The sequence below is a fragment of the Emydura macquarii genome, unplaced genomic scaffold, assembly GCF_026122565.2.
Source record: "Emydura macquarii macquarii isolate MOO-44397 ecotype Brisbane River unplaced genomic scaffold, CSIRO-AGI_Emac_v2 contig_1790, whole genome shotgun sequence".
Classification (NCBI taxonomy): Eukaryota; Metazoa; Chordata; order Testudines; family Chelidae; genus Emydura; species Emydura macquarii.
In genome coordinates, this window is record NW_027131927.1 from 15,784,407 (window position 1) to 15,856,495 (window position 72,089).

A 72,089-nucleotide genomic window follows, 5' to 3' on the forward strand; every position below is an offset into this window, starting at 1 on the left:
TCTAGGCATTGACGTCTGCTGCTCACGAAGCAATCCTTTTAAAATCTGCAGATTCTCTCGTCCCAATCCCCGCTGGGGAAGAGAGGTGTCCCGTCCTGTTACGTTAGTCCTACCTGCTCCTGAGAGCACTGAACAAAGCCTGAAAACCCTCAAAGTGAGTCAGGCTCTGCTCTGTTGGCATTTTGTACTGCTGCGATTTTTGTTGCATGGGCATTATAAATCTGGAGATCATTTTAGAAGCAAATTGGCTTAAACATTCCATCTTTTATGGGGAATAAAGTTTGGTTCCAACACAGATCTGTCTGTCAGGAAATGCAACACAAACTCATTCTGCTCATTAGGAAACATAAACATACCCAAGTTTTTATTTGCGGAAGAGTTACCATATCAAAATAATAAACACTTAGCAGGCATCTGGATTCTGTGTGTTTGTTTGTAATACTGTAAACTACAATGTAGTTAACCTGAAATTTACATAGATTGATTTTTTTTTTGTGGGGAGAAAAAGATCAGGTCCTCAGTTGTTAGTAAGCATACTGTCAGCATGAAAGTGATTTGTACCATTATCCACGAGTGAGCATCAACTTTAGAAATATCTCACTTTCCTCGCTGCTACTCCTGCTCTGTTGGAAATGCTTTTGAGATCAGAGAAGTTGAAGGAGCTTCAGTGTGTTGAAGAGGGAAGCTGGGTTTGCAGAAGCTAAATACTGACAGCAGAGCCAGTCCTCCAGCTCAACGTGCCGCTCAGCGTCCACAGCCCTCTCCGCAAATTTCATCATCAGAAGTGCCCGTTTCATGTCAATCCAGTTCTGAAGAGTGCCATAGAGGGCCTCTTCATGGTTAAGAGGCTGGTCTGTTAAATCTTTCCTGGGACCCCAGAGCAGACACTGCAGCATCTGTTTTGCCTCCGTGATACGGATGCGTTTGATCGGGTCTGCTTCCAACAAGTAGTGAGCAAGCTGCTGGAGTCCACGGGAGTAAATGGAAAGGTTGGGCAGAGGGGGGAGGTCATCTTGGCTGTACTCCTGTTCCCTGAGGTGGCCCTTCACCTCAAAAGGGTTGGGTTGGTGGAGAAGTTCATAGATCAGGATGCCCGTCTGAAATTCATCAAACTTTTTGTACTGAGAGGCAGACACAATCTCTGGGGCCAGCCGGGCCTGGCTCTTTTTCAGTCTGGAGTCTACTGCACCCGGTTTCTGCTTGGCTTTCAAAAAGTTGCTCACAATGAGCCTGGGCAAGTGCTTTTCATCTTTGGTTTTACTGCAGATGGTCAGAGGCCTGCAGTGAACTAGCAGCAAGTTTTCCAGACAAAGATCTCTGTGTATGATGCCATGCTCTTTTAGATGTTCCAGGCCATGGCAGAGCTGTAGGAGTAGGAAGCACACCCGCCGCTCATACAGCTCTGGCTTAGTTTGATGGTAAGTTGCAGCACCCCTCACGAAGTCAGCTGTGGTCTGGTGTGGCACTTCGCGGGTGATGACCACCACACAATCACGTTCGCTGGCAGAGTGGGAGAGGCTGGGGCCATCCGGAGGAGAAGTGCTGTTTGCTACATCTGAGAAGAGCAACATGCTGGAGGGCACAGATGCTACAAAATGCCCACAGTCCTGCTGGATGTTGAAATGAACTGGCACACAGGGGCGGTGGTATGATGCAGACATTTTGGATTCTTGAGTTTTACAAATCTGTTAAGAGAAAACAAGAGATAACAGGGTGGGTTAGGACGATCACTCACCCATTTGCCGACTGCTTGGCAAAATGTGCACAAAGAGAGGTGCCTCCATCTTAGCAGGAAATTGTTCCTTTGGGACATAACATATGAACATAAGAATGGCCATGCTGGGGCAGACCAATGGTCCATCCAACCTAGCATCCCGTCTTCCAACAATGGCTAATGGCAGATGCCCCAGATGGGATGAAGAAAACAGGGCAATTATCACATGCTCCATCCCGTTATCAAGTCCCAGCATCTGGCAGTCAGAGGTTTATGGACACCCAGAGCATGGGGTTGTAATCCCTGTCTTCTTGGCTAATAGCCATTGATGGATCATGATGGACCCATCCTCCATGAACTTATCTAATTCTTTTTCAAACCCAGTTATACTTTTAGCCTTCACAACATCCCCTGGCAATGAGTTCCACAGATTGATTGTCCGTTGTTTGAAGAAGTTCTTCCTTTTGTTTGTTTTAAACCTGCTGCCTATTACTTTCATCAGAAGACCCCTGGTTCTTGTGTTCTGTAAAAGGGTAAACAACATTTCCTTATTCATTTTCTCCACACCAGTCATGATTTTATAGACCTCTATCCTATTCCCCCTTAGTTGTCTATTTTCCAAGCTGATCAGTTCGAGTCTTTTTAATCTCTCCTCACATGGAAGCTGTTCCATATCCCAATCACTTTTGTCGCCCTTCTCTCTACTTTTTCCATGTCTAATGTATCTTTTTGAGATGGGGTGACCTGGGCTGCATTCAGGACTCAAGGTGTGGGCATACCATGGATTTATAGAGTGGTATTATGATATTTGCTGTCTTATCTCTCTCTTTCCTAATAGTTCCTAACATCCTGTTAGCTTTTTTGACTGCTGCTGCTGCTGCACGTTGAGCAGATGTTTTCAGAGAACTATCCACACTGACGCCAAGATCTCTTTTCTGAGTGGTACCATCTATCTCAGTGCAGAGGAGTCCAGGACTGTATGTACAACACGAAGATGAGCAACAGCTTGTTGTCCCTGATCAGAACATTTTTTCAGCTCAGAGGATTTACCCATCTTTCCCTGATCTTCCCCATCTTGTGCTCACCATCCTACTGACCAGCAGCTGCATCCACCTCCAGTTGGCTCCTGATGGCCAGAGGAACTGAAACAGGAGATGGGAACAGCACACTGAGTGTCCATAGCTAATAGAACATGATGGCTTCCCTGGGTAATTGTAAAGAAAGTCACATATGTAGAAAAGACGCGGCCTAAAATGTGGGTCTATGAGTAGTTTTTTCTATTGTCCACTAAAATAATCCTAATACCTACTGCTTTACAGACATCAGCTAATCCTCCTAACGCTCCAGAGGATATGGAAATAAGTATCATCATCCCCATTTTAGAGATGGGGAAACAAAGGCTAAAAAGATGATGTCATGGGACCTCAGTACAACCACACTTCTCCTTGGACATAGTTAAGACACTGTTCTGTCTCGCAACACAGACAGGGCTTTGACTATATTGAAACTGAGTCCCCAGACATGACTGATTTTGTGGTGAACACAGGATCAGTGTGACCTTTCTAAAGACCATAGAGGGAATTGAGGCCTTTGAAAAACTGGCCGTTGGTGTGCAAACTGGGATTATACCTCAGGAGTTCCTGACTTCCAGGGACTTCCTGACATTCAGACCACACCCCTCTCTCAAGACCTAAAACTATTTTCACTGTTCCTTCTCCTGTCACGTCTCTTCATGTCTGCCTTGCACATACTAGTGAAGCCCTGAAATGGTGGCCAGAAAAGCAGGCAAAAGGCTCCAGTACTGGCATGACAGAGAATCTAAGCAGCTAGCAGTACAAAGGCAGTTCAAGCCAATGGCCCAGCCTCACAACAATACTCATGACAAAAAGAAAAATGAGGACTGTAAAGAGAAAGCAAACATTAATGGAGGGCTAGAAATGATTGGTATAGAGATGAACAAAAACACCACCATAAAATGAAAAGGGAGAGCAATACGTAGGGTTCTGTTCCACCACCCAAGTCAAAACTCACATAAACCTACACTCAACTTTTGTTTTTATTTTAAACTTTCCCATTGTGACAGCATGAATAACTACAGAAAAATAGGTTTACTGTGGCATCATCCATTAGCTCCACAACAGTTACAGGCCTCTCAGCATTTCCATTGTAAGCCCTTTTATTTAGGGATTTATTTATACTTCAGTCAGATGAATTTGCTCGGGGTTGGAACTTAGCATAGAAGGTTTCAAACCCTGGAGCAAATTTCTCTCTCTTCTAAAATGTGTGCAAAACTGGACAAGACATCAGGTTTGTCATCTAAGTTAAAATGAGTGCAGAAATAAACAGGACTTAGTGGGCTGAGATTCTTTTGTGCGCCTCTGGAAATATTTTAAAACTAAAATTCTGCAGGTCATTAACTCTAGTGACCGAGTACTGTGGGGAAGAGCTATTTGCAATCTATTGTTTTATTTCTCTTTTCTTTTCTAAGTAAAAAGGGTTGATGCTCCTGCACATTTGTGCTGCTAAAGAATAGTTTCAAGATTAACACAATAGACACAATAGAGCCTTAGCATCAAAGATCTATGAATGAAGGACAGAACTTTCGGTTTTATATTCAATTGGTTTGCTACTGTAGGTGAAGTATGCCTTTTCCTATTCCTTTGTTATGTATTTTTTGTAGTTTAATAATTCTGTTGTAAGCAGCATACAGAACAAATGATATGGTATTTCCTTTTTATTGCAAGTGCCTGCATATATGCTCAGTAATTATGCTATAACTTTTCCTACATGGCACTGCAATCCCATTGACATTTTACACAAAAACCCAAGATTAGGATCCGATCCGGTAACCTTTACTCCCACTAGAAGGGGTGACAGAACTGCTCACTTGAGTACGAACTCCTGGAGTGAACAGAGGCAGCGAAATCAAGCCTAAATTTGGAGCACGTGTCAGGGTTTCTCCTGTGTAAATCATGCCAGTTGTGCATAGACAGATCTCCGAACTGTGTGTACACCTGGTACCTTTTAAATACACGGTGAGCAGGATACTGAAAGCTCGAGGTAAGATACTGTGTCTGGCTTAGTGCTGTGTGCTTGAATGAAGGCATAAGCCACGGCAGTGAGCATATTTTGGCTTGATTTCCCAGCAGTCAGTGTGATCCCAGCTGACTGTGTGCATGGCTGTGCTCTAATCAGTGCCAATTCCTCTAACTGTTTTGGCTCTAACTGCCCCGGCAGACCCTTGGCTCAACTCAACCTTTCAAGCTGACTGGCTTGTCCAAGTCTAATTTTAACCACGGGTCTGTAGCTCCTTCCCTGTTTGAAAACCTGTGTGATAATACAACATGCATGGAAAGGAACCAGCCAGCTTCCAAGCCTCCCAATTACTGTCGATCAGTCATATTCTAGTAATGAAAATGGAAGGACTCTGGAAAATTGCTGGTGCACATTTTTCACTTAGGACTAGTACACAGCAAGGCTACCTCTGACTGTTCTGGCTCAATCCCAGTACCATACTATCTGCCAGGGCCACAGAATAAATGCACGTTCTATCTGGGGACACAAGTGCCATCCTGTTATGTAAAATAAAGAGTTGTTTCCATCTTTCCAAGCATTCCCCCTCTCCCCTTGGTAAGCACACTCTGGGACTTAGAATCAAGTCAGACAGAACAAACGACAGGAAAGCCTACATTTTTCTTAGTAAATCAGCACAGTGTGAAACCCATTCTGTGCTATGCAATAAAAAGGTTTTTTCCAATTCACTGTACAGACTTTCCTTTAGGGGGAAAGGTACAATGAACTTGGACTTATGTACAGTACAGTAAAATCTGCACGTTTTCACTGGAAGCATTGATCTAGAGGTATTGTGGCTAGAATTCAGACTGACTATATTCTGCCCACTTAAAATTCTCCTGTTAAATTAGAGGAGTACTGTCTGGTTTGCTCGGAATGTTCATTGCAAATGTATCTTTGCCCCTTTTAAACTACAACATTCCTGGAGGTGTTTTCAGTCTTACCTTTAGTTTAACAATTTTTTTTTTGGTCTGAGCATTGTTTTAGCTTTTAAAAATAATGAAAAGATTGGCAGCAGAACAGTATGTCACTGGACTTAAGTAAAGGGCTCTGTGGTGAAGCTTTAACCTGGTCAGGTCAAATTTAAGGCTGCTTGAGTGATCTTACATGCATCGTGGATTGTGGGTTACTTTATATACTTTCTGTAGCTCTGATCTACAACTCACTGGAGCCACAGGAAAGACGCCCATTATCTGCTATGGGCTTTGGATCAGGCCATTATACCTTATGTTACCCTAACTTGCTTTGAACTCTGCAGGGCTCTGGGTAGTAGGGCTAGGAGTATCAAATAAGCCTAAGGGAGTTAAACACCCCATTCCCAAAGGAAGTCCTTATGCTCCTTTGAAAATCCCAGCTTTGCAGAGTAGTAGAAGGGCTCTATTACATAGGCCTTAGCAAGCTTGCAGACCTGCAACAGGCAGAGGCGCTCAGAATCTAGGGTCCCCTTCTGTAGGCCTACGGGAGTGTGCAGCAGGGGCCCAGTATCAAGATTATACAAGGAGAAAATCCAGCTCCCCCCAATGTTTGAGTGTTTTGGGATGTGTGCATAAGAGGGGCCAGATAAATATCAGTCTGCATCTGTGTAGGATTAAGAAAGCCAAACTTTTTAGTCTAAAATTTGTGTCTCAAACAGGCACGCTAGAGATATGTGAAAAGAGATTGGCCTGTTTTTATGTTAAGTGTGTAAACTATTTATTTTATTTATATAGTAAGTAAAGATCACTCTATCAATTATTCTGGTTCAGTAAGGTCTTAATGCAAAGAGTGCTGAGATAACATATGCACTCAAAGGAGTCTTGGTCAGACGCTTTCTGCCAGAAAGGCGGGCAGAAGGGAACAGCCTGTCTTTTATGCTACTTTTAATCAGCTTGTGTATGTCTGAGGCAGACAGCTCTAGTACACAGTGAAGAGTAACCCTCATTATTATGCAATAAAAAGAAAATACACTCCTAATCAAAGACCAAACTACTGCCACTATTTCATTTTAACTGCCTACCAACAAACGTGTGACTGCCCTTTCTTACAATCATATGAAGAATGATTTCTCAGATTAAAATTTAGCAAGGGAGATGATGATAGTGTTGATACTTAAACACTACACTCATTTGTGTAGTATTCCCCTGGTTAACTTTGATACAGACAAAACCAAGAATTCATAAAACATGACCCCTTATTCTGATGGCACTTTAAAAGGTTTTACCATATATTCTAATTTCCAATCTTAGCTTACATCCAGAAATAGACTTAGAATTCTAAACAGACCAGCCTGTTCCACAGCAGCCAAACATGGAGATGAGAATTCAGGAACTCCTGCTTTCCAATCTAGCTCTGCTACTGACTTCCTCTGTGGCGACGGACACCATGACCTGTGTGCTTCAGTTTCCTTATGTATAAAATAGGGACGATATCACCTAGCCCACAGGGGTGCTATGGTTGTAAAGAACATGTAAGTGCTAAGTATTAGGGAACGTCAGTGGAACTCTCTGCGGAGCACTCAGTAATGCCATAGCTGTCTAGCAATGAATAGAGCAATGATCCCTCATGGAATTGCATATTTGAAGGATTACTATCTGGAAGCTAAAGCTATAGCACTGTGCTTCACATGCTATCAGGGCCTGGAATAACTTCCCAGAAAGGGACTTCAGTGGAGCTGTGCCAATTTACACCAGCACACAATTACGTCCACGGTGTCCGGAGGGTATACTCTTATTTTACTACAATGTAAGAGATCAGAGAGACAGCAAAAAGGCCAAATAAAGTAAATGTACCTTCACTGCATAGTTGCTGGAAGGGTCCTTGGAGCAGGTGGCACAGTAATATATGGCATCCCCAGAATCACAGCAGGGCTTGTTGCATGTCAGCTTAAAGAGTGACCAGTTGTTCTCGTTGAAATGCAGTTCATTTTTCTGATCACGCATAAAACAGTCTTCACATTTTGCAGCGAGGCGGCGCAAAGATTCTGCATAAAGCCTCCCTAATTTGGTATACACTTCCTCCTTGCTGTCAATGTTGCTGAGCAGATTGTGAAGCTGAAGGCTGGAGACTGAGGAAACCTGGCTGGCCACACTGAGCTGAGAGGCTGAAAAGGGCTGCACAGTTTTGTTCTGGATGCAGGCGGTACTGCCGGTGTTTGAATTGGGAGCCCAAGGGCTATTTCCTTTGCAGGTGTTTTCCAGAGATTCAGAGGAGGAGAATGTGTGGTGGTTGCTTCCCACATGAGATGCGCAGCTGAACGGGGATTCTTTTCGGACACAGACATTGCTGTCGGAGTGACTGATGTTCAGTCGGGGGTTTATGGGATTTGCTGTTCTACCTGGAGAGGCGGGGCCCCAGAAAAAGCCATCGGGTGATGAAATTGTTCTGCTTACTGTTTTCTTTTGTGGCAGAGGGGGTGGCTGTGAAGGTGGGCATTGAGACCTGTCCTGAATGGAGCCTGCAGGGAAAGGTACAGAAGAAAAGATTTGTTTTCCAGTGCAAAAGGGCGAGTGGCTCTGTTCATATGATTGTCCTAGAAGACACGTCAACAATAACTGGCTTTATGAACCAGTGCTCCCAACTGTCCCTTATTAGCATGGATACTCCTGGTGTAAAACACAGGATGAGCTTTTCAAAGGCACAAGTCACCCAATTTCCATTACAAATCAATTAATGGGAGTTAGCGGGTCTAACTGCCATTTGTGCATTTGACTGTCCTGCGGACTTAACACAGAGCTGTCAGACGTAAAGTCACTTATTAAATAATTTACCACACAAATGCAGAGTAAAGAAACCAAAACGACAGACATTATGATACACATACCATGTACTAAATAAATCCACACCATTATAAGGTTCCTCCAGTTCCTATGAGTTGTCCTGTGTCTCTCATTTGGAACACAGTAGGTTGAAAGCTCCTCTGTGTTTGCTGCAGGAGATAAGTAACTCTCTGCCCTGAGCGAGAGGCGCTCTGTGCTGTGATGGGAGAATAAGATCACTATGCCAAAGAAAGACTCTGATCATTTAGTCAACATCCACCCCAAAGTTACCTTGGAAGAAACAGGCAAAACAAGTTGCAGTGAAAAACATAAAAACCTATGAAGCGATTTCAGGTATGGAGGTCCAAGTGGTTTTAGTGGGCGCTCTTTCTTTCAAAAGCAAAGGCTAGCTAGGATGAATCTACATGTGACGGCCATAGTCCATTAGAGCATCTGTCATGCAAATGACTACAAATGGATATTCTCAAACAGTTAACATTTCCACCAGCTACCACACACCCATTTATCACTGTATGACTTTTCCTAAGGCGCTGACTGCACTACAATTACACCCATATTTGGGAACCTAGTAGTAACACGGCTAGGTCATGAAGACACTGTAGCATGATTTCATTGTGCCTCTGTAGACCAAAACAAACCATGACAAGGAAACTAGGCTGTAACTCTTCAGGGCTGTAGTATGTTTCCCTTAACATGGATGGTTATAGCATGATGTGGCCAGCTCTGCAGAGGTATGTCAGTCTGAGGCAGTGCTTGAGTGGTCATTACAGTAGAGCAGTGCTCATCTGCTAAGGATTTCTGTGCAAACCATTTAGACCCGTGATACTCACACTGAAGCAAGGGAGCCACAAGGGGCTCGTTAATGTCTCCTAAAGCTCTTTGCAGCACATGATATTAAAACACTGTGTTATTAACTAATCAGGATGCTTTTACTATGTTATTAACCGACTGTAGAATACCTGGTCAGTCATTTTGCTGTGAGAATAATACATCTACATCATATATAAATAGTAAATGAACCAATGAATTCACACCACTGTGGCCCTTCTAGGTAATGTCGATCACTGATTTGGCTCCTGAACCACAAGGTCTGAACATCACTAATTTAGATGCACTGGCCCTGTTGTTGTGCTTAGCACAGGGCCTCGAGGTGGCAGGCCAAAGGCGGCTGTACATCAACTTTGTACTGCCCCAATCCCCTGACCTGCAGGGGGCCAATTGGGGTGGAAACTTGCCCCGTCAGTATTGGCCCTTAGGGGCAGCTCTGCTGGCAGAGGAACACTGGAGCGCAGCAATGTTCTGGCCATGTTGCCCCCAACTACTGCCAGGGACTCCTCCATGCTCGGCAGTTCTCAGCTGCCAGAGCAGCAGCCAGGGACTGTATTAGGGCTGAAGTCCCAGTTCATATGCTGTACAGTAAGTAGCCAGAGCAGAGGCTCAGCATGCTAGCAACTCCAAATAGATAGGTTACTAAGATCACAGGAAAGGTTGCAGTGAAGGGAGCTTTGTATCAGAACAAGCAGCAATTGCCCGGAGGAGCAGGCTGCCCTCGTGGAGCAGTATTCAGTTCAGTGTGGCGCACATGGACTCAGACTGTTCCCGCGAATGGCAGTGGCAGGGCTGGTCTGAGTGAGGCCTGATCTGGCCAGCTCTCCACAGCATGTCACCAGAGTTACAAGCTTCGGCCTGAGCCTTTTATTTGGTTGGGGCAGGCAGCCCCCCTGCTCCCACACACAGCACCACTGACTTGAATGGAGCTCTGCACAGACACGGGGTCTTTCCACACACAGCAGACTGCAGGGCTGTGGGCTACATACGCACCCTGATGCAGGCCTGGAGCAAGGAGGGGAGGAGAAGCTTCCACACATTTTGCATGGTCCAAGGAGCCAGCCCAGACCGTTGCAGGGAGTTCAGGGACTGGTTATGCCTTCCTTGTAGGAGAGAATAACTGAATGCGTGGTTGGGAAACATGCATTGTCCATGTGGATTACAGAGGGCCAAAAGGAAACATACCATCCCCTTCTCCCCACAGTCTTCCCAAAGACAATTCACTACTGTAACAACAAATCCTGCTCCCGCTCCAATCCGCAACAGAAGGCAGTCACCTCCACAGGCACAATGCAAGGAGAAATTCCCCATGGTGTTCTGCCCCCAACCAATACACTCAGGGCTAGAGCAGAGCTGGCTTATGCCAGCATCAGGGGCTAACATGCCCCCTCACTATGAACAAACATTAGGCAGAGTTTGGCCCATGATTGTCAAAAGACCTTGATAAAGCATGTGGTCCTGTAATGGAGAGTACAAAGGTGCAACTGAGATATTTAGCATGTTTCACTATATAATGTGTGATACAGCTCCACACGTAGCAGACTTTTTTAATGCACTCCAAAGTACCTAGACTTGCTACTCCTTTTTAAAAATCGGGAGTTCGAATTGAACTGAATAGAAATTTTAGATATTTTGTGTCCTACTGTGTTGCAACCCAGAGAGTTAAATCATAACTATATACCTTGTGGATACAGTTTCACAGATTTCTTAAATGTCAGTTTAAAACCACCCCCACAACACTTAAGCATCATTTGCATGGATCACTATATATTGTCATTAGAAAACCTAGAGAAAAACACAGGTGTGCAAAGTACACAGGGCTCAGTTGATATATTTTTCCCCTTACCTGCACGCTTTTTTTCCCCCTCCTAATAAATGGGAACAGAAGTGTGTTGTCAGAAAGGGGCTAAAGACTGAACTAAGTGGAAACATTATTTTCTCTGTGTTTGTGTTACACTGGAGTCATCAGTTCCCCTCCTGCCAGGAAGTCACAAAGAGAGTCCCCACTCCTACCCCATTGTCTCCGCATGGAGGAAACCTTCCATGAGTGGATCTCCTTCCCTGGGCAGGCAAAGGGGACTCTGCTGTGTAAGCAGTATCACTTCTTGCTCCTCTTCCTAAGGATCCCACAGAAGCAGAGTCTGGGGTCTATGCTGGGGGAGGGACGGGGTTGGAGGAGTGGGCTGGCTGGAAGGGATGCAAGTTCCCCCTGCCCCTGGCCCCATGGAAGTTACTCAGAGGATAATGCAGCCTGAAGCTTTATCATTTTTCCCATGACACTCTTCCCCTACCACAAGGAGGCCCAGGTAGCATGGCACCAATTGAGCTGCATCACTAAGGAGGCTGGGGTGGGTAGGGAGCCTGGAGGTCAAAATTGTTGCAGACACACAGAACCTCCAAGCCTGGCTTCCCACAGGACCCTAGGGCCTTTCTATGGGAGGTGTACATAACTCCATTGAAAGGGGCTACATAGGTCAGAGGTAGGGAATTGTATAGCGATTATTTCTGTCTGAGACCCTTCCTATGGATTTTTTGTGGTGGGCATAGGTGCTCTGGAAACTCTCCCTGGGGCACTAATGGTACATCTACACGGCGGAACCCCCTTCCCCCATAAAACTCCCCAGACACCACACCCTGCAGCAGCAAGACACAAAGCCCGGGCTCCAGTCTGAACAGGAATGTCTACTCTCATTTTTATTCCTATAGCAGGAGACTCTGAGACTTGCTGCTGTGGGTTTTTTTTTTTTTTTTTTTTTTTGCAGTGTAGACGCACCCTAAGAGGTTTATTAACCCGCTGTTGTGACGATTCGTGATGTTTTTAAAAACCTCAAGAAGTCCTACAACATCACTGGCCAGAGGTGAACAATCTGATTACACCCAAATCTAATGCATATTTCCAAATAGTTAATCATTGCAAATAACGCATGATGGTATATCTACAGTGTAAGTGATTTAATTGGATTTAGTAAATGGTGTTTTGAAGGAAGAGGTTGATATTCTATAGCAGTTTGAAGAAACACTGTGGCACTTTTCCCTGAATTTCTGTACTAGCTGCCAAACAGTAGAAAAGCCGGTATATGGTAAATAGTTAAACTATGAAGTCACTTGTGAGGAGTTCAGAATGAAATACTGAAGGGCACTTGCTCAGCAACAGCTATTCAAACAAAGCCTGTTTAGTTTTTCGCTACAGTAGCGCAGCAATTAAACAGGACAGGCAAGGCAAAATAAAGGCGAGCCTGACTCATGTTACCTATCGCTCTGCACTATGAATTAAGCATTGTCAGAGCAGTGCGAAAGGGCTGACACACTAAACTCCATGGTTTGCCACACACAGGACGAGGTTCAAGTTTGAGGATTCAGCTGACTCCACCCCGCTCTAAAGTCCTCCACTGACTCAGTTCACAAATTCTCAAACCTATTTGCTTTAAGAATAGAGTTCTGTTTACTTGCCTCTGCTGAACCGTGTGTGTGTGTGTACCAGCGTGTGGATCTTGGCAGCCAGCTCGTGTCAGTCAGCTGTACTTTACGAATGTTTTCCTATCTTGTTAAAACGGGTCATGAGTAAGGCTGGTTTTATGTCGTGGGGGGAAAAAAAGAGTTTTATAGCAAAAAATGCAGGCATAATAATTATAGTTTAGAACAGATGAAAAATTATGGCACATAGTTTTTGAATATGAAAGTGTCATGGGGAATTATGAAAACAAATAAATATCCATACTGACAATATAAATATTTTGAAATCATTTAATACTAGGTTAAAAACTGCCTAAACCCATACTCCACTACAATCTGTGTACACATAGCCAGACCTGTGAAACCTCACAGTGAGCTGGGTAGCAGTAAATCCTGTTTTCTCTTTGAACCTGTTTCCTGGGTTCCCGGGCTAACATTATCAGATCATTTGTAAATTAATCCCATTGGCCAATTTAGCCAAGAAGCCAAATGTTGAATGGACACAGAGCATGAACTATCATTTCAGCTCTAGAGATCATGCTGCTAGTTCAGAGTTAAGGCACATTGCCCCATCAATGTGAACATTCATTCACAGTTCATTCACCAGAGCTGTAAATCCAGCACTTCTCTGGATTCTCCAGATGGAGTTCAAATAAGCCGACACATTTTGGAAGGAAAATACATTTCTGTATTTATTATTTTAAAATGTCTAATTTAAAATAATGAGATGTGTGGACTTAAACTCTCACGTTTGTATGAGAAGCCAAACTTCAGAAAGAGAAGGCTTCATGTTCACTTCCTTTGTGAAATGCAGGAAAATGTTCTCTACCATGGAGCCAGTGTGTTCAGCTTAACCTGTCACCAGCCAGCCCACTTCACTTCTTTAGGGGCAGGAATCATCACCTCATCACCCCTCTGGCACCCTCCTCTAATTGATGGTCTGGGTGCTCTCAGTCAGGCTGATGGGCTATTGGCAGAGTTCTATGAAGGTAAGCGCAGGGCCAGACATTATGTGTACTCCCTGTCCTATTGCTGCAGAATTCATTGCAGAGTCCATGCCTTCTAATACATTAGTGCTCCAAAGTTCAAGCTTGCATTACAAAAAAAAAAAAAAAAAAAGAAAAGAAAAAAGAAAAAAAAAGACTGTGTGTGTGTGTGTGTCTGATTCACTGCCCTGCCTGGCCCCCCCGGGGAATACCCCGAGGTGATGTAGCTGCAAGAATGACTCTACACAACTTCTTTTGCAGCCCTCAGCAGAGGGGGCATAGCCAGTGCACTAGGTATTATTTTGGGGAAGTGCTCTGGCCTGTGCTATACAGGATGTCGGACTAGATGATCGTAACAGGCCTTTCTGGCCTTGGAATCAATGATGCCCTCCAGATAATCTTGGCTGCTAGAGGATCTGATGGGTGCTGTTGCAGCTGAGAGTAGTTTAAATTACTATCATATTTTATTATTTATGTTGCAATATTGCTGAGAAGCCCTGACTGGTGCTAGGTTCTGTATAAACATGTAATGAAAAGATTGTAAGCTCTTTGGGGCAGGGACTATGTAAGTAAAATAGAACAGGCTCAGGCTGTTCTAAACTGAGCCAGGGGCTGACCGGGAACCAACTAGCCCAATAATCTGGGGAGCCAGAACCTGATTAATGCCACCTTTGCTTCTCTTTGTTGGGTCCTGTGTTGGGCAAAGATTGGCCACACCCAGGAATCTGGCCCTAGGTTTCTTGCCTTTATGATTGCAAAGGCATCCTTCGAAATATAAACTAAGAGTAAACCAATGCAGTCAGATCTGCTTGAGTCTGCCGACAGCCTGAAATCATAATTCTGAGAAATGCGGCCTGCCCCATAAGGGGAGCTGTTAACTTTGAAAGCTAATGATGCAAATTTCAATGTCCACGTGGTTTTCTATTTCACTGTAAATATTTTAACATCCAAATAACATGCCGAGTCCACAAATGCAAACTGCCTCTTAGACCTTCCCCATGTTCCATACGGGTCCTTCTGGGCACTGCTTAACTACCAAAATCTCTAGCTTTCCCTTGAGTATTTCCACCCTAGTCTTTAATGAAAAATTCTACCACACACTGAAAATTAACATTCAGAGGCAGTGTAAAATAAATCAAATTTAATATCCAGTAAATGGCACAGGGCATACTATGCTGACCGGATTATCCATTTCAAAATGTTATTTAATAAAAACCTCATTCTTTTAATTTATCTGAAGCTACACTGCCGAACCTCCAATTGACTGCATCAGACCACCGCAGAATGCATGGATCTTGCCACTGAATTTTGGTCAAGTTTACCTGGAAATCACAACTGGATCTTGATTACTCCTGCTCTGACTAATGAGATCAGCTCCTCACTTATATTAGCAACAAAATCACTGTCAAACATTTATTTTATATTTCTTAGGAAAATTAAAAATCCTTGTACCATTGGAACGGACAAGGAAACCTCTTTCCCCTGGCTGTTCACATCTGATAGCTACAGGTTAAGGTGTCAAGAGAGCACAAATCTGACATGCTATAAGATTTTCTTCCTTTATCATTTCCTGGCACATTCTCCCTCTTAAATTCTGAGCTAGGGCTGGAAAAACATCATTTCCAGAGTAGTAGCTCTGAATTTTATTGCTACGAATTGGTGTTTCTGGAGAGGCAGAACTTCCATTATGTGAAGATGGTTATTTGCAAAGGAAATAGTTGCTGAACTGTGTAACATGTCAGTACATGTCTAAGTTAAGTTCACTTAGGAAAAATATGACTTGGTAGTATGTCTACTTCTCAAAACAAAATCCAAAATAATGAAATAGTTTATTTCCCTTTCAAGACATACTTGTGCCTCCATGCCATACTAACCCCTTTCCCTCTCAATACATTTGGTCTCCTCTAGTAGAGCTACAGGAGGTACTCGGTCACTCCTGCAACCCACTGAGGAAAGCATATGTCAAAGATGAACAATCCTCTGTATCTTTGATCCTGTGTATCATATTAAGCGTTGGAGAATGTAAAGAATTTCTGTAGAGTGTCCTGGGAGGAGGTGGAGGACTGGCTGGTCTTGAGTCCAAGAAAAACAGCAACAAGAATGATTTTGGCACTGGCCAAATAGATTACAAAAGTATACTGGTCTGACTTGGCCAAAATTATCTAGAGGGAATCAATAAGAAGCTAAATAAGAGTTAGGAGAATTGGACAACTCAGAGACTGGTAACAGGATACATCATCTTTCACCTGAGATCACCAGCTTCAAATCCAGCACTACTAGTCTGCAGGGACAGAACATAAGAACTGCCTAGTGGTCTGTGACTGTGAAGACAGCAACTGGCCTTCCTCATAGACCATCACAATCAGTTCTGTCGTCCTTGCCAGCAGGCTCAGCAGAGAGGGTGTAGGCCATATCTGGCTTGCACTGACATCAATTGGAGCATTGCCGCTGATGACAATAGGAGCAGCATTGGGCCCTGCTTAGGTATGGAAGCCGAACTCTTCTGTACAGCTGGTTCCTCCAGGTCAGGGCTGAGCTCTATAGACAGAGACCAGTGTAGGGGAAGTTTGTAGCGCTAGTGTTGTACTTGTTCTATGATCTGGTTACTGTGTGAACAAGGGACTAACTAGCCCTTTCCATTAGCCTCCCCCCCTCAAAAAATTGGAGCAAGGTTTAATTACCTCCATCGCTGGCAGTCCTTGTGTCAGAATTGAGGCTGTCTGTGGAGCCAGCCACGAAGCTGCCATGGATCCCTCTGAAAGGTGGGCCGAGGCTCTCTGCAGAGCCATTGCTAACCTCCTCCAGCTCGGAGCTACTCTTCTTCATTTTCAAAGCGTGCCTAGGAAGTCAAACAATACACAGAGTCATTGGCTGTTTGGGGAAGACGTATCGCTGCGCCCTCTGGAGACAAACATCAGACCGATTTGGCCTGCCTTCTTGTTCCTGCAGTAAAACCAGGTAGGCAGGGTGCCATTAGTGCAGAAGCCATACTGGGGCACCTGTGTACGCACGCACAGGAACATCCCACGTGCAGTAGCTGCCCAGTACAGAATGGACACGTTCCTTCTGCAGTGGGGATCTCTCTTTGGGGGGGAATCTCTTCATCACAACCACATTGCCAGGGAGGAGGTCAGAGCTGGCCTGCAGGCGCAGGGCTCCTGTGTGGATGGCCTTAGATGAAGGTGGTACACTTGGGTAACATGGGCCCTTTTGCACATTTGAAAAAAATTGTCATTTAGTTATTGCCCTTGTGTGACGGAATGCACCCCTGTATTTACACCCTACACACTCTTGCAATCATCTTTGTGCAAATACACCTTGTGAGGTAGCATTTGAAACTAATAATTCACTGGTCAATAATATCATGATGAAATGTATCTAGCAACACTATAAGTAAAGTTATGAATTCCCCTGAATGGTGTTGGTAGCACATGTTCAAACCCACATAGACCTGATTTGGCAGGACTGGTCAAGCACGTCTTAAACAAAGGCATGTGTGTTTACCTCAATTTACATATACATAGCAAATAGGGTCCTTGAGACAGAGAGAGAGAGAAGGCAAATCTGCATTTTAGCAAAACAGCATGAAACCTCTTTCACCACCAGACTCCTTGACTCCAACCTCACAGCAGGAATGAACTTTATCTAGGAGTAACCCTCAGGAAAATACATTTCAAAGGGTGACTGAACTATAAAAGTGAGGGGCAAACACACACCAAGTTATCTGTCACTATCCATCTCTCTTTTTCACCTAAGACAACAAAAGAAACAGCTGTTGGATTTGGGGAGCAGATCCTGACTTCAAACTTGACCAGCAACGTTACTGGGAACTTGTAAGAATTTCACCTTGAACCATGTCTAGTTTGAGTTTAGAAAGCGTTTTATCTTTATTTCTTTTGTAACCATTTCTAAATGTAGTGCCTTATATGTGTACTCACTTAAAATCTATCTTCTTGTAGTTAAATAAACTTGTTTTAGTCTTTAATTAAAATTAACCTAGTGTCATGAATTATTTGGGTAACTCCATTTCAGGTAGCAGACTGTTGTATATTGATCCCCTTAGAGAGGCAAGGGACCTAATATGTCTGGATTGCCCAAGAGCAGGTTCGAAAGTGCAGAACTCATTTTGGGCTGAAAATTCGGGACTGGGAATGTGTTGGGGTCACCCTGCAAGTAGTCACCAAAGGCTGTTGGAAGCCAGAGTGTGGTTGGTGGTTTGCTAACAGGCTGCTGGGGTCAGAGTAGCTGGAGCAGGGCTGTGGCGATACAGAGACACCCAGGGTGTGACTTGCATGCCGGCAGGCTGTTTGTTAGTGACCTGGATGGGAGTTACAGCAGCAAAGCATTGTGAGGCACCTCAAGTTGTAGGTGGGGCAACGACGTCTCACTGGTCTGGGTTGCACCTCGGATGTCATGCCTAGCACTGCAAAATGGAAATGGTTGACAGACCCAAACCTGAGGGTTTATACACACATCAGGGCATAGGGGAGTTTATAAAAAAAAACCCCAAAAAACAAACTGTATCTAAACCCCACTATTTGTCAGTAAAATCTCTATCCCAGTCCTGGAAACTGGCGTCAAAAAGCCTTTCAGTGCCAACACAGCATGAAAGGGAAAGCTTCCAGCTTCAGAACTCTGGCTCAAGAAACTCCCTGTGCCAGCACACCAGTGCAGGGAGTCAACACGGACATGAACCAACTCCTACATACACGGTTCTCCAGCACACAGAAACAAATGCACCAAACAATAAACAGCTCCCTCGCTCTAGTCTGCTGCTCCTTTCACCAGCTAAAACCAAGTCTGGGCTCCTTGACCACACTGCATCATAGCTGCCTCTAAGTTCAGTGTCAGTCCATACACACAGTTCAAATACTGTAGGGACAGAGCAGATAGCACAAATGTGGACTGTAAACCTGACACTTAGCTTTCACAAAAAATTTTATGTTCAGGTCAATAATATCTAGTGCTTTCATCAGTAGATCTCAAAGTACTTTACAAAGGAGGTCAGTATCATTAACCTCAGTCTACAAATGGGGAAACTGAGGCACTGAGCTAAAACACTATCTGTCACTGATTTCCTATCTCCATAACTGTGAATAACTCTTGGGTTGGTCACTGAAAGCAACCAGTGTAGTGATACTATTTAGCTGGAAGCAGAGTCTTCTGACCTATTCTGAGACAAAGGAAGTACTGCACAGGAAATGAATGCATGAAAAAGATGAAGGCTTAAAATATTGTTTTAAAGTAAGTTCCATTATTTTCCAGACACATTTTTATCTAGAAATATAGAAGTGTTGTTTATAATATAGCAAAGTTATAGTTTAAATGAATAATTTATAGTAAGGCACAAACTATTATCTATTAGCTTTTGTTTAAAATAACCAATACCCATGCCTTTTCTACATTTTTTTCCTGGCAAATAGAACAGAATTCAAGTTGTTCATTTTACAATGGCACAAATGCATCCAACTCTTACAGTTCATACCTTCTGACTGTATTCAGACAGATTGGTGAAAGTTAGATTATTTGTAAGTAATTGTCAAATGAAATTAAATTTTAATTGTTTGATAGAATTCAATAGAATATTTCTTAAATCAAAACAGGATAATAGCTCATTTACAAAAGGAGAATTGATTTCCATGGTGCAAGCTGTCTGACTAGTTAAAAAACCCCAATTAGTCTACATTTCCTAAGGAGAAAGCTGAATGGCTATTAAGAAACCAGTAACAAAAAAACCAGACAAATGTTTTCCTATCACCCTGTAAAGGACTAGTCCCAAAGCTTCTCTTCTGCATTGCACCAATGAAGCACGTGGAGGGATTGTTTTTTATATGGTTACTTTTTCTTTAGAAAAAACTAAGTACAACAAATGCTGAAAGTGGTCTTCAATTTTTTCATTTTTTTTTAAGAGCATGAGAAGGAGAGAGGGAACGCTGACGACAGCCTTCACCTTGCCCTACCGACAGGAAAATTAAAGAAATGGACAGGAAGAAACAGTTGTCAGACTTCTCCTTTTGTAGAAGCATGCTTGATCTAAAAATATTCATAGGACATTAAGAATAAAGGGCTGAGTTCACCCTGGCATAATTCCTCCAAAGAATGTCCAGCAGGAATTTGGCACATACAGTTTGTCATTGCAGAAGGCTTCCTCTGGATAGTTTATGAAACTTCAGGCATACTTTACAATTCACAATTAAAGATCACTTACAAATTTAAGTTAATTTACAATAAAAATATGTAAAAATATCCATACAATGCGTGTATTTTTACATTCAATGTAAAATATCCCCTTCCCATAACTACCAACGCTTTAGCTGGGAGTTTCTGTCAACAGCATGATACTAAGACACAAGCATGAACAACACATGCACACACAGGCACACACATAAATCAAAGTGTTATTTTAATCAATAAAAGCACTAGAAGTCTAGGTGACATTCTGGACTAGATCTAAAGGAAAAAATGTTTAAAGTGTAAAATTAGACAATTTCGTGATTTGAGAAAAATAAATGTCTTACTGCAACACAGTCATGCTTTTAAAACAAATTTGAAAACAAAGCTATTTAAAAACTTCCTTATATTTTTTCAGTCAACAAAACCAAAATAGGCATAGGTATCTTACCATCCTGGTACATAAGATGAGATTATGACGTCAAACTTTGTTCAGCAGGGTCCAACATCCTTGCATATAGCCACACCTATTCCTTCAGCACACTGTGGTGACACAACATAGCGTTCTGAGCCACCATTTTGGGACCCAGTGATCCTGTTGCAAAGGCAGTTGCATTTGCACACAACCCAGTATTGCGGTGAAGTCATATGTCCAGAGAGCTTTCTGTTTCCTCCCGGTACCTCAGTGACTTATGTAAAATACACTTCCTGAATAGGCACAAAACTGAAATAGAAATTGCTGCTTCTTAAATGGCAGGCAGCTCTCAGCCTCAGATGCTACTGCTTGGGCAGCTAACAATCTCAAAGATGGTCTAGATTCTAGCTATCTCTTGTCCACAGCCCCTTCCTCCGTAATCAGGGTTTGAAGAACAACTCCCAAAGTCAGACTCTCCAATAGGGTCAGAGTGAAATAATGAATGATTTGCTGAAAACCATAGGGCCAAATCCTTTTATCCCGATACAATTTCCATTGGAGTTAGTGAAGTTTTGCCTAAGTAGGAATATAGGGTTTGGCCATACTTTTGAACTGGTCTAAACATTCCCTGCTTTTTTGGGATACGTTAATGAGACACACACACAACCATGAGGGTGCCTGCTACTATTCTCTGGCAGCTATTGCCACTGAAGGAAAATGAAGTTGATCTACAGATGTTAAGGCCAGAAGGAACTGTTATGACCATCTAGTCTAACATAGCCACAGAACGTCACTCAGGGCTAGATCTGATTTACGAAGTGATTTAGGTGCCTGACACTTTAGGCACCTAAATCCAAAACTGGTTACTGGATCTGTGAAGGTAGGAGTGGTGATCCATGGGCTTCTTGTATAGAGTTGTCTATAGGGCTCCATAGTTGAAGCTGATCGTGGTCTCCAGGAAGTTGATGCCAGTGTGGGAGTTTTCCAGACAGAGTTTAATGGATGGGTGGTGCTTGTTGAAGTTGTGGTGGAAATCTATGAGGGAGTTTAAGTTGTCTGCCCAGAGGATGAAAATATCAATGTAGCTCAGGGATATCATTGGTTCCCTGGTGTATTTGTCCAGATATTCTTCTTGAAGGCAGCCCATGAAGAGGCTGGCATAATGGGGAGCCATCCTTGTACCCATGGTTGTTGCCATGGTTTGGACAAAGTATTTTTTGTTGAATGTAAAATTGTTCTGGGTGAGGATAAAATGGCTGAGTTTGGCGATGTTTTTGGGGTGGACATCTGAGGGTTGTCCAGTGTCTTGTAAATATTTGAGGTAGACAGCTGTGCCATAATTGTGAGGGATGTTGGTGTACAGGGAAGTGACATCCAAGGATGGTGTTCTGAGAGAGGTTGTTAATCTTGCAGAGTTTGTGGAGGAAGCCAGTTGTGTCCTGGTGGAAGCTGGTCCTTTGTGTGTTGAGTGGTTTGAGGATGGTTTCTATGAGTCCCAATATTCCTTCTGTAAGAGTGTCTCAGCCAGATATGATGGGTCTGCCTGGATCCTTTGTTTGTGTATCTTGGGACGCACTGGTGGATACTGAGGATCCAGTGGTGGGTAAGGCTAGCTGACCAAGTCCAAACCTGTCCAACCCCCTAGGACTGAGCTCGGAGGCAAGCCTAAAGCTGACACTCATGCTGCTATGTCCACACTGCTTCTTTTTGGCACACACGCTTGAGCTGAGCTAGTGAGAGTCTGTCTACCCATGCTGGGAATCACACCTCCCAGCTGCAGTATAGACATGGCCTAAAGATTTTGCACTGGTTTAATTAATTAAGTTTCAGAACACAACTTTACTGAAGCAGGTACAGCTTTGAATATAGAGAAGGCCTCAGTTAGTGTTGGGAACTGGGGCTGCAATGTTAACATTAGAGAAGGACATATTTCATAACACTAAGAGAGGTAGAATACAAAGTCCTTTTTGGTCTCTGTTTCTTCAACTTGTGGACATTGACTTTACCCCAAATGGGGATTTTCCAGGATATTTTCTTAAATAGCTGCTTTAAAGATTGGAGGTAGACTGATAAAGACGATGTTGATAAATAACACAGGAAAAAAAAGAATGAATGAATCCCGGGATAAACCTGGTTGATATTTGTGAAGGGCATTCTCTTGAAAAGGAAAAAAATTGATCTGATATGCAACAAAAGGGAAAAGGAAGCCAGAATAAATTAGCCAGCACTATTACTCCAGTGCAGAGCAGCACAGTTTTGGGGTAATTATTACATGAAAGGGGGCACTGTCCTGTGTGTTTGTCCACTTTGACCTGTTCATACTTATTAACCTCCACCCCCTGCTTTCAGTTTCTGTCAAGGTGTGCAATTCCCTTAAAATCCATCAACCCACAAGAAATAAGACAAATAATTTTGTAATTCTATTTTATTCTAATATTGTAGTTTCACAGATGTAGCCCAGAATGTAGGCATTATGCAAATATTAAGAGACATTAGCACACTTGAACACAGGGCTATCTGCAATTTTGGGGTGTACCTACACAGTAGTTGGGAGCATGCTTCCCAGTGCAGATAGACAGACAGGCACCAGCTCTACATGTGCTAGCATGCTAAAAATAGCAATGTGGCATGGGCGATGGCTTGGACTACCACCTGAATACTGTGCAGTTAGGCAACTAGTCTGAGTTGCCCCGGCCACACTGCTATTTTAAGCATACTAGCTCAGGCAGAGCTACTGCGACTTGGTCTACCAGTTCTGGAAAGCACATCCCCCTGCTGAAGTGTAGACACACCCTTGGGGACAAAAGTTGCTGATCACAACTCTGAGGAATAGCACCCACAAGTTTTAAAGCATTTATAGTTTGGTCCTAAATTCTCCCCTTCTGCATAAATACACATCCACAGCAAAAAAGGTACAACTGCACCGCACTGCACTTTCCTCCCTTTTGGATTGTAGTGTGGAAGAAGATAGAAGGCACACCAAGTGTACAGAGCCTGAAGATATAAGGGAAATTTTGGAACAGGGTATGTGCCAGAGCAAAAACAATCGCAAAGCTTAGAAATATTGCAAAAATTAAATCACTATGCTTTCCAAAGGATGAAAAAAAGAGAGTCCCTAGTGAGACTAACAACTGGCATTTTCAAACCACACTCCTTTTTTAAGAAGCAAAAAAGATGGGAAACATAAAAAAAAAAAGTGTACAGCCTTCATTTACAAAGAAGTCATCTTTCCCAAATGATCTGTCTGATAAATCACAAACTTAAAAAATAATCTTCTGGCAGAAACACACACATGAAATTTCAGACTGAAATCAAAGGAGGAATCAAAATAGTGTTTTAAACAGAAACCTAGTTGCAACCTCAGCTCTGGAAAGACTATTAGCTCTCCATAATGGAGTGCTCCCTTCAGCTTTGTTCATTTTGCCTAAACAGGGACATACCATTCTGCTGCTATTCCTTTCTTCTTACAGACTGCTTTGTGATGCTGTGGCTCAGTTTTTAAAAGGGTCATAGCTTTAGGTGCTGTACATAAGAAATAACTGTCCGCCATCCCCGACAGGTTATTTTTTAATGCTGTCTGCAGTACATTGCTGTGTAAAGCAGACCAGAACTGCAAAGGCCCATTTGTTCAGCATAATACAAGCCCTCCAAGTTGGGAAGCAGGAGGGGCTGCTTTGCATCCTTTGGAAAGCATAGTGATTTTCATTGTATAGTGCTTTTAGTTCAGACGCTTAATAGAACTGCTCGACAGTTCAGAATTGTAAGAGCTATAAATATGTAATCTATAAAGCCAGGGAATCTTTTTATTTTTCCATTTGCAAACAACTGAATTGAAGTTAGATGCAAACACCGCTACGGGTAAGTAAACTTTTCATAATGGTTACTTAATCTGAGAGTCAATAAAAGATTCATCAATATTTTAAGAAACCTCACCAATTTGACTATTACAAAAATAAAACTGAAGCACAAACCTTACAACAACATTAAAACTGGGTTAAACTGTCAAGAAAGTGCCATAAAATTCAGAGGTCTCACTGGTTATGTATACTTAACTTAGCCCACTGTAACGAGGAGTAACAATAATGGAGTTGTACTGTTAAAACACATGGTCAGCATTCAAATTCAAACAAGTTGTCTCCTATCTGGGGTTTGATTTCAACACCATCAACTTTAACAATTAATTCTTTACTTAATTCTATTATTAATTATATCTTAGAAACCTCAGAGGCTTAGTTCATACCACAAACAACGATGATCCTGATCTGGTGTTAAAAACAGCCTAGCTACAAGTGTGTATAAGCATAAATCATGTTCAGCATGTTTCAGAAGCCTTGGTCAACACCTAGTAAAATAATAATATATCTTGGAGCAGCTATGACAATTCTCAGGCTGTGTTTATGGAGGTATGGAGGGCGCACACTTGTATGTGCATGAGCTCTGCAGGTGGGAACTGTTCTGCTCCCATTCACTCTACAGGAATTGCATGTTACGAGGTGCCCCTGGTTTCCAGCATGGGGGGAAAGCATGAGGTTATCATTATCCTGGTGCAGCTGGACATGTGAACAAATTCCTATATAGGAATTAACATTTGAAAACAAGCTTTAAAATAGAGAATTACAAGTTACAGAAACTCCTGTTTCTGCCATGGTGCTGAACATGGCTTGTGCCTAGCTACCTTTGCAGTACTACCACGTTGAGCCCCAATTCAGCAGTACCCAGTGCTCCCCCTTGTTGTCAACAATGGATAGTCTTTTTAGCGTAAATCTGGGTTACGTGAAATTTGGATTCTCATCAGATCGGTGTTTCTTGTGTTAACACCATGCTATTGCACTGCTTTGGAAGTCATGGACACTTCTCAGTACACAGTTCTTATAGAGGGCATGGAAGCAGAGCAACTATTCAAACTAGGTATGAGAGACTCTTGAGGTGGCCCCATGTAGCCCTTATTTGCTGACTAGACACTCCAGTCAATAAAGGATGCATCTTGTCCAGCATTCCAATACACAGAGATACCAACACACGATTTTACATCATAAACAAAGCATTGTAGGATGCTGAGCCTGAGAATTAAGTTCTGTCCTGCATCTGTCAGAGTTGTTCTTTCCTTCCTTGCACATGCTTGGCTACTGCAGACATGAATGGAAGTGAAGTCATTCAATCACTATTTCAATATGGGACTGTAAAAAACTTTTTAAAAAAAGTATGCATGTTTCCTGTTTCTCTTTATTCTGATCTATATTTGACACTACCCTAGACACAGTCAACAATCATCATTTTCCTTTAAACAAAAACCAAGATACTCGTTGGATTTCTCCCCTCACCCAGTCCCCTACCCACAAACTGGTTTGCACTCAAACTCAACCACACAAACACGCACACAGGGGCAGTCCAGAGCTTATTTTTATGGAACTAAAATTCTCCTGTGTCCTAAATCCCCATCAAGTTACTGAGTGTTAATGTTCATCTTTATTATCAGTACGTAGAGCTTATTATTTGTATTACTGTAGTGTCTCCATCTATCTAGTGACACCACATCAACAGAGACGACTGCCAGTTATCTATTTCACTGTACTAGAATAACATTCATCCCGTTTGTCCCTTCACATTAGCATGTGCCCTGACAAGAGAATCTGACGAAGTATGCACAGAGCCAGAAGCATCCCTGGTTTTATCCCTGATTCTGCAAAGCACTTAACCTCATGCTGAAATGCATGTTTACTTGCCTGATTCTGCACCGATGCAGCCCAGTGGCAAAGCCTCCAATGACTTTAGTGGAGCTGGACTAAGTCCTAAATGCTTTGCTGAGCTGGCCTTTGAAGCCACATTGCCCCATAAAACACTCTTTAGTGATTCCAGGTCAGTATCTCCATGTTCACCATATAAATTTATTTTGTTCTCTACTTTCCTCACTATTGCACGTTTACATTACTTTAGTTAAGGCTGTCCTAATGACAACTGTAAAGGGAGCTATATTTTTTAAGATTTCTTTAATGACCCTGGTTACTGTTCATGTATTTACAGTGTCCTAGAAATATGATGTTAAAAATAAAGTCAATTTATTTCATTCTTTCTTCTGGACTTGAATAGACTTTGTATGCCTAAAAAAATTAAAAAGGAAATTATAAAAAAAAGTGTATTGCAGCCAAGATAATACTTTATTTCAACCACCTAAGATACACTCTCACAAACCTGAATGGCAGAATCTGTTCCTGTGGGGGTTTTTAAATCGATGATAAAATTCTGAAAGCTAGCATTAGACTGTCATGTAAAATTGTATACCAATTCATAAAATCAGATATAGTGTGATCATTCATTTGGCAATAATTTCCAGTGAGAAACAAATCTGATCTCTCTGCATCTTAATCTTTTTCCTGGTGATTCTGTTTTTACCATCATCAGCCTTGTACTCTGTCTCTTTCTTTTCCCCTGGTAAGACACTAAACCCTCTGTCAAGAGTTACAATCCTCTAACAGGCAGCCTTTGTGTGCCCAGCTCTCATTTAAGTTGTCTGCGTTACAGCATAGACAGATAACAAAATCTGTCGAGCCAAACTTATCTACCACATATGCCACTGACGTTCAGAATATGAGTAATGTATTTATTAGAATATGTTATGAAGATAGTATTAATTATGTTGGAAATCATTAGAGAACTAATGCCAGAAATAACCTTCACCTAGAATTTTTAACTGCTTATAAAAAGGATTAATAAAGTCATATATTTTAAGGCCAGAAGGGACCATTATGATCATCTAGTCTGACCTGCTGGGTAACACAGGCCAGAGAATTTCACCCAGTGATTCCTGCAGCAGTCCCAATAACTTGTGAATGAAATAAAGCATAACTTTTAGAAGGAGACATCCAATGATAATTTAAAGAGTCCAAGTGATGGAGAACCCACCACATCCTTTTGTAAACTGTTACAGTAGCTAATTTATTTGAAACAGACTAAAAATCCCTTCCCCTTTCAATCTCTTTTCTTGTGATGTCATAATTCAACTAGCTTTTTTGTTTTCCAGAGTTCCAGGAGAGACAAGACGTAATAGTCTAATTTTAAAAACAAGCAGTAACCCTCCCGCTTAAACATACACAAAGGGTATATACAAAAATACAAAAAAGGGGTACAATCCCATTATTTTTCTTCTTCATATCACCTTTATAACCTGTCTATAAATGTGCTCTTAGCTACCTTGGAGATGGCTCTCATTCCAGACAAGAACCTTATTTGCACCATGAAGAAATTATACTGCAAAGGTGGGGTAGGGTGGTCTTCTGTTTGTTTACTAAACTGTTATAGCTAAGGTGAACAATCTTAACTTATTTGGTCTTTGTTCCCCAGCTTTGAAATTAACTTGAAAACACATTCTAGTTTTCTTTAAAATAAGTAATAAAGTGCAATTAGAAACACTAAACAAATAGGTTTCATTTTCTTGCACAAACCCAAATGTGTACAGTAAAGGACAAGACCTAAAAGGAAAAACAAATAAATTCAACTCTAGGAAGAGTGAGTGAGGTTTAACTTCACTATATAATGTGTTATTGTGTGTATAATGTGTTCTTGTGATCCTCTTTTCTAGCACTGCAGAACTGTCAGGACACATGGTTTATACCTGTATGGTCTCAAGGGGACTCCTGCTTGAAACCACCACAGAAACCAATGGAAAATTCCCTTTACGTTGAAAAGTCAGATAACTTTAAAGCACTGTTCTTGCTTTTATACATTAATATTTATTTTTCATCCCTCCCCTCCCATTAATTCCCCCACACTTTGATAAAAGGATCTTAGCACATCTACCAAGGTACAATTTAAGGCAACTTTCAAACAGCGCATCCAAGCACTCCTTATCTGCTCCTCAACGAAAAGCGGCATCCCCACTTCATTCTATGACATGCTCTGTTTTCCATTAGCCTAACTCCCGAGTCTGAAAGCTAATCGTCTCCTGAAAACTAATGCCAAATTCTGTGTTGTTTCTAGTATGTAGCAAAGATCTGTATACCATTATAACTAGACATTTAAATGAGCAAGAAACGTTCAGACCCAGATTCTCCCCTACATTGAGTCTGCTTTACACTGCTCTGCTAGCAAAAAATGGCCCTAACCCCTCTTAGCTGGCCATGAGAGGATCAGTCCAATGTGGAAAGATTCTTCAGTGCCATAGAGCTGGCACAGTGGCTCCTATGGCACCCTTCCTGCCTCAGGCTGACGTAGGAGGCAGGACTGGCGGACATGCTCTGTGCCTCCCTACACACAGGCAATGCCTGGCTGCTTTAATGGCCCCCTGGGGCCACTGACAGCAGCCTTTACACAGTTCCAAGGTAAGCCTAGGCCCAGACCTGTGCACAGACTTCCCAGGATTAGGAGAGTGCAAAACTGGCTTAAAGTCACTTTTACACACACACACACACACACACACACACACACACACCCCTCCCAAGTGGCACTAACTGTTCCTCAGCCACAGGTAAGGATGTAGCCTCACACCTACACATGAATCACGTCACGGAAGCCAAAGGAACGGATTTTCCCACCTTCCATGACAAAGTTTTGACTATGTTCTGACCATTTCAATGATCATCATCTGTTAGGGTTTCATACATGAATCGAATAAATAGTTTGTATAACTGTTGCTTGCAGTATTTATCAAAGATCAAGAGAAAAATAATAATATATACACAAACCATATGTCCACCAGCTGGGCAAGTCCGTGCTCTTTGGGTGACAAACAGGTAGGTTGGCAGCTTGGATCAAGGCATTTGCTAGTGAGACCTAATGCCCACTGCTTACTATTAAGCGGATACAAATGCATAGAGCCACCTCCGGTAACTACCCCATAACTAGGGCAGATTTAAGGCATGTATAGGACCCCAGCCATGGGATGTCAGAATCTCAGTGTTTTTAAGTTCTTTTTGGCCCTCATGGATGTGAAGAAAAGCTTTAAACATGACAAGAGTAACAGCTGCAGTAACCTCCGCCTGAGTGTGCAGAGAGCCTGAGACAATAGCTCTGAGAGCAGGGAGCTGCCCCATACTGCCAGTGGGGTGCTAAGTCCAATCCCAGCCTGGCAGGAGGGGAAGAACATGCCAGGCTTGGCTCCCCCACCCAAGCAGACACGCCATCAGCTGGGCTGTTAGAACCGAGGGGTCCTCCTGCCACCACCAATGCCTCTCTAGATGGAACGACGACCCCAGCTGCCACCCCTGCTGCTCACAGGCAGAGAAGGACCTCCCTGGCAGAAGTAGCAGCAAAGAAAGGGGCTCCATATTTCTGCTCCTGCCTCTCTGGGTGTGGGAGGGAGCCCCCTGCCACTCCAAATGGTCAGTGGGGCCACAATGGAGGAGCAGAGCCAGGAAGACTGAGGGTGCCTCATGTCATGGCATTGAGGGACGCAGATTGCCTTCATCTGGCCCTATGCTAGGGACTTCTGTTTCTCTCGCCTATGAGCCATTTCCTGTATGAATTGCAGCATGTTCAAGTGTGACTCAGGCAGGTCTTAAACTATCACTTCCCAGCAGCAACAGATGACCACAATCTTCTCTGTTTCTTAGGTCTGAACTAGATCAAATCTCATGATAAGAATGCAATCGCAAACCACAGTTCAATGCAAGATACAAAGTGGGTACAGCTCTGAAAGGAAATTCATGGTCCCATAGCTAAAAATATCTCAGCTGATACCTTTACTGTTCAAAATAAAGCATCAAAGCTCATTCTCTCCGTATCCTCTTTCTTCCCCGTGCCTTCGACTTGGAGGTGCACCAGTTCAGCAGGAAGAACGTTTGAAGTTGGCTTTGCTGGGGGCAATATAATGTAGGTCTGTTCAGAAAAGCTGCCAGTCTAGGTATGCAATTTTGTCCCTCTGATTGGTGATGAGTTTTAAAGCCTTCTGTTCTTTGCTTCATTTTTTTCCAGAAATGTAATTTGTTCACTATTAAACCATTTCAAAAAGCTTATTTCTTCTTAGTTAAGCTGTAAGAAACCTTCTCAAAACTTCAGTGACAGAACACTGCTGCACAAGAGCAAACCAATACTGCAGCAAAGCAGAGTAACAATGTCATCACTTCCTCACAGCCTGACAGCTGGACATTTCCCTCTCCTTCCCAAACATCCTCTCCCCTTTCTCCTCCTCTTCTACTTGTCCAGATATGTTTGGCTGCAGGGAGAACACAGCCTACTCTGTGCTGAGTGGGTGGGATGGGAAGATATATATATGTTTGCAAAGTCAAGCACTCAAAAGTTAGAAATGACAGAATTATGGTGGCTCGTGCAACCTTAATTCTCCCTTCTTGTGCGTACACATGATGATGCAGTCTTTAGTTACATGATCACATACTGTACCACTCTCCACCAAAATTTCAGGTCCCCGTTTCACAGCATGGAGGTGCTAGATCTTTCCAACCAAATGGTTGCAATATTTTTTTTTTTTTTTAGCATACACAAAACAAGGTATTTCCCCCTAACTTTGCTCTTGGAAACAGCTGAATCATTTTAGCTGAAAACTTCCAAACAAATTCAAGTAAGGCAGACTCCCAACATGGAAAATTTCAGTGCAAATGGTTAAAGTGTGGTAAAGTTACAAGCAACAGAACATAGGGTCTTATTATGGGAAGCGTTGGGCAATCTTATTGATAGGCAGCATTATCAGCTCTCTCATAAAAGAGATAAATAATCTAGCACATTTATCAGTTTGTATCTGAACGCACCTGCACAGGAGAGGGCTTCTCTGCCCGTGTAAGGTGTGGGAAATGCTGAATTTCCTGGATCTTTATCTGATTAGCATATAAATACAATGATCAAAGGAGAAACAAAACAGAAGTGCTAGTAGGGGTTATTTCTTCATATCCGCCCTGAATAATTGCCATAACCAATCACAGCATTTGCACAGAAGCTTACAAAAATCTGATATGCTCAGAAAGCAATCATACAGCCACACAGCAATTCCCTATATTCCCGAAAGTCAGTTTTTTATCAGGCTGTTTAGATTTTAAATACGGACAAAAGCGGGGAGGCTTCCTACTAATGAATCTATCCCTGCAGCAGACATCTCTGCTGTGAGCATTTAAAACATACAATTTATTACTATCTACAGTATGTAAATTAGCACATGCACACACACATACATCTGTCTATACCTGGGCTGTTTCTTTGGAGGTGGAGGAGGAGGTGCAAATTCCTCAGTTTCATTCTTGTCTTTAGGGAAATCAAAAGCAAAAGATGCTGATTTGCTCATTGCAGCCTTTTTTTCCTGCACAGAACAAGCTGTTCCATTCTCGACTTCCCTTGCCTGTGTGCAGGTTAAAAAGCCCTGTTCTTCCTCTTCTTCCTCCTCTATCCGGCACTGCCTGCTCCATGAAGCACTATAGTATTTATGCCTTCTCTCATAGGATGAACCTGGAGGACCCCTGTTGAGCTCCTCTGCAGAGACTCTGTTAATAAGAGAGCAGAGAGAAGGCAGGGCCCCAGAGGCACTGGTATCTATGCAATTCCTTGAAGAGAATTGGGTGCTGGTATCATTGTGGACATTCCTGTCGCAGAACTCTGCCACAGGAGAGCTGACTGAAGGCATACGAGTCCCCTCGCTGCCAGGCAGACTGCTTTCGGACATCTTTGGGGGACCAGCAGGAGTCTCATTAACTATGCCCTGGCTCTGGGTCTGCTGGTGAAACGGCGGGCTGCTTTCACTTGAACCCATCTCACTGCCTGCTTGCGAGCCCTCTCTGTGCCCAAAGGAAGGAGAAGGGATCTCAAAGTCTGGATGAGAGGTGGGGCTGGCGCAGGGCCACTGGACCCCAACAGCTGAGTCTGGACTGCTCAGAAATATTGTCCTGTGATCATCCTCTGTGTGTGTGGCCATGACTGTAATCTTTGCTGCTATCTGTGTGGCTGAGTCCTGGGGCTCCCTTTCACTGCTCAGGTGACGCATCCCCTCTCGCCACATGCCATGGGCCTGCTCTCTCAGAGGGCTTAGTGCCAGCCCATCTCTCTTGGTTTGCGTGCCAGAATTATTCAGCTGCACCTTTTTTCTCTTGGTGCTCTCAGCATAAATGGGCTCACTGTGGGCAGGTGCTGTGTGGCGGGCACATTGGGGGTTGCTCGAGTTTTCCACGTGGTTTTCTCTGGTGAGATCTGACTGTTCAGAGAAAGGGCAGTAATCATTTTCCTGGGGTAAAACAAGGGGACTGCTGCTGTCACTGCTGCTACTGCTGCTGCTCGATACACTGTCTGACAGGGTGGCAGCACCAGAGATAAGTGCTAACTTTTTTCTCTCCGAGTGTGCATTATTTCGTGGAGAGTCCTGTAAACAGTGTTTCCTTTGAAAACTTGAGTCTGAGTTCACCGGTCTGCATTCATCCTCACAAAACTTTACTGCCCTTGTCTTTGCTCGTGGATTCACTGCAGCGTCCTGCTCCTCACGGAAACTCGAGGTTAGCTTTTCACTGTCATGCCATGCTACCTTGCTTTCTGCACATGGAGTGTCCCGTGGGACAGGACCCTCTCTGCAATAGTCTGTGATGGAACAGTATTCCCCACTTTCACTTTCAAAGCCAGGAGAGCAGCAATTGTCACTGCTCGCTGAGGAAAGCGTTGTGCCGTTTCTTTGCTGAAAGGCTGGACACCCAGGAAAGTCAGTGGAGGAATCAGTGCTTCTGTCAGCAAAAGTGGATGATTGGTGGCAGAAGCCCCTATGTGGAAAGGTGAACTTTTCCTTGTTCCAAAGTACAGCTCTGTCCTCCCATCCACCCACCTCTCCCTCAAACACCGAACTATTAAAGGAGATATTTCTTTCTACTCGGCTTTCCAGGCTGGGCAGGCCCACTCCAGAGTAGCCATGGAAATAGTGAGGAGCGCAGTCATTTGGTGTATCAGGCATGAAGGGCTTTCTCACAGCATTGGTGCTGAAACTGTTGAGGCATGTCATTTGTGCTTCTCCTGGCTTCACAGGGAGATGGTTTTCAGAGGCCATTCTCCAGCTGACCTACATGGGCCAAAGATAAAAATACATGTTCAAGATGTGCATTTAAAGAAGGAAAAAGGCAAATGCTGTTCTGTTGCAGACTTCCCTCAGGGGTATGGTTAGTCCTGCTCTGCCTTGTGTATTCACCACACTGGTGACTACTGAAACCTTTTCTGCTTAAGTTCCAGAGGGGTAGCCGTGTTAGTCTGTATATAGTAAAAACAACGAGAGTCCTGTGGCACTTTAAAGACTAACAAATTTAATTTCTGCAGGCATAAGCTTTCATGGGCTGCAACCCACTTTGTCAGATGCATCGTTGCAGCCCACGAAAGCTTATGCCTGCAGAAATTAAATTTGTTAGTCTTTAAAGTGCTTCAGGACTCTCATCGTCTTTTCTGCTTAAGCTACACTTGTCCAACTTTCTGCACCATTTGCAGCCCTTGCATTATTAATTATGTCAATACAGTGAACAAGATATTACCTTTCCCTCCCATTCAAGTCCTTATCCAGGACAGAGAATAACATTTTCAACCTGCCGCACTAGATGTGTGTATTCTATTTAGAGTCATCAACATATAATTAAAAATTCACAGATTACAAAGAGTATATCTTTCATCTGACGTTATTTCCGCTTTCCACTTTATAATCCAGCTTTGTACTGTACAGTTTACAGAATGGAACCTCTTATAATGAAGGGTTTCTCTCATGAAAAAATACTTCATTATATGTGGAATTTCCACTATAACAGGAGAAGGCCTACCTCGCAAAAGACCCCTTCTTCTTCCATCTGGAAGTGGCAGCAGCGCACCTCTTCCTTCCTGCACTTGCCAGAGGCACTAGCAGCTATGTATCTGTGGGCATCCACATCTCATTCTGGAAGACCTTATCTTTACTCCCATTGGAGAGCAGCAGTAGCAAGACCAGCAATCAAGGGTTCTTCCTTACCATCCTACCCTGCCTACCTCGGATAGTGACAATTTTTCTTCTCCTCTGTTCAATAAGGGAAGAGAAGCAAGAATCCCATGGAAGGCAGAGTGTAACCCATGCCAGTTAAATGATAAATTGTTGCATTCCTAGGGATTTGACATGGTGGAATCTGCTTATAAGGGAGTGAAACTTCAGCATGAGCCAAATTCAGCTGTCACTAACAGGAAAAAAACTAGTGTAACTCCATTGGCTTCAATGAAGTTAAGCTGCATTGACACTGATATGCCTGAGTGAGAATTTGTCCCTAAAAAGAAGCAAGCAGAGTACTAGAACTCTAATAAAATGCATTGCAGCACTTTTATTCCACTTCACTATAAAATGATTCACTATACCAGAATATATTATGAGCAGCTCCCACTGAGTTTTGAAATAGATAGGGAGAAATGCACACATTAGAAAATAATCTGGCCCGGTTGGAGCAGTCTGTTTCAAACAGAGGTGCAGGATGAATTCAACATAGCTATAATGATCAGCCACCAGAAGAAGAACTTGTCATGAAGCTGTACCACTGACACACAGACCTCCTCTGCTCACTGATTAGTCAATGAGAGTTGGCACAACTAGTCACCAGTTTGCGTAGGCAAGGATTTCAAGGTTATCAGAGAAGTGAGTAGGATTGGGCAAAGATAACACACACAGAATTAAAGAAGTATGGGCTGGATGAATGGACTATAAAATGGATAGAGAGCTGGCTAGATCATCGGGCTCAACAGATAGTGATCAATGGCTCGATGTCTAGCTGGCAGCCGGTAACAAGTGGAGTGTCCCAGGGATTGGTCCTGGGACCGGTTTTGTTCAACATCTTCATTAATGATCTGGAGGATGGGGTAGATTGCATCCTCAGCTAGTTTGCAGATGACACTGAGCTAGGGGGAGTGGTAGATACCCTGGAAGACAGGGACGGGATACAGAGTGACCTAGACAAATTGGAGGATTGAGACAAAAGAAATCGGATGAGGTTCAACAAGAACAAGTGCAAAGTCCTGCACCTAGGATGGAAGAATCCTATGCACAGCTACAAACTGGGGACGGACAAGCTAGGCAGCAGTTCTGCAGAAAAGGACCTGGGGGTTACAGTGAATAAGAAGCTGGATATGAGTCAGCAGTGTGCCCTGGTTGCCAAGAAGACTAATAGCATATTGAGCTGCATTACTAGAAGCACTGCCAGCAGATCGAGGGAAGTGATTATTCCCCTCGATTTGGTATTGGTGAGGCTGCATTTGGAGTACTGTGTCCAGTTTTGGGCCCTTCACTATAAATGGATGTGGACAAGTTGGAGAGAGTCCAGCGGAGGGCAACAAAATGATTAGGGGGCTGGAGCACAAGACTTATGAGGAGAGGCTGAGGGAACTAGCCTTGTTTAGTCTGCAGAAGAGAAGAATGAGGGGGGATTTGATAGCAGCCTTTAACTACCTGAAAGGGGGTTCCAGGGAGGATGGAACTAGGCTGTTCTCAGTGGTAGTAGATGACAGAACAAGGAGCAATGATCTCAAGTTGCAGTGGGGGGGTCTAGGTTAGATATTAGGAAAAAGTTTTTCACTAGGAGGGTGGTGAAGCACTGGAATGGGTTACCTAGGGAGGTGGTGGAATCTCCATCCTTAGAGGTTTTTAAGCTGCAGCTTGACAAAGCCCTGCTGGGATGATTTAGTTGAGGTTAGTCCTGCTTTGAGCAGGGAGTTGGACTAGATGACCTTCTGAGGTCCCTTCCAACTCTAATATTCTTTGAGTATTCAAGGTCCTAACCAAGTATTTATCTAGAATAGCTAAAAAGGCTCTGAATCAAAACTCCAGAGCTGAACGCCCACAGGATTTGGGAGAAAGGCTGAACTGAACACTGCTGCTTAATCCCACCTCTGGATGTAACCGTTGCTTAATACATTCTCCCTTCATCATATTTTTCCCTTCATCTATCATATTTAGGAAGATATTAAGGGGGCCTGAATGGTACAGGAGATTTACAATGGAACAGAGAAACACGCACATCTAGGCTGCTAGGTTATCAGCCCAGACTGACATTAACAGCTGATGTTAACAGCTGATATTAACTGAACCATTAACAGCTGATGGTGATTTGATGGCCTGTGTGAAATAAGCTGTTCAGTTATACATTTGGCAAACTTGTTCTCAGACTCAGCAGAGAAACCAAGGACTACCTGGGCATGAAGATCCTCTCACCCCTACCAGTGGTCCCTCCCAGTCAGGACTGAGGAACACACCGCAAGGCTGTGAGGAGAAGCAGGCCCCGGATGGCCCATGCAGTATATAAACAGAGGATTTCAGTTCTCAGGTAGTCAAGCAGAAAATTATCTCCAGGGAAAAAAACAATTAAAAATGAAAAATGTAACAAGATACTGAGTGAATAACATTATTTTAAAGTATCCTCTTTATACATGATTCTTCAAGAATTATGTTTGTGATGTTGTTCAGTATTATCTAATTTACACAAGGTCCCACTAGATTTAACAAGTTGGAAGCCAAGCATTTTACATCAGAAACACAAACCTCCGGTGCTGAGGGGTTTAAAACCTAGTGGAAAGCAGACGAGGCAGGAAAGAAAGATATTGGCTTAAAAAAACCAAAACACACACACACAGAGAAATAAAAAGTAATGGAAGTAGACACACAATAGTCTTGTCATAGCAAATATCTTTATTGCTCCCCACCAAAAGCAAATATTATAACGGGAGCAGCACTGTAAAATACCACACCCCTTATTAATCATTACCTGGGAGATATCTGCATTCATATTCACATCCGCCCATACGTCAGAAACATCGAGGTTGATCATTGTTGGCTTCACTGCAATCATTGGCTTTGAGTAAGGCGAGGCAATTACACATTCACCTTCCAGGGGTGTCTCCTCAGCCTTGCTTCTAATTCCATTCAGGTTGCATAAAGGCAAGCTGCTGGCTTCCAGCTCAAGGGATGCGTGCAGCCTGTGGGAACGTTTGGGGTAGAAACAGTTTTTGCAGGAGTTAGGCTTCCAAATGTGTTCCACAAAGTTACTGCACACAGACATTTTCAAGTCCTCCAGGTTCAGACAGATGGCGCTCTGCATCTTGTGTACTGAGTTCCGCTCTTCATTTTGTGTTCGCCCTTTGAAGATGGTCTTAAAGATTTAGACCGTCCTGTCACTGAGTTACCTGGAAAGGCAGATACACTGCCTGGTTAGTGATTTTATACAGGACAATTGGAAGATTTTCATTTAAATGCGGGGAGGGGGGAAGTTAGAATTACACTTACTCTGCTTTCCCTACAAAGGGTCACTGTTTATAAGGCTTCTTTCACTGCTTAGGTAGATAGAGCCTACACAATCACCTACAAAGCCTCCACTTCTAAGCATAACTCTATAATGAGGATGGAGTGTACATCAAACAAGCAGCATTCCTTCGAGAATCAATTCATTGTTTAAAAAGCACATATAACCAGACTCATACCGTGTCTAGGCCAAAGGTAAGGGAAACTGATACAGAGGGTGTGTGTCTGGTAAATATCCATTCGTGGTTCTGAGAGTGGGCTTGGAGGAGGAGGAATTCCCTTTAAAAACAAAATTACTTCTAGGAGAAACAGGACTAGTGAAGAAAAGGATAAAGGCCAGAGTTCTGTAACCCAGTGCTTAGCAACCACCATATCCCCCTGAAATGTAACAGTAATTACATCCTAAATCAGGATTTATATGTGCAAGTAATAGCCACAAAACAAGAAAAGGTTGAAACAGAAAGAAAGGCTGTTAATCTGCTGTTGAATCTGACCTGAGAGAGATAAAGCTTTTATCTGTTTTACCGGAAGTTACAAATAATACTTTCAGCTAACTGAAATAGCCTATTGGCTACAAGGTTGAAATTGAGCATACACAGATTAACAACTCCCTGCTCCTGGATTACTTACAGATGGGGAATCCTGTCCCTCTTTCCTCTCCAGTAATGGAAAGAGAAAATTCCCCATGAAGAGTTCTATTTTGGGTCAGTCTTCTTTCTTTGCTGTGAAGTTTAACCAAATTCTCACAATAGCTACCTGAAACTAACCCCGTAGGGAAATCTTTAGATACTGGAGTCACAGAAAGCAGGGACAATTTAGTTGACCCCAGGAAAGCCACAGGGAAGGCTGAGAAGGGAAAATGTGCAGATAAAACATGTCTCTCAATGAAAATCCTTCCATACCTAGTTCTCCCTTATCCCTTTTATTCCCACAACTTTCCTCTGGTCAGCAGATGCCAATGTAAAGCAACATGAAGCAAATCTCTTCCCTAGGAACTCCCTCTAGTTTGAAGCATTCCAAGAATCAGGCCCTTAGGGAGCGACAGACAAATTCTGGAGCTTGAACTGAAGTAATTCCCCAATCCTCTGGATAGCAACATCCCTAGGCCTCAGAACTGAAGTCTGAATAAGTACTTTTTATAAATTTTCCTCTGCGTTATAGTGTATTAACCCATCACAACAATGGGACAAAGTGTTATCAATAAAATCCCCTAAAACTAGACGCACCAACTTTACTAGATTTAGGCTACAAACTGAGACTCCCATATCTTTTGGTAGCACTACAAAGACACCATATTCTAGGTCTCAGCTAGTCAAAAACATTATTAAAGTGAAGTTAATGTTGTAGACACATACCGACATGGTCAAGCCTTAGGAGACTTGGCGACTCATGGGTCGTTCAGCTGAAAAACGATCCATTTTACACTGACAAGACTGCCTAATAATCAGTTTATATTCTGAAGTCTATCTCTGCAAGGAAAAGGGCTAAAAACTGTTTTTCTTTAAATAAAAGCTCAGCAGTCATTTGATATATTATACCAAAGCTCAAAAAAGTCAAGTTTTTAGCCATGGCCCAATCTGAAAAGTTCACTTCTGAAATTAGACTTTGATCAACTAAAGGTTGGTGTTCTGCCCTAGTTCTCAGAAAGAGAGAGAGTTCAATAAACTATGTTCTATTTCTCTGCTATAATCTGGCAACAAAAGTTAGAATGTTAGGACATTATAATTCAGGAACCTCTTGTCTGAGCTACTTTATTTGTTTTTAGAAAAGTCTACTACAGCTCCAGACCTAAATTTACCAATTTTAAGTTAAATTAGCCACCCAAGAACTAGTGTGTCATGTGATACTTCACTTAAAGACAAATTGTTACCACCATAAAAATAATTGGGGGGTTGAGGCAGTAACAGTGAAGTTCACTTACATTCACATAAAATAATATAGAAATTACTTCTTTTCTTATTTTAATTTTTAATGTTATTTAATTAAAATTCATTAATATTTTTGGTATTTAACCACACTAATCTGGGGTATTTTTCTACCTTTTTTCATCTGTGACTCACAAACCATCCACCTTTGCTCTTGTGACTCTATACACGGTTTCCCCAAATCCTTTGCAGCGGGTTAGGTAAAAAGAAATTCTGTAATAAATGATAATGGGTTAGTTTTTTAGCTCATTGTGCCACCTATGGCCAAAGATGTCACTTAATTCACTGCATGTACATTTTATAATTTCACATTTGAAAATACAATTGTACATTCTTATCAGACATTTAATTTTAACTGCACATTCTCCAGTATTAAAGGTAAAGCTATCTGAATCCATAAAGTTATTGTTGGAGCCAAAAGGACTAGAATGGAAGATCAGATTGTTTTTGTTTGTTTTTTTATTTAAAAAAAAAACAAAAAAAACCCACAACCAAAAAAACCATCTTCCTGAATCGCTGTGGGTGTGTAACATCAAAACTGAGAACCACTATTACTCTATATATCCACACTGCAGTGATTATATATTACATAATGTAGATACAAGATACAATTTAATGAATATTTTTTAAATCAATGGGAATTTACATGGTACATATTGCAGGTCCAGAAGAGCAATGCTGGGAGTAATGAAAGTATCACAATCATACAAATTCTGCAAAATGGTGATACCCATCACAAGACTTCTTTTTTCCCCTGCAAAACAACCTTATTCAACAGGAATCTATGTATTTGTTAGTAATAGTTCCACTGATGACAAATCAAATCACGTGGAGCTGTGAAGCCAATATAACGCTAGAGGAAAGTCATTGTTTCCATAAATATATTTGCAATGTAGTTTTAAATGTATATTTCTACTGTAAAAATAATACACAAAAGAATTCCCAATACTACAAAACACAGGAAATGAAATTCAAGAAACATATGACCCTGGAAACACTGATTAAGTTCAAAGAATTAGAACTTTCAATGAAATAAAAAGACAGAAAATATCACACTCTTTTAGTTGGATGACAGAAAATTGAGGATAGCGTGGGTTGGAAAGTATGCATGCCACCCTGATAAGACTGTGACTAACAGGCATAAGCAAGGAACTTTTAACTCAGTCTATCCATGTTTAAATTTTTCTGAGGTAAGAAGGACAACTAGGCAAAGAGGAAGTGGCAACCTTAAACTGGCCAAAGCAAGGGATTTAAGAGTCAAATCACGATGTTAAGACTTTTTTGTATGTACTGTAGTAATCCAATCAGTGGCAGGAATGCAGTTTGAAACCAAGCTCAGTTTAAACAAATGTAGAATACATTTGTTTCATGGCATCCAATTACACCAAAAATGCTCTGGGTTTGGACAACGTTATGTCAAATTCCCTGTCTCCTTTTGAAAAGGTCTTGTAAACAGTTTATTAATTTGTTTTAAATCTGGCTCTAAACTCAGGAGGCTGGAAAACTCTTAACACAGCCAGAGCTTTGGGCTGTGCTAGCCTTTCGCTTTGTGGAAACCATGTGATGGGACTTACCTGCTCCAAGGAAAACATTCGCACAGTCACGTCGGAGGGAGACAAAACGTCAGTCCTGGCAGTCCGCAGAGCTCAAGTAGCTCGCCAGGCATGAACTGAGCTATTCTCCTGCAACTCGTGGAGCCCTAGCTGGAGTGAAGGAAATCCACGTATAAAAACTATGGAAAGCCAGCCCAGGACGCCCTTTCCTTGCCTCCACCCGGACAAAACCCTGGCTCGCTGCAGCCCGCTGCCTGCAAGGGAAGAGCAATTGTGCCTCTCGGCATGGCAAGCGGCAGCACCGCTGAGCCCCTCTCTGGGGGCTGGGGACACGTTTTACTGACCAGGGAGGATCCAGGCTTTTCCGTCCAGACGGGGGGGGGGGAAGAGAGGTTTGCTCTTCTGAGGAAAGACGCCGATATTTGGGGCATGGCTTGGAAATATCAGAAACCCGCAAACAAGCTCCCCCCCCGCCGCACTCCGGGACACACGCGGGCTCCCGAACACGCCCCGCGGCTCAGCAGCCCCGCGTGCCCGCGCCAGGGGGTGCCCGCAGCCCGAGGCCACGCAGCCCGGTTGGAACGAGCGACACAAACCTCCGCGCCGCACCGGCTCCCAGCCTTCCCGCGCCGCCGCCGTGCGACTGCGAGCCGGGCCAGGCGGGTCCCCGCTGCTGTGTGGGGCGGTGCGGGGGCCGGGCTCCCTCCCAGCCCCTCCCCCTGGGACAGCGCCGCGGGCGGGACTCGGCAGAGCCCCTCCCCCAACCCCGCACGGGCCTCCCCTAGCAGCACCCCCCAACCCCTCGCCCAAATCCGCCGCAGCACTGCCACCCCCAACCTTGTCCCCCCAACGTCCTCTGGCCAGCACACCCACAGCGCCCAGGAGCACAGCCCCTCCCAGACCCTGCCTCAGCTGCAGCCCCACAGCCCCTTCCTACAACCTCCCCGAGCACCCCTCCCCCATCGCCTGCCCCAAATATCCTCCCTCAGCTTCCCCACAACCCCTCCCTAATATCCTTCCTCAACTTCCACACGGCCCATCCCCCCCAATATCCTCCCCCAGTAGCAGCCCCCCAATATTCTCAGCAGGCCCACAGGCCCCTCCCACTATCCTCCCCCAGGTTCCACATAGCATCTTCCCCAAAACTCTCCAGCACCCTCACAAACCCCCTGCCCAATCTCCTCCTCAGTGTCCTCCCCCAGCTCCCCCACAACCCTGCCCCAGCACCTCAACAACACCCTCCCTCAGGGAAAAAGTACCAGGGAATTTCATATTATCCCGACTGTACAGCGAGGCGAGCTGAAACACTGAGAGTTTAAGGCCAAAGTGTGGCAACTTGGATGCCTAAAAGTGGACACCTCAATTAATTTCTAGACACCAAGAGAAGAGGCTTGATTTAAAAAGGATCCAAGCATTCACAGCTCCCACGCAGTCAGCATGAGCTGCTCAGCACCTCTTTAAGTCTGGTTGTTTAGTAGCTGCTGGGAAAAAGTGGTCAGAGTTTTCCTGAAACATCCTTAGTAGAATCATAGATATGTAGGTTTTTATTAAATTTCATCTGTCTGATTTCAGACCCATAATTGAATTTGTCAAGGTCATGTTGAATTCTAATCCTGTCCTCCCAAGTGCTTTCAACCCCTCCTAGCTATGTGACATCCACACATTTTATAAGCATACTCTCTACTCCACTATCCAAATAGTTAATGAATATATTGAATAGTACCAAACCCAGGACTGACCTCTGTGGGATTCCATTAGATATATTCTACCACTTTGACACTGAATCATTAATAACTACTCTTTGAAAACAGCCTTTCATCCAGTTGTTCCTATCTAATAGGAATTTCATCTAGATCACATTTCTCTAGTTTGCTTATGAGAACAGAGAACTAGATGTTGGGACTCAGAATTCTATTAGCTACAATTATGTGTTAACCGTGACTGTGCCTAACACCATTTGATCTGTAGTGTGAACCTAGACTGAATTTTGATTCAAATTTTCCTTTCCTCTCTAGTTTATTTATGACTCACCTTATGAGTCTCTCTCTCAAAAACAAAACAAAAAAACACCACCACACTACCAAAAACAAAGCAAATCAATGCAGTTATGTTTTACTAGGATGGTGTTTGTGGAGTGAGATTCTTATGCACTTGTTGGCAGCAAGATTTGTGAGCTGAGATAAGATATTTTGTTAAAGTTCCCAGAGTAGAAGACTTTATCCAGATTAGTGTTTCCTGAGAGGTCATTTTTTCCATGTTGAGTGTTTAACATATCTCCATCATTCGCTCCTCTGTTCAGGAGCTTTTGCAGGGAAACTCTTTTAAAGAGTGTTATTTCTGTTAAAACTGGTCTTCTAAAATATACTATTCCTATGTTTTGTTGCCATATAATAATTTATATTAAATGAATTATATTACTATTACATGGGAGCAAGAATGAAATTGTGCTTAAAACCCAAAAAGGAGAGCCAGGAGATTGGGATTCTATTTTTAGTTTCTGACACTTGATTACCTAAAAATAGGCATCTAAATCACACTTTTCGCACTGAAAACAGGTTCCTTTTACAACATGTTTAAAACAAAATTCACACACTATGCAGTCAAAACCCCCCATCCTCAAGTTTGACTTTATTAACAAAACAAATTAACAATTAGATAAGAAGTTCAGCTCAAGCCTTCTCTTAAAACTTGGCCGTACCTAGGGCTCCAACCTTATGACTTCTCAGTCCACACCCTAGATACTCTGGTGAGCTACTGTATTCCACCGGGATATAAGGGAGAAGGATGTGATGTAACAGGATAAACACCTACTACTATCCTGGTTGAAGGTAAGGGCCCATGCAGGACGTGCACATCCTGGAGATGAATGCATGGTTGGACAGATGCTGGCAATGGGAGGGCTTTGACCATGAGACGGTGTTCTAGGAAGAAGATCTGCTGGAGTCCACCTGACCAAGAAGGAAAAGAGCACCAACTTGCCAACCGAATAAGGAGGGCTTTAAACTAGGTTCAAAGGGGGCAGGTGACAAAAGCCATGGGTAAACATAAAAAAGACAACCTTAATAGAGGTCTAGATGTTGAGGGGACATGGAAAGTTACAATAAGGTTATAGGAGTAACAAGAGGGAAATCAGTGGGGGAATCAGTTCAACATCTTAGATGTCTATATACAAACAGAATGAGTATAGGGAATAAACAGGAAGAACTAGAAGCATTAGCATATAACAGCTAAATCAGCAGTTCTCAACCTTAAAAGGAGGGGGGGGACTTTTGGCGGCAGCGGGGTTACATGGAGGGAACAATGCCCTCCGCTGAAACCCTGCCGCCATTTGCCCCTTTTCAGCGGCAGGGTGGGTGGGGGGGACTTTCGGCGGTGGCAGGGTTTTGCAGCAGCGGGGGGGGGACGACTTTCGGTGGCGGATTCGGCGGCACGGTACGGCTTGCGTACCACCCAGCCTTCTTCAAAGTACCACCGGTGGTACGCGTACCACCGGTTGAGAACCGTTGAGCTAAATTATGACTTAACTAGCATCACAGAGACATAGTGGGATAAATCTCATGACTGGAATAATGATATAGAGAAGTATAGCTTATTCAGAAAGGACAAGCTGGATAAAAATAGAGGAGGAGTTGCATTATACATCAAGAATAGGCACACTTGTTCTGAGCTCCAGAAGGAGATGAGAGGCAGACCAGTTGAAAGTCTCTGGGTAAAGATAGAAGGGAGAAAAATAGGGGTGACATCATGGTAGGAATGAGGCATTTCTAGAATAAATAACAGAAATATCCAAAACATGGTAGGATTGAGGCATGTGCAGAAAGAATAGCAAATATGGTAGGCGTCCAGGTTGGCTTAACAAAGATGTCCTTGGCGAACTTAAACGCAAAGAAGTTTACAAGAAGTGGAAGCTTGGTCAGATGACTAGGGAGGATTATAAAAACACTGCTCGAACATGCAGGAATGAAATCAGGAAGGCCAAAGCACAACTGGAGTTGCAGCTAGCGAGGGACATGAAGGGGAACAAGAAGGGTTTCTACAGGCATGTTGCCAACAAGAAGAAGATTAGGGAAAGTGTGGGCCCCTTAGAGAATGAGGGAGGCGACCTAGTGACAGAGGATGTGGAGAAAGCTGAGGTACTCAATGCCTTTTTTGCCTCTGTCTTCACAGACAAGATCAGCTCCCAGACTGCTGTACTGGGTGGCACAGAATGGGAAGGAGGCAAACATCCCGCAGTGCTGAAGGAACGGGTCCAAGACTATTTAGAAGGATTAGACATACACAAGTCCATGGGGCCGGATGCAATGCACCTGAGGGTGCTGAGGGAGTTGGCTGGGGTGATTTCAGAGCCATTGGCTATTATCTTTGAAAGCTTGTGGCAACAGGGGGAGGTTCCTGAGGACTGGAAAAAAGCAAATATAGTGTCCATCTTTAAGAATGGGAGGAAAGAGGATCCGGGGAACTATAGACCGGTCAGCCTCACTTCAATCCCTGGAAAAATCATGGAGCAGGTCCTTAAGGAATCCATTTTAAGGCACTTGGAAGAGAGGAAGGTGATCAGGAACAGTCAACACGGATTCACCAAGGGAAAGTCATGCCTGACCAACCTGATTGCTTTCTATGATGAGGTGACTGGCTCTGTGGATGTAGGGAAGGCGGTGGATGTGATATACCTTGACTTTAGCAAAGCTTTTGATACGATCTCTCTCAGTATTCTTATCAGCAAGTTAAAGAAGTATGGGTTGGATGAATGGACTATAAAATGGATAGAGAACTGGCTAGAGCATAGGGCTCAACGAGTAGTGATCAATGGCTCCATGTCTAGCTGGCAACCGGTCACAAGCGGAGTACCCCAGGGGTCGGTCCTGGGGCCGGTTTTGTTCAACATCTTCATTAATGATCTGGAGGATGGGGTAGATTGTACCCTCAGCAAGTTTGCGGATGACACTAAGCTGTGGGGAGTGGTAGATACCCTGGAAGGTAGGGATAGGATACAGAGTGACCTAAACAAACTGGAGGATTGGGCCAAAATAAATCTAATGAGGTTCAACAAAGAAAAGTGCAGAGTCCTCCACTTAGGAAGGAAGAATCCCATGCACAGCTATAGACTGGGGACCGATGAGCTAGGCAGCAGCTCTGCAGAAAAGGACCTGGGGGTAACAGTGGATAAAAAGTTGGATAGGAGTCAGCAATGTGCCCTGGTTGTCAAGAAGGCTAATAGCATATTGGGCTGCATTAGGAGGGGCATTGCCAGTAGGTCGCGGGAAGTGATTATTCCCCTGTATTCGGCATTGGTGAGGCCGCATTTAGAATATTGTGTCCAGTTTTGGGCCCCCCACTACAAAAAGAATGTGGACAAGTTGGAGAGAGTGCAGCGGAGGGCAACCAAAATGATTAGGGGGCTGGAGCACAGGACTTATGAGGAGAGGCTGAGGGAACTGGGCTTGTTTAGTCTGCAAAAGAGAAGAATGAGGGGGGAGGTGATAGCGGCCTTTAACTATCTGAAAGGCAGTTCCAGGGAGGATGGGGCTAGGCTGTTCTCGGTGGTGGCAGATGACAGAACAAGGAGCAATGATCTCAAGTTGCAGTGGGGGGGGTCTAGGTTGGACATTAGGAAAAAGTTTTTCACTAGGAGAGTGGTGAAGCACTGGAATGGGTTACCTAGAGAGGTGGTGAAATCTCCATCTTTAGAGGTTTTTAAGCTGAGTCTTGACAAAGCCTTGGCTGGGATGATATAGCTGAGGTTAGTCCTGCTTTGAGCAGGGGGTTGGACTAGATGACCTCCTGAGGTCCCTTCCAACTCTAATATTCCATTATTCTGTGATTCTATGATTAGGTCACAATCTATTTTTAGAATGTCAGATATAACAAAGATGAAAAGTTTATGAGCCAGTTCCCAGATGGCTAAGTTGGTGAAGCAGAACTCAGAGAAGATCAATTTCCAGGACGTTTGTTATAAGGTATTCTAACTTTTTACCCCTCAGAAGTATAAATCTATTACTAGTTAAACCATACTTGAAAGTATTCTGAACACAGATATGACAGCTATGGCAGATTATTGTCCTCGGTGGCGCCTGATACCAAGTGAAAGTAAGACTGTGTTGAGTATCTTCCATTTACATCATGCACAAAAGGGCAGAGAGCTGAACACTATTCTCAGTGATCAGCGAATAAAGCATGGTTCACACCCTGTCTATCAAGGCGTCACATTGGATAGAACTCTCACATATCGTTACCATCTTACAACAACTTGCTTGGAAAACTGGCTGGAACAACATGGGGCATTAATGCCCAAACATTATGCACTTCAGCCTTGGCCCTCTGTTATTCAGTAGTTGAGTATTATGCTCCAGTATGGACTCACTCATCTCACACAAAGATGATCGATATACAACTTAATTCCAACATGCGTATTATTTCAGGCAAACTTAAATCGACCATGGTTACCAGTTCTCTGCAATATTGCTCCGCCCAAGTTCGCAGAGAGGAAAGCATAGGAAAGCTCATGACGAAATTCCACGATATGCCACATCTACCATTAATTGAAGACTTGTTTAATCCACCACATGGTCATCTGTCCTCACCTCACCCATTGTGGATGAGTTTACCAGGCGCGTGATTTACAGTATAGGATACGTGGCGAGCTTCATGACCAACAGAGAAAGTGACAAATAATTATTTTGTCTCAGACCCCACTCAACGTCATCCCAAGTTTGATTCACTGCAAAGGCAATGGAGCCTTCTGAACCAGTTTTGTACAGGACATGGAATTTGTGCTGCAGCGGAATTTCGGTAGTATTTTAGAGACAGTCCACTATGTCAATGTGGGCAGCCACAAACCATGACACACATTGTTGAGAACTGTAAAATAACTCAACTTCCTGCAGGTCTTCGTGCCTTGAACATCATTGATAAGAACGTTGTGGGTTGGCTTGACTGCATTGCATACACCAAATAAATAAATAATGATATCGCCGCCATCAGATCAATTTTTCTGGATCGATTGAGCAGTCAGTGAAGACCCACTCAATCAATCCAGAAGTTGATGCTGTTAATCCACTGCCTCAAGTGGCGTAGTGCTGCATGGATGGAAATGTGGTTCCTGTTGACGCAGTGCAGTGAAGACAGCGTGCAGAAGGGAAGCACAGCAGTCAACGGGAGTTACGCAAGCTACACAGAGTAGCTTGCGTAACTCCCGTTGACTGCCGCCAAATTTCCAGGTCAGTGTAGATCAGGGCTAAGTTAAACCAACTGTCCCATTAACCCCCAGATGTTCAGCTTGGAACTCCCTGATTTCCAGTGCTTTCAAATGGTGAAGCTGACTTTTATAGTCCATTCTCTGCATTACAAAACTGGACATCTGATAGAAAGTAGCATTAAAATGGCTGTCTCTATCCCACAGTGGAGCCTAAGCATCCCAGTCACTGAATAGAGATATAGAGAGAGTGACAGATATTAAAAGTCTCTGAAAATTCCTTTTTAAATGCACTGTATGCATTCTTATTTAGCAAATCCAGAATTTATTTACCTGTCAACGGTCTGACATTGCAAGATGCCAAACTCCCTCAGCTTCATTGACTTCAGTGAGAGAAGAGGGTGCTGAACACCTTATAGTCGTAGGCCTTAACATAGTACAGCTCGTCATGGGAGAAAAGCTCTGACTGGCCCTAGGCAGGGGCACTGGTTCGGGCACCTGTGCTGTGCCTTCCGATGTCAGCTGAGAACTCTGGGGTGAAAGCTTACTGCTGGGGCCACATCCCAGTAATACAAATGTCATTGTGATTAAGTTACAGGTAACAAAGTAGTGACAGAACCTTCACCCACCTCCCTTATATAATAAAAGAGTAAATAACTAGCAGAATAATTAAGAATCTAAAAACATTTCAGACAATTTATCATATGGGACTATTTCCATTGACATCAATGGGCTTTGGATCAGGTCCCTGGAGTGCTGTACACTGAGTGACAATTAAGGCCCTTTTTCATGTAAGATCATCATGTGGGCAATCACCCCAGTTCTCATTTAATTCCCATTAAATGGAAGAGGATCCTAACCATAGCTACAGAGGTCTCACCCTATCTCTTTCCCCACCCCTACAGGCTGGCTGCAGAAGCTGCACCCCTTCATGGCCAAGAACTGATAAGCAGCCCTCATGGTTTCTCTCCATAGAGAGAAATCTCACAAATCTCACACATTTCCCCTCTTCCTGATTCCCAAGGGATTAGAATCTTGCTACCATATTCTATAATGTAGAAATACTGTATTTACCACATTTCTGATCTGAGATTACTAAAATAAGACATAAAAAGGGATATCTTCAATTGGACTCTGAATCATTCCCCAATAAAGTTAACTCCCCATTAACAGCTGCCTGCTCAAAGCATCATCACTGTCATTATCAATGCTTTGTCATCAGGAGAGTTGGGATTAGAAACCAAAACTCCTGACTGCCAGGCCTACATCCAGGCCATCAGACCATGCTTCTTCTCAAAAAATGTTAAATTTGTCCCTGAAAATCTCTGGCATTGTTTTAGTTTACTTCATGCACAGCTGCAACCTGCCCTTTGCAGGAGCTGGGTAGCTTTACTGAAATGATACCCAACTTTTGCCTTCACCTAGAGTGCAATCATTTAATGATTTGTGAGGCTTTGATTAAAATTTGGAACTGGCTTGATAGAGCAATACTAGGAACCCTGTTAGTTTAAATGAAGAGAAGAGGTAACAGCAGTGTTGGCATAGTGGGTTATCTTACCAGTAGCAAAGCCACGGCTTAATCCTTTGTCTGGATGACAATTCTATGAATTCCCATCTCTGCACAGAGTGTTGAGAATCAAGAAGTAAATCGGGGACCAATGCAGCAATTTCTTGGCTCAGGAGACAGTATCCAAGCTCCGCTCTGCTTGCTGAAGAACAACAGTAGTCTGTAAGGAATTCTAGGATAATAGCTCTTTTGACAGAGTGTCCAGTTTTTGCTTGAGGTGGTGGCTGCGGGGGAGGGCACTAAACGACACATGACAGAGCTGATTAACAAGTGGTCTTTGTAAGCAGTGGCTGTGGGGACACCTGCAGCTGTTTCAGCATGCCTCTCCCAGTAGGGGTGGTTTTGTTGGAGAACAGTCCAAAAAAGATGGAGCAAATTGAACATAAAAGAAAAGCTTTTACTGATTAAGTCACTGAATCTCCTTAAAATAAAGCTGTGTCATCTAATATGCTCCTTAGGGTCATGTGGTAAGTCCTAAGACGCCTGAGAGGCCAGCCAGGTTACCCTAGATGAGCTGTCATTGGTAGCTATCTTGGAAAGGAATTTGCTGTTTTTAAACGCTGATGATTTTTGTTTATTTTTAACCAGCATTCTCTTCCTGCATATAACTGGCAAATAGTTTAGTTACTCACCATGACAGCCACCCTGGACTGAACGCTACCATGGAACAGGTGCCCAAAATGGCTTTTTAAATCACTGTACAATGCTGCTTTTGTCTACTGGCCAATGAAAAAAGTGACAATACTATTGTAATAGCTAAACAGTCAGCCACTGTCCTCAGAAGCAGCAGATCAGCATTTATTGTTCTCTTCTTGTCATTTTGATTTAAAGTGATTATAATGCCCTTGAAAATGGCCCGAATGACAGCACTGGAGACTGAGTCACGCAGCAGTGTACTGAGTGACAATGCACTCAGCTAAGTAACACACCAGGCTTTACAGACACTTTAGTCAGAATGTCATCACTTGCGTGGCTTGATGTTAAGAGGTATGGGGCACCCACGGCTTCTGCTGAAAATCAGGATGAACTGCTGTGTGCTCAGCACTTCTGATCAGTCATCTACTGATAAATCTAAATATGTATTTATGTGCTAGTTCTAGGCACCTGCTTTGGAAAACATTGGCCTGTTTCTGTAGACATATTGTTACAGTTATCGGCATCTAGACATACTGTACTCTGGTGATCAGCACACTGGAGACAGACAGATTAGATGCAGCTAGGCAAACTACCAACTCACTTTCATCAGCCTGCCCCAGGGTATGGTCAGCCCCAGTTATCTAGCATATTCTGAGAGCTGATCAGCCCCTTGTTGTGTTTTTTGCTCTGTACACAACCAACATAACATGAAAGAACCACATGGGCACAATGTGGGGAGGAAGGGGGAATAACCATGTTTATTAAATATACACAATGTGCAAGGCCGAGTTCCATATACCCACTGTTGCTCTGTCTGGCTTCTAAAATAGAGGGTGTGTCCACAATGCAATTAGGGGGTGTGACATTATCCAGGGCACAATGTGGACTGATGGACAGCTGTGTGCTCCCAATTCGCCAACCTGGGGTGCCTTTTATACTGCTTTGCTGTGAGAGCAGCCACTCCTGATCAGCTCACACACAATCTCCAGCATTTAAATCACTCCCAGCTATACTCTAGGAGTGGTACAGCCAGCCACCTAGAAATTACACTGCAGGGCAAAACCAACAAGCTCCCTGTCCCAGACTTTCCCCCAAAAATGTGCATTTTGTTCTGCCCACCACCCTACTGGACAATATAAGCTCATAGAAAGTCTGTCATTTTATTAATAGAAAATGATATACACAAATCCTGTTATCTCAAATGGAGTTCTCCAAACACTTCAATCCAAACTCACTGGTTTGGAAAAACAATAGAACAAGTTCATTAACTACAGAAAGATAGATTTTAAGTGATTACTAGTAATGAGGCATAAAAATCAGAATTGGTTACAGAGGAAAAAAAGGTAAAATGCAACTAACACCTAACTTAACAAGTGAAGTGAATTTGAAGCAAAAGTCTCTCTGGTCACATTTTCTAGTAGTCTTACTGGCTGAATTCCTTTTTGCCAGGATCTCTCCCAAGTCCAACGATGCTTCCTTTGTCTTTCAAGTGTTGTCAATGCTGTGAGTACAGAGGAAGGGAGAGATCTTTTGGGGCATCTGTTCCCCTTTCTTATAGTTCTCTTTTTCTTTAAAAATCATCTCCAGCTGAGGTTCAGAAGACAGTAAGTCTGTGGGGATGGGAACACCCAGCTGTTTGTCTGGCAAAATGTAGTTTTCTTGTTCACACCCTTTTTCCTGCCAAAGCAGGCCACTTACCCATTGATTTTGTTGACGCCTGGCTGAAGCATCTTTTTGCCTTTTGTCTCTGAGGAACAGGTTTGTGGTTGTTTTTCTAAATGTGGAACATTTCTCAGTAATGTTATACAATAGAATCTTATAACTTTACAGACAGTGCTGACACCCATGTTTTATTAGGACAATAATGGTCAGCAAATTATGGATTTTCAAATGATACTTCACAAGGCAGACTCTGCACAAAATTTATCATAGTTTTGGGAAAAGGGATGAACATAGATGTACAGACTGTCACACGGTGTGATTGCAGCAGTAGTTTTAATCTAACCAGCACCAAAAACAGTGAAACCACACCAGCAGAGACTTCAACACAGGCTTTACAAGCCTTCCCTGGGATCCTAGTACACACTTTAGCAGCTAGCCCATGCTGAAGTCCATGCTGCTGTGGCCTCACTGCTACTGATACCTGATCTAACAAGATTAAAACTACCTTGGATATGTCTACACAGGCTGCAATCACACTTCCAGGAGCAGGAACGCATACCAATGGGACACAAGAAGCACCCCCTGAGGGCTCACAAACTATTTAAAGCAGTGGTTTTCAACCTTTTTTCATTTGCAGACCCCTAAAAAATTTCAAATGGAGATTCAGACTCCTTTGGAAATCTTAGACATAATCTGCAGACTCCCCTGGGTCCGTGGACCATAGGTTGAAAACCACTAATTTAAAGGGCTACTGCCCTATTGCTATACATTACATCCATTCATGAAATGGTGTCACAGTCTCCAGCAGGAACTGGATGGAGACCACCCATCCAATGCCCATGAAAAGCCTTCATATGACAATCTCTCGCTGGTCACCACTGACCGAGGACAACTTCATCATACTGGTGATCCAGAAGTGTATTGAACCAATGCCCTACCTTGGCATTAGGGTACACCATATTGCTGGGGTAATTGTCTTTCCAATGTGATCCTGACCATCTGTGGTTATCCAGAATCCCATGGTTCTTTCTGCAAGAGATGGCTCTTAACCCTGCCATCCTGACTGGTTTCCGATTCAGGCATTTCTGTTTGTTTTGCCTAAATCCTCATTGGCAAAGGTACTCCTTTACATCCTACTCAAAGCCATCGTGCGGTGTTGCAGAGTATTGCTGCTCTCCACTCCAAAGGTGGCTGCGTTTCAGCGATGGAGGAAGTGAAGTCACAGGCCCTGACTGTGGTCTCAAAATGTAGCTCCATTTACTTCCATGGAGTTACTGCAAATTTACTCCATGAGGTGAGGACAGAACAGCCCCACAGTTGTGTAGGAGTTATCATTTGGAATGGGCTTTGCACTCCTCTAGTGAAGGTATTGTATGAACGTTAAAAACAATAACATTGTTTGTTATTAACAAAGAATAAATGCGGAGCCATGCTGAAGAAACCTTGCAAAAGAAAATCGTCTTGTTGAAGGATTTTTCGCACACCTTGTAACAGTATGTCTGATTATCTGGGTGGTGCTGACTGCATGCAACAGTGATCCCTTTATCTGAACCAGATCAGAACCAGTCCGTCAGCAGCCCTTCTCCATTTAAGAAAAAAAGAAAAAAAGAAAAACCTCTCTGTGGTTCTGTGCTAAGCCAGTGCTACATTCTGGCTCCTAATCATCACCACATTTTAGGAAGTTTCCATATCATCTACCTATCTTTCCACATTATTAGACAATGTGGTTGTGTTTCTGCATAGTAAAGGCACAATTAATTGAACTGATGCACTTTTAAAGTTCTCTTTAATGTGAAAGAGGTTCATTGACCTGAAATACTTATCAGTCAATGAATAATAGGGACGTTGTGGATCCTAACAACGCCCCCTCCCCGGTATAACTGCTGATTTACAGGAATTAGAAAATAGTCATCAACACACAGAACAGCAGCAACTCTATTTCCCAGAGTTCAAAAATAATCATAAAAAAGGCCTTTCAATCCTTTGACTTATAGTGACCATGTGTCAGCATGGATATTTGATGGTGCCCTTTCCCCTCTTTCCATAATGCCCTCTTGTGTACAGACTTACAAACTGTATTAGTATTAAGTGGGATAAAACAGTAATGTTCAGGAGAATTGTTTGAGTAATAAATAGGGTGACCAAGATATTTGTGACAAGCTCTGGCACTTCCTCACATCAGCACAATAGTGGTTTTCTTTTCCTAAGCATGTGGTGAGACAAGCTCTAAAACATTATGGTTTTACAGCTACCATTTGAGCTATATATTGGCGACACGCATACACCCTCCCAAGTGCGTGACCATATGCCCCCCCCCCAAGTGTGCGCCAACGTGCCCCCCTTAAGGCCTGCATGGGCACACATGCATGCAGGCACAGATTCAGTTGGAAAAGTCTTGTAACGAGAATTGCTGATCTTCCCGCTGGCAATGGTAAAGCTAATCTGACACATTTTCTTGAAGACCATTTCCACCGTCACCATGTGTCATAGAATCATAGAATTGGAAGGGACCTCAGGAGGTCATCTAGTCCAACCCCCTGCTCAAAGCAGGAATAACCTCAGTTAAATAATCCCAGCAAGGGTTTTGCCAAGCTGCAGCTTAAAAACCTCTAGAGACGGAGATTATACCACCTCCCTAGGTAACCCATTCCAGTGCTTCACCACTCTCCTAGTGAAAAACTTTGTCCAACCTAGACCTCCCCCACTGCAACTTGAGACTGTTGCTCCTTGTTCTGTCATCTGCCACCACTGAGAACAGCCTAGCTCCATCCTCCCTGGAACCCCCTTTCAGGTAGTTAAAGGCTGCTATCAAATCCCCCCTCATTCTTCTCTTCTGCAGGCTAAACAAGCCTAGTTCCCTCAGCCTCTCCTCATACGTCTTGTGCTCCAGCCCCCTAATCATTTTTGTTGCCCTCCGCTGGGCTCTCTCCAACTTCTCCACATCCTTTTTGTAGTGGGGGGCCCAAAACTGGACACAATACTCCAAATGCAGCCTCACCAATGCCGAATAGAGGAGAATGATCACTTCCCGCGATCTGCTGGCAATGCTCTTACTAATGCAGCCCAATATGCTATTAGCTTTCTTGGCAACCAGGGCACACTGCTGGCTCATATCCAGCTTTTTATCAACTGTTCTCCAGGTCCTTTTCTGCAGAACTGCTGCCTAGCTCGTCGGTCCCCAGTCTGTAGCTGTGCATGGGATTCTTCCGTCCTAAGTGCAGGACTCTGCATTTGTCCTTGTTGAACTTCATCAGATTTCTTTTGGCCCAATCCTCCTGTTTGTTTGTCCTATCCCTACCTTCCAGGGTATCTACCACTCCCCCCATCTTAGTGTCATCTGCAAACTTGCTGAGGGTGCAATCTACCCCATCTTCTAGATCATTAATGAAGATGTTGAACAAAACCGGCCCCAGGACCGACCCCTGGGGCACTCCGCTTGTGACCGGCTGCCAGCTAGACATGGAGCCATTGATCACTACTCGTTGAGCCCTATGCTCTAGCCCGTTCTCGATCCATTTTATAGTCCATTCTTCCAACCCATACTTTTTTAACTTGCTGATAAGAATACTGTGAGAGACCATATCAAAAGCTTTGCTAAAGTCAAGGTATATCACATCCACCATTTTCCCCATATCCACAGAGCCAGTCACCTCTTCATAGAAAGCAATCAGGTTGGTCAGGCATGACTTTCCCTTGGTGAATCCGTGTTGACTGTTCCTGATCACCTTCCTCTCTTCCAAGTGCCTTAAAATGGATTCCTTAAGGACCAGCTCCATGATTTTTCCAGGGATTGAGGTAAGGCTGACCGGTCTGTAGTTCCCCAGCTCCTCTTTCCTCCCTTTCTTAAAGATGGGCACTATATTTGCTTTTTTCCAGTCATCAGGGACCTCCCCCAATTGCCATGAGCTTTCAAAGATAATAGCCAATGGCTCCAGCCTGTTTCCCTCCTGCGGTCACATCCCTTGGGGAATGACCGGCTCCTTGTCCAGTCCACAGAGGAGCCAGGAAACACACAAATACCTGACGGAATTGGCTGCTCTGCACAGGTTTGGGGGGAGAAGCCAACAGATAGCATCAGCCTGCTGCCTAAATCTGTCCCCTCTGCAGATTTGTGGTGCTGCTGACTCAGGGGTGTTTGTTTGGCAGCGGTGAGGCTGTGGAATGGCTGTACTCCATGGCACCATCCACAAAGGATGTTTGCCAGAGTCGTACAGTTTAAGACCAGAAAGGACCGCGAGCCATCTCGTCTGACCTCCTGTACGCCAACAGCCACCAACAGCCCCAGCACCTGCACACTGAACCCAACAACGGAAATGCAACCAAAGTGTTACAGCCCACCGGCCATTAGACTGTTGAGTGTCACAGGCAGAGAACCGAAGGCACTGATCAGTGCCTGAGGCCCCCACAATGGCAGGGAAATGATTAAAGTGAGAGAGATCCGGATAATTCTGGCCAGTCACCCACACCCACATACTGCAGAGGGAAGTGAAAACCCTCAAGGCTACTGCCAATCTGACCTGGGGGAAAATTCCCTCACCACCCCACATAGCGATCGTGGGCATCTGAGCTCATGGATGCCAGGGTCATATCATTTTTAGTGGTGCCCTGGCCATGGCGCTGGGCCCACATCACATGGGAGAGGGGTGGGTGGAAAGGGGCAGGAAGGGGGGGATGGCTGCATGCAGCACTACTTGGGGCCAGGAGTCGCTCCTGGCCAAGGCGCTCAGCCCACGTGGGAGAGGGGCGGGTGAAGGGGTGGAACGGGGAGGGGGAAGTGGCCGTCACCATGCCACACAGCTTGGGGCCCAGGCTGGTGCCAGAGCGGATCCTGGCCAGCTGCTGAGTGTGTCGGGGGGGAGGGAAGCACAATGGCTGGGCTGCACTGGGGGCTGCTGCACTCTGCACCTCCACGGCCACCGCCATCAGCACCACAGAAATATTGGTGGAGCCAGGCCCACCATCCTCAATGTCGGTGGCGCAAAGGCACCACGGGCCCATATAATTCGCCGCCTATGTCTGAGCATATGAGCAAGAACCAGCCAGCCAAGCACCTGAGAGAGAGGATGCTAGGGTTCCCCTTAGAGCTTCTCCCGCTGCCCCTGCCACCTGTCAAGTGTCCTGTCTCCAGCCTTGACCATCCCTGATGCTTCAGAGGAAGGAGGACAAAAAAACAAAAAATCACTCAGAATACATTTGTGGAGGGGAAAGGGGGGAATCCCTCCCTGATCTCTGCAGGTGACTGGCTGAAGTACTGAAACATGAGATTTCGGAGCATAAGACAAACTGGAGAGGATCCTCAGGGCTGCTGAGCCCTGCCTCCCCATCACCGCAAGCAGCCCCATCAGACAGTACACTCACCAATTTGTCCAGTGCTCTCTTAAAACCTATCAAATTGTTTCCTGCTACAACTGCTCCGGGGAGGCTGTTCCAGAACTCACCCCTCTCATGGTTAAAAACTTCCTTCTAATTTCCAGCCCGAGTTTGTTCATGGCCAGTTTATAAACATTTGTTCCTGTGCCAATATTGTCCTTCAGCTTAAATAGCTCTTTGTCCTAACTAGTGTTTACCCCCGGATCTGTAGAGAAAATTCCTATCCCCTCTCCACCTTCATTTTGCTTGGCCAAGCTCTTCAAGTCTCCTCTCATAATTCAGGCCTTCATTCCCGGAGTTATCCTAGTAGCTCTTCTCTGCACCTGTTCCAGGCTGAATTCATCTTTCTTAACCAGGGGAGACAAGAATTGTACCCAGTTTTTCAAATGAGATCTTACCAGTGCCTTGTACAATGTCATCAATGCTTCTCTATCTCTACTGGACAGGCCTCGCCTGATACATCCTAGGATCATGCTCGACTTTTTTCACATCTGCATCACAGTGGTGGCTCATAGTCATCCTGTGACCATCCCACACACCCAGCTCTCTCTCATCCTTGGTCACTGCCACCTGATGAGCCCCCAGCTTGTAGCAGAAATTCTTGTTATTAGACCCTAAGTGCATGATCTTATACTTTGTACTGTTGAATTTCATCCTATTTCCATCACTCCAGTCTTCAAGGCCATCCAGATCTTCCTGTATAATGTTCCGATCCTCCTCTGTCTAGATGTTACCTCTGGACTTTGTATATCAGCAAATTTCATTAGCGCATTCCTACTTTTTGCATTCAGGTCATCAGTGAAAATATCAACTAAGAGTGGTCCCAGGACCGATTCTTGAAGAACTCTGCTCCAGTCCAACAGTTCACCTTTCATGTGAGATAGGAATGGCTCTGATGCAACTGGAGGCCCAAAGGAGGGTATGGCCATATCTGAAGGCAGGATTTCTGACAGCCTGGCTCCTAAGGGAAGGGCTGAGAGGGTGAATCCTTTCTCTGATTCTCTCTTGCCCAGCTCCACTGGTTTGTGATGAGCACTCAGGGAGCAAACAGCACTTCCTCCATCTCTCCAATAGCTTCCTGAGGCCATGCCCTCTGCTAGCTGTGATGGCGGGGATGGGAGAATCATCACGGTCAGGAAGTCTGCATGCTGAAATTCAGAGTCTCTAGTCTCCAGCATGGATTGTATCTGCAGAGAGGATGACTTGGGCCCTGTCATTAACAGTGACCCCATAACACCAGACAACCAATTGATGTCTCAAAGAGATGCACTCAAAAGGCAGGAAATGCCAAATTTCTGGTGCACCGGCCATCTGAAATGTAACTCGTTCCAAAATAAGGCGCAAGTAGCTCCAGGCCCTGCTTCCCCTTGTGTCCCACTTGCCAATCTTTGTTACTGGCAGTCACACATTCTTATTTTTAAAAATGTTTTTCTCTTCTCTGTCACTGTGTGAAAAGACCACACAAACGACAGGGGAAACAGACTAGCTGACTAGTGAGAGGGAACAGTCAGACTGACTGTAGGGTACATAGGTGCTATTAAATAAATGCACAAAACAAATTGACAAAGCAGTGTGAAATAGTATTGCCCTCTAAGCTCTCCATTGTTAGATGTTCCATACACCATTAGAAGACAACATACTCTCAGAGCATTTCAGGGAGGTCCCAGTCACACATAAAGGAATGAAAAAAGAAAGATCAAATAAAAACTGTCAAAAAACTGTCAAGTTTGACTTCCCTTGTGTAAGTGCAGCCGAATTACAATCTCCAACGCCTGTTGGGCATTTCCACGTACATTTGATATTATTTTGACATACCTGTGCTGAATTTCTTCCCTGCACTGCTGCAAGCTTGGAGTTAACTGTGCTTCTCCAGGCAATCCAGCATTACAGTGAAGAGGGGAGAGATTTCCTGTTGCATCTTAAAACATGCAAAAGACTTTCTCTTGAAAATGAGAGTGTGGGCAGAGTTTGGAAAGGAAGAGTTTCTCTGCGGAGAATGAAGGTGACTGTTTTTAAAACCACAAGAAATGGAACCCTGAGCACACACAAGTATTCAGTATTGCCAACACTAATAATTTTATTGCAAGTATCACAGTACTGGGGGTTTTCTCCTGAAGCCATGCCATCGCATAAGACTCTCAGTTTTCATTTTAAAATATTGAAATTCAGAGAAAAAAAATCTAGGGGCTATGAACTCCTGAGAACCAAAAGAGTGGACCAGGATCTAATGAAAATGTTTTACCAGAATAGCTTATTTTGTTCAGGAAAATGGTATACGTTATGCTGGCAGAAGTACTCTTCTTCCAGTATAAGTTGTGTCTCTACTAGGAGGGTCTGTTGATGTAGGTAGTCTGGCTGCAAAGTGTTCCAATGTAGACAAGGCCCCTCCCCTGGATCTTTGAGGGCCTGGCAAGTAGTAAGCTTGGCAGTAAGAACAACACTATGGATACAAGTCCTCAGTCCCAGTCAGTTACAAATGAATGCACTCACTCTGAACTTTGAGTCTTTCCTCCTACCCCTGGAAAATCCCCCTCTCCTTCTGCTGAATCTGAACCAACTCCCTAGGATGAGTGATCCAACTCCATCCCAGCTGCTTACCCTGTCTGCAACTCACACAATACCCCCAGCCTTTTGGTCAGCGTAAAACATGAACCTCTACCCCAGTAGCTCTCAATCTTTCCAGACTACTGTATCCCCTTCGGGAGTCTGATCTGTCTTGCATAACCAAAGTTTTACCTCACTTAAAAATTATTTGCTTGCAAAATCAGACATAAAAATAAAAATGTGTCACAGCATACTATTATTGAAAAATGGTTTACTTTCTCTTTTTATCATATATTTATAAAATAAGTCAATTGGAATATAAATATTGCACTTACATTTTCAGTGTATACTATATAGAGTGGTACGAACAAGTCATTGTATCTATAAAACTTCAGTTTGTGCTGACTTCGCTAATGCTTTTTATGTAGTCTGTTGTAAAACCAAGCAAATAGCTAGATGAGGTGAAGTACCCTCTGGAAAATCTCTGTGTACCCCCAGGGGTATGTGTACCCATCCATCTCAGGGGTGGAAGCCTGCCCCTCGGGCCACTGCCCTCAGCAGACTCCTTTCCCTAGCCCCCCACTCAAGAACCCTATGACCCTTCTATGGGTGTTGGATCATCTGTCTAGCAGCTCGTGTGCAAACACACACAGCAGAGCAGCGGTACTGGCAGAATGGCTCAAGCTGGCTGAGTGCAGCGGAGAAGGCACACAGCTGGGGCTCGGGTCTGCACACCCTGGGCTACTGCATGGGTCTGTAGAGAGTTTCTGAAAGATTGTTTCCCCCACCCACAAGCCAGCTCTCCTAGCCAGCCTGATAAGGGCTCCACAGCCGATTTGTAGCAGTCACTTTCTTCCAGTGCCTCCCAGACATCTGCTACCAGCCAGCTCTGCAAACCAGTGCTGTAGCAACACCATGGCATTAAGGGTTGGGCAGAAGTTCCTCTTGCGTGACGTTGTTGCATCTAGGGTGACCAGATGTCCTGATTTCATGGGGACAGTCCTGATATTCGGGGCTTTTTTAATATAGGCGCCTATCACCCCTGCCTCCTGTCCTGATTTTTCACACTTTCTATCTGGTTACCCTAGTTGCATCATTAAATACTGGTCCCTTGGAGCCATTTGATTAACAGCAATGGATATCTGGGGCTGAAGTTTCCAATTCTCCCCTTTCCTGTCTCCTCCAAAATGCTCTTAAGAAGAATTTAAAAACACAAGCTCCTTCCTGGTGGTGTCCAGGGATAAAAAGCGCTCACATTGCGCGCTGGAAGAAATGCAGCCTTGCCAAGGCCAGCAGCGTCAGGCATAGCTTGGCTCATGTTTCGATGAAGGGCATCTCTGCAGGAGTGAGCGTGGAGTGGGAAGGGAGTTTGGTTAAAAGCATGGTGCACCTGGCAGCTCCTTTCACCGACTGCAATCTTAGAGCTTCGCACACCCTCCAAGCAGGAGTCTCTCTAGCTCCCAAAAAGGCTGTAAAGGAAGCTCTGTGGTGTGCACCTATCCACTCCCAACAATATAAAAATACTGTTACTTCTTTTGCCTTGCTTAATACGTAATGTTTGATGACTTTCTAAGACTCTGGAAGATAGACTTTTGCTCTCCCTAGTAAAAGATGCCCCTGATGAAACCTTCAGGAGCTCAGTATAGGAAGTGAAAAGCTCCATTGCCACCTAGTTTGCAGCAAGGGGCAAATCTGATGGGAAAATATCTGAAACAGATCTACATAGACTCGGGTTTAGGCAGTAGTGATCGTCCCAGTGCAGAGGAAATTGAGGAGCGAAGCATAAATGTTGGAAGCTCTATTACTAAAGAATTAGCAGATTTACCTGAAAATAAGGAATGGAAATGTAAGGAAAGTGATCGAGAATTGTCCAGTTTTCCTGGCAGCATAAAGGAGAGTGATGATAAAGAAGAATCTGGTTTACATGAAGAGCAATGAAACGATAAAGAAGAATCAGCCTCACATGATGACAAATAAAGCAGTGAGAAAAATTGCACACCACAAATTGATACATCAGATCCTGCTTTATGGCTGGTGATCCTAAACTCTGCTAATATTGATCATACAATTTTGAACGGGCCGGGCAAAATCAAGGATATGGTGTTTCCAGTAAATAAGCAGATGCTACACTGCGAAAGAGTGCTTGAAAATGGTGAGAAACTGAACTGGCGTTGGCTAGTTTACTTGAAATCAGCAGACAAAGTGTTCTTCTTTTTGGTGCAGAATATTTGACAAGAATGCCAAATCATTGCTTGCGCTTTCCGGGTACAATTACTGGTGATGGGAAACTCGGAAGAAAAATTTAAGGAGGTGGGTTTTTTTGCTCACTCTTTGACACTGCACAAGTGTCCACTGAAGAAAGGTTTGAACAAATGAAACACCATGAAAAGACCTGGGGGGGAGGGGGAAGGGGTTGTATGACCTTTTTTAGCTGCCAGTGGACAGGAAAACACTCTTAAACAATTGTACGGACCTTCACCGGACGCTGACACATAGGGAATGTTCGAACATCAATGATAAAGACCTCTGTGTCGCATTGAATAACATCTGACATATTTTGCCACTCAGATAGCACTCTCCACTCCAAGTTCTTCAATTCATTCACGATGCAAAGCTGAAGGACACTTTTCCTAACGTGTGGCTAGCTTTGAGGATTCTGTTCACGCTGCTGTCACAGTCCCGAGTGGTGTGAGTGCAGCTTTTCAAAGCTCAGTCTCATTAAAACATATCTTTGATCAACGATGGTCAATGAGAGCCTGACATCACTTGCTAATTTATCACTTGAAAATGCCATTGTCCAGTCTTTGGATCGCTCTGATGCTGGGCGTCAGTTCATGAGGGCAAAGGTGAGAAAAGTGCCCTTTTGAACTAAAGAACGAGGGTTAACATGCTAAGACTGTCACCTGCTGCAACGCTATTTAATACTGGTCCAGAACAGTTCAGCTTCTTGATATTAGTACATTTCTGTTATTCTTAAAATTAAAATGTTTCTATAAACTTAGAGGAAACGATTTTTTTATTTGCTTATATATGACATGAATAAATGCAGATTTACAGATCCTAGCATGCCAATTTATCGTCTTATACGACAGGGATAAATCATGCATGCAATTCATGCTTCAAAGTTGTGAAATTGGCTACAAATGCAATAAAAAATAAGGTATTCAAAGGTATTCAAAAGTGTAACAAGTGGGGAGGGGCCCTTTGGTCTATGGCCAGCCCTGGGGATACTGTATTATGCCAAAGCAACTCTGGCTGCTCTCACTGCTTCACTGCAAGAGCTTCTGGCTTGATCCTTCCTTGCCCCAGTCCCCTGCTACGTGTTTAGGATTCACATCCTTCTAGGCAGGGGGCCAAAAGTGAGACCCCCATCAGGCCTCAGACACTGAAGTGTGGCCTCACCCCCACAAACTGATTTGCACAAGAGGGTGCATCCAGGGAGACGCTAGGGCTACACTTCCCAGCATGCAGTGCTGCAGCTCATTTCCCTCATTGTTCTCAGCCCACCACTCTGTGCAGTGCTGGCCTGTCACACCATACAAAATCCCTCTGTTGCCTTGCTCCCCTTTGCATTCCTAACACAACTCCGCCCCGGCACGCGTCTTTCTCTCCCTCCCTCTCAGACAACCAGAATGCAAATTTATGTAAATTTTACATAGATACATTCTAAGTATATGCAAATTAAAAACGCTTCTCCTTTTCTCTTTGTTAAAGAAACAGAGGCATGGAAATAAGGGAATGCATGCAGCGCTTTAGAGACATGTTCCTTCTTAATGTGCCTACAACTACTGGACCCCCTGGTAGAAGGCGGAGAGCTGGGGGGGGGAGGGGGAGGGAGCTGAAATGAGGCGATAACTTCTGGAAAGCAACATGCCAATCATGCTGCTGGTGTGTTTATTCAGCACCCGTCACAAGGGCACGCAGGCATGGGCCTTCATGCTGCAACATGTTTAGATTTGAATGTCAAAAGCCGCCAAGCTGTGCATCTGATGAACTCATTAACTCTGCACTCAATTTGTAACGGAAACAATCAGGCAAGTCCATGTTCCCCAGGATTTAGCGATCCGACTTCGTACTCTGAAAGAGGTGGCCAGATTCCTCCAGTGTTAATTGACAGGCAGTATGTGTGACATCGGCATGGCAGGTATCAGCTTCCCTTCCTAGCCCACAAACAAATGGTGCATCTTCTTCCCCTGCAGACAGAGGGGTGTCCCTGCAGCCAGGACCAGGTACAATGGCTGTGAGTGCCTGGCTTGTGGAATGCTAATGATGGGAGCAAACAACTAGATACACAGAGCAGAAATAGATATAAATGTCATAGGCAGGGAGGGAAAGATGGAGCATAAGCAGGTACAGAAGACTGACATCCCACCAGGGAAAGATTAATTAGGCCGCCCTGGGCACAGGAGGACAAAGGTGCTCGCTCGTGCTGCATTCCATAACAAGTGAGTTCGATGGAAGAGGCAGAGAGCGAAAGAAAGTACAAAGAGAGCAACAAAGAGAGAGCGTTGCTGACTGATGGGAAGAGGGGACAAGGTGGAATGAGCAGGGCACCACAGCTCCTCATAGTGCTGGGAACTCTGTCTGGGGCCTTTACTGTAACTGAAAGAATGATTTCCACTAATATTCAGTACAAACAGAGGGAATATTGAGACATAATGGGCCAGGTTTTCAAACATGCACAGCTCCCGCTGCAACACTGATGGCCAGATTTTCATAACAGCTCCATACACACACACCCCTCCTCCCCCCAGAACAACTGCACCAGCCAGAGCGACCCCAGGTGAGGGGTTGCACTGAGCATTGTATAGTGACGTGCCCAGATCTGGCTCAATCCTAGGAATTCACCAATCTCTGGGGCGGCCCCGCAGGTGGTGCCAGGAAGTGTCTGTCATGCACCCCTTTGCCCATTGATGGAGAGAGCTTGAGAGTGTGGTGTGTTGGGATGGTTTTGTCCATCCTAGCGATGTGGCCAAAGGGCAGACAATGCTGCTTTTAGATAGGATGAGCCACTGAAGGGAACCCTGATCACTCTGAGATCATGACATTTTGCATGAAGTCATGGAGTAAGAAGGGACCACAAGGGCCATCTATTCTAGTCTAACCCCTTGCCAAGCTGCAGGATTTGTGTCTCAACCATCCAAGACAGATGGCTAGCCATCGGTTTAAAGTCAAACCACTTTACACTCAAGACTTCCTGCTGCCAGGATGACGGCTCAACCCTCTGCATGCACCCAGTGCTTTGAGCTCTTCTGAAAATCGGCAGAGCTTTAGAAAATTGCGTGAGGGTGAATGCATGTGTCCCAATGAAACCCACAGTACAGTGAGCCCAGGAGAGCCCCCGGGGAGTACGTGTGTGCAGTCCCTCCCTTTGAGAGCCCATCTTCTCGGTTGCACTTTGACAACATTCTGCAAATTCTGTTTTAATTGAAAAAAAATAAAAGGCCGGCTCCTCAGCTGGTGTAAATCCCCAGAGCGCCAGTGGAGTGATGTCTGCTGAAACCAGCCGAACATCTGATCCCAAGTGGGACCTCTTGGGTACTTTCCTCATGGGAAAAGATACACTGGCCTCAATAAGACAAGTCCCATCAGCAGAGTCCCCCATGTGTGCAGGGGTTTGCAGGGGTCAGAGAATCTACAGCCTCCTTACAGTGTAAACCAACAAAACTGGCTCCTGGCAAAGGCTGGCAGCAGGAGCAGGGAGTACTCTTCCTTTGCACCCACACTAAGACTCGGAGGTTCACACCTCCTGGGGCCATGTGAGTACTAGCATTGCTAGGAATTCTGAAACCAATGGGATTTAGACACTGTTGTAAATTGCACTAGATACATATCTGTCTTTTTAGGTACCTCAACACCATTCAGAATCTGGCCCTGGATCACTTTTGAAAATGGGATTTAGGTTCTTAAGTCACATAGAGTCTGTCTGTACTGGAGCTGGAGGTGTAATTTCTGGCTCAAGGAGCCAGACCTGCACCAGCTCTGATCGAGCCAGTGTGCTAAAAATAGCAGCATAGCCCTGGCTGGATGGGTGGTGGGAAGGGCTAGTCGCCTAAGTGCATACTGAGGGGCTTGAAAGGGATTGTGCTCGGGGCAGCTAGCCCTTCCTGCTGCTCATGCCGCTATGACTACACTTTTATTTTTCATAGATCCATAGACTACAAAGCCAGAAGGGCCAAGTGTGATCATCTGGTCTGATCTCCTGTATAAGACAGGCCAGAAGGCTTCCCCAAAATAATTCCTAGAGCAGATCATTTAGAAAAATATCCAATGCTGATTTAAAAATTGTCAGTGATGGAGAATCCACCATGCCCCTTGGTAGATTGTTACAGTGGTTAATTCCCCTCACTGTTAAAAATCTAGGTCTTATTTCCAGTCTGAATTTATCTAGCTTCAACTTCCAGCCACTGGATCGGGTTGTACCTTTCTCTGCTAGACTGTGGAGCCCCTTATCAAGTGTTTGTTTTTAGCATGCTAGCTTGATCAAAGCAAGCGCAGAGACGTCTGCTTGAGCTGGAAACTAATCCTCAGTATCGATGAACCTTTAGGCAGGTTTGAAAATGCTATTTAATGTTGCCGTGTATTCACTCAAGCCTTTACACTACAAGCTGTTTGCAGCAGGGGTTTTCTCTGCCTGGTTCTGGGTACCTAACTTATAGTGCTGTGACCCACAGCCCAGATCTGGTTCCTACTGAAGCTATAAATGGGAAGCAGACCTTGAGCCTTTGCTGTCCTTTGGCTTTTTAATGAAGACTGAAGCCAAGGCCAGAATGAAGTCAGAGGCTCTTTTCTGTGACGCTAGATTGTAACTAACAATATTTCATAGGCTTGGGTTAACAAGCCCCGGAGGCCTGATAAAAGTTAGCGGACAAGTCATCAGGTGCAAGAGCTCTGCCTGATTATAAGGAGGAAATTGCTTCTTTTTCTTCCGAAGGAAACAGGATGATTCAATAATGTTTTCTCAGCCTTCCTTGGCACCAGCAGTGAGGGCCTGGTCAGGGCTAGCTCCTGTTCCCAGCTAGTGATGGAAGGCGGTGAATGGCAGACTAACAAAACAATTGTCTAGGAGGCAGGCTTTTCCCAGGGTGCCGGATTTCAGAGACACATCTCTCCGGCTCTTCCTTTTTAAGCTGCTCAGTGAAGAGTTCACTCCAGTTTTATGTCAGGTGTCCAACTAGCTCTGACAGCACTGTGGAGAGTGTTTTAGGGCAGCTTTACTGATGATGAGTGCATGAAATTCTTTGTTCTCCATTACTGAGGATTCAGGAATCACTGAGTTGCTTTTTTATTAAGAGAGCATAGTTTTGAAATAAAATTAGTTTTCAAGTGACCGTCCATCTGTACCAAGGAACGAGGCACTTTGAAAGGTCATGTGGAAAATGTGTCCTTGTAAAGGTTTGAGCAGCGTGATTAACATACGCAGAAGTTATCAGGGAATGTAGCGGGGAAGGTGTCAGTGTTTCTTGTGCAGATGAAGCAGATGAAGCAGTGTCTTTGCTCTGAAGATTTTTATTTGCTTCTTGTTGCTGTTTCCTGTTTAACGGCTCAAGGCTCCACTTCTCCTGTCACTCCCCCGATGGAAAGCTGTGAAAATTCTCACCAGCAGTGAACGGGGCAAAACGACAGGTCGTTTCTTCTTTTAAAGTGACAAGTTAAAAGCTTTTTCCCTCGGGATCATGGCTAAGCTCTCTGAAAATGGCAAATTGAATCAAATTTTGCCACATAAGTGATGACAGTCAGGGGGTTCCTAGCAAAGGGAGAACAGCCTGGGCCAACTCAGGAAATACCAATTCACAGACATGCTTCTTTTATGGTGCTGGCCAAGGCACACCAAGTCTCTGCTCCTATTCTCACATGCACTTGTCTAACCGGCAATAAGGCCACTGAAATCAGTGGAATAAAACTGGTGCGAATATCAGACTCAGGCCCAGTCCATTGCTGTCTTATGCTTACTGCAGCCACTTATACCAATGCAATGTGGTGTAAAATGCTACACTTCCATGCTTATTTGGCACTGGTGTACATGCACCAAATCCAGGGCAGTGGTGATTTGGATCTCCTGTGCCTGGATTTCCTCATCCCGACAACAGGGACAATAATATGGACCCGCCGGATGGGGTTGCTGTGAAACTAAGGGCTTTGACCCTCTTGGTTTTGTTCATAGGAGGAAGCTGAGCCCACTCCGGTTCTATGTTTGTGGAATGCCTTGAGCTCCCGGGTGAGAAGGGCTTTTGATTCAGAATAAATATTTCTGTCCAAAGCTGCTCGTTGTGCACAGCCCAGTTCTCGAGTTTCCTCATTCTTGCTCAAAATTAAACATACTGAAAGAAGAAAAGAGAAATCATTATGAACAAAATATGCCTGGCTCTGTCCTCACTTGTTTGCTCCTGAACAAAGCAGGATGTGAAGGCGCAGCAGCTACAAGGGTTGCTAAAGTATTCCCAGGCAAGTGAAAGGACTTGTTCAGCCCTTTAAAAACTGCATCCATGCGATTGCCTCCAGTGAGGCTGAATACCACATCAAAGAGTGCGGATGTACAAATATGTGTAACCCACATTCTTAGGGAAACAGCAGTCGCCAAAAGGTAGAGCTGCAAGAGGTTAGTGACTGACTAAGGGTGGAGCTGGGAATCCAGCAACAAACCCAACATGGGTCACTAAAACAGCGTGTTACACACAAGCATGTGGGATGAACAGGGGGCCATGCTAGCCCCCTCCTTCACACACAGCTGCTGGCAGTGACGCTGCTGCGACGCGCTGTCTTTGCACTTTCTGGCTTCTAACCACTGCAAAATAGCATGCATCCTTTCCTCTCACTTGTCCTCTCCTTCCACACTTGATCTGGGGCTCAGCCGTGCACTCAGGAGGTGGCCTGGGTGTGGGCTTTCACACCAGGAGTCACCTTGAAGTTTAGTTCTACTCTGAAAGCGACACTGTGAAAAAGCCATTGTGGGGATCTAGCTATCTACTTTTCACAGCACCCATTACCCAGGGATCTGAGCTGTTAATTCTGTGCCAGCAACTCCAACTCAAATGATCTTTTTCTTTACCACCAGCACAATTTGGGATCTGAGCGCCAAGCTGGGTTCTTCCCTTCTCACACATCTCCACCAGCAGTAATGATTGTGCAGGCCCAGCTGTGACCTCAGGAAGACCTGTGTTGCCCCCAAGCCATCCAGGGAGTTGCACAGGTGTAATTAGCAGTGTAATCTGCACAGCAGAAATCTTACGATTGGGGATGACGCCTGAGATGGAGCCTGATGGATACTGCAGCCCCCGCCCCGCCTGCTTCTGCTGGCTTCTGCCAACTTGGGACATTTGCTATCATGCTAGTTCCTAACACTCTATGTCTGCCTGCTCACAGGCATACTTGGCATGACAGACAGTCTGTCTGGGTCAGGGCCTGTTGCCACAGCAGAGGCTCAGTCCCAGATACAGATGTTACCAAGCCGCAAGGCACTTAGCAGGCAGAGGGAGTGGGTGAGCAGGGACAGCATTTTCTTACCACCTGCCCCACCTCGCGCTGCTGCTCTTCATTTTTGAGCAGGGAAAAATCAGAATAAATGGAAGCCTCAAAGTTTTGCCTCTCTGTTAACAGACCCAGATTTCCCTTTCCCCTGTGAGGGATTACCTGGGGGTAATCTGGTTCTTTCCAATGCACCCAGCATTTTAGGGGGATGAATCCGATCGCATGCTAAATGCTTAGTAAGCAGCGTGGGAAAGCTCTCGAAAGCTCTCCCAAACTTATCATCCATAAGGAACGGAACCTGTCTGGAATAAACAATTGCTCAGCACGTCTGTGTGATGAATCCTGAACTCTCAAATGGCAACATTCTCCCATGTGGAACTGACAAAAGTAGCTGGATCACCTGGTGTGGACACATCTTTGTGTTGCTTAGCCTGGGAAGTATTGGGTTACTATGATTCTCTCACACTAGCTGCATTTCTCCAGATTTTCCTTTTGTCCTTTCATCTGGAGAGGCATGTTTTCCTGTGACTCTGGGACAAGCCTTTCTCAGCCACCCTCGGAAAGGGGGGTTGGGCACAGGACTCACTCCCACCCTGAGTTCTTTGGAAAGCTGCCAGAAGGATCTAAGTGGCAAGTCTAACGACAAGATTCTCCTCGTGAGAAATCAGAACCTGGAAACTCCCAAAGCTGGGCTGAGTCTGACAAGCGCCAGTAACACAGACACAAGCCGCTCCTGTTCAGCCACTCCTCTCTGAGAAGTGGGAGTGCCACACGCACTTTCTGTGGTGAGCTCACCTCCTGGGTTTGCAGAAAAGTAGGGCTGGCAGGAGGACATCTGAGCAGAAGGATACAGCCAGGAAGAGCATTCAGTGTTCTGTTCACAGAACCAATTTGAAACACTTCCCCATGTAGGTTATTTAACTTAGCCAGGATAAAACATGTCTTCAAGCAAAGGCACCCTGCTAAGAAAGAACGGCTACTTACCTGTAACCGTTGTTCTTCGAGATGTATTGTTATGTCCATTCCCAAATTAGGTGTGTACGCATGCCTCATGCCACATGCGTCGGTGCCGGTCCCCTAGTAGTACCAGTAGGATCTGACTCTAGTGCCCCCTGCAGCGGTGCACGTATACACCTGCATATAGGCACCGTCAGCTCCCCCTCCCTCTAAGTTCCTTCTTGCTGGAACTCCAACTGAGGGGAAGGCGGGCGGGTGTGGAATGGACATGAGCAACACATCTCAAAGAACAACAGTTACAGGCAAGCAACCGTTCTTTCTTCTTCGAGTGCTTGTTCATGTCCATTCCCAAATTAGGTGACTCACCAGCAGTGTCTCTGGAGGTAGGCAGGAGTTCATGGATGTGACACTTGAAGCACCGCTCTACCGAAGCCAGCATCGTCCCGAGCTTGCTGCGTTAAGACATAGTGGGACGCGAAGGTATGTACCGATGACCAGGTAGTAGCCCTGCAGATGTCCTGGAGGGGGACATGAGCTTGGAAGGCCGCAGATGAGGCTTGCTTTCTCGTTGAGCGGGCTATTAAGGGTCCTGGAGGCGTGACTCCAACCTGCTCATAAAGGTTTGGATACAGGCCGTGATCCATTTCAAGATACACTGAGAAGAAACTGGCAACCCCTTCATTCGGTCTGCAACAGCCACGAAGAGTTGCATTGAACGACGAAACGGTTTGGTCTTGTCGATGTAAAATGCCAGGGCCCATCTCACATCAATAGAGTGCAGGCGTCTCTCTTCACTGGAGTTGTGAGGCTTGGGACAAAAGACAGGTAGAAAGGTGTCCTGGTTAAGGTGAAAATGGGAGACTACCTTAGGCAAGAAGGCCAGGTGCGGGTGCAGCTGGACCATGTCCTTACAGAATACTGTGTAGGGTGGTTCTGATGTCAACGCCCTGATCTCCAAGACACGCCTGGCAGACGTAATAGCCACCAGGAAGGCGACCTTCCAGGACAGATGCATCAGGGAGCACAAGGCCATGGGTTTGAAGGGTGGACCGGTGAGTCTGAGGAGGACCAAATTCAAGTCCCACTGAAGAGGAGGCTCCTTTATTGACAGGAAAAGCCTCTCTAAACCCTTACGGAACCTGGCCAGGATCTAGTGCGAGAAGACTTTTCTACCTTCCACCAAGGGGGAAATGCCCGCTACATGGACCTTAACAGACGAGAAGACCAACCCCCTTTGCTTTAGGTGGAGCAGATACTCCAGAATTGTCGGGATCAACGCCTCCGTCAGATACACGCCATGTTAGGACGCCCAGCAGGTAAAGCACTTCCACTTGGTCTTATAGGCCAGTCTGGTCGATGGTTTCCTGCTCTCTAAGAGCATGCACTGAATTTGGGTTGAGCAGGCCAGTTCCTCCCGACTCAGCCCTGGAGCATCCATGCCATCAGATGTAGGGAGCTCAACTCCAGATGAAGCAGGTGACCCTGATCTTGAGACAGGAGATCCGACTGCAGCGGCAAGGTCCAACGCCTGGGTCCCGCCAACTCCAGAAGCATCCCAAACCAATGTTGCCGGGGCTACGCTGTTGCTACAAGGATGACCCAAGCCCTGTCTCTCTTCACCTTCAGG

At 44.4% G+C, this 72,089-nt stretch overlaps 1 protein-coding gene across 4 annotated transcripts; it reads right to left on the reverse strand.

Annotated features, from left to right (window-relative positions):
• Positions 1 to 342: 342 nt before the first annotated feature.
• Positions 343 to 41,212, reverse strand: PRAG1 (PEAK1 related, kinase-activating pseudokinase 1). 4 transcript variants are annotated; one of them, XM_067556978.1, is made up of 7 exons: positions 41,088 to 41,212; positions 39,660 to 39,726; positions 37,056 to 37,473; positions 31,509 to 33,364; positions 16,490 to 16,647; positions 7,555 to 8,219; positions 343 to 1,685 (listed from the first exon to the last, which is right to left on the reverse strand). In XM_067556978.1, exons 3-7 carry the CDS (start codon positions 37,386 to 37,388, stop codon positions 645 to 647), a joined length of 4,053 nt encoding a protein of 1,350 aa, XP_067413079.1. In that variant the 5' UTR covers positions 37,389 to 37,473; positions 39,660 to 39,726; positions 41,088 to 41,212; the 3' UTR covers positions 343 to 644. The 4 variants fall into 4 exon arrangements, with proteins under 4 accessions (XP_067413079.1, XP_067413080.1, XP_067413077.1 ...); XM_067556979.1 differs by having other exon boundaries at positions 31,521 to 33,364; positions 39,628 to 39,726; XM_067556976.1 differs by having other exon boundaries at positions 39,628 to 39,726.
• Between the last annotated feature and the right edge of the window lie 30,877 nt (positions 41,213 to 72,089).

Excerpts from the sequence above, each read along its gene's own strand:
- PRAG1 (XM_067556977.1), bottom strand. The coding sequence starts at position 37,388 with ATGCAGAGCGCCATCTGTCTGAACCTGGAGGACTTGAAAATGTCTGTG. Across the intron at positions 16,648-31,508 it reads CAGCCCAGGTATAGACAGAT|GCACGCTTTGAAAATGAAGA; the intron begins GTATGTGTGTGT and ends TTGACTTCCTAG. Across the intron at positions 8,220-16,489 it reads AAGGACTGCCAGCGATGGAG|GCTCCATTCAGGACAGGTCT; the intron begins GTAATTAAACCT and ends CTTTCCCTGCAG.